General features: G+C 41.1%; 1 protein-coding gene across 2 annotated transcripts; it reads left to right on the top strand.

Moving 5' to 3' along the window:
• Window positions 1–30,540: 30,540 nt before the first annotated feature.
• Window positions 30,541–67,080, top strand: LOC118554520 (organic anion transporter 7-like). 2 transcript variants are annotated; one of them, XM_078057877.1, is made up of 11 exons: window positions 30,541–31,194; window positions 31,894–31,997; window positions 38,496–38,650; window positions 38,749–38,917; window positions 39,663–39,786; window positions 61,214–61,329; window positions 62,304–62,518; window positions 63,851–63,959; window positions 64,422–64,625; window positions 65,899–65,927; window positions 66,632–66,719. In XM_078057877.1, the coding sequence occupies exons 1-10, from the start codon at window positions 30,793–30,795 to the stop codon at window positions 65,912–65,914; spliced, it is 1,614 nt and encodes a 537-aa protein (XP_077914003.1). In that variant the 5' UTR covers window positions 30,541–30,792; the 3' UTR covers window positions 65,915–65,927; window positions 66,632–66,719. The 2 variants fall into 2 exon arrangements, with proteins under 2 accessions (XP_077914003.1, XP_035978029.1); XM_036122136.2 differs by lacking the exon at window positions 65,899–65,927 and having other exon boundaries at window positions 30,546–31,194; window positions 66,632–67,080.
• Window positions 67,081–68,058: the final 978 nt, after the last annotated feature.

Genomic DNA, 68,058 nt, shown 5'->3' with positions numbered 1-68,058 from the left:
TTTATTTTTAAAGATTTTATTTATTTATTTGACAGAGAGAGACAGAGCGAGAGAGGGAACACAAGCAGAGGAAGTGGGAAAGGGAGAAGCAGGCTTCCCGCCGAACAGGGAGACCGATGTGGGGCTCGAACCCAGGAGCCTGGGACCATGACCTGAGCCGAAGGCAGACGCTTAACGACTGAGCCACCCGGGCGCCCAAACCCTTATTTAATCATGAAATTGTGTTCTTTCCCTTCTACTTTTGCAGAGAGGTGTTCTGGGTTGGCAGGAGATTTTGTCTTTAATTTGTGTTTTCCCAGTCAGTGTCTGGGCGCCCTCCAGCGATTTTTTTGTGCACGAACGTGCATCTTTTCCAGATTGAGAGACAGAGAGAGAGGAGGAGGCAGCAAGTCTCCCAGCCTCCCGCGCCACCTGGACCACCCGGGCCTCCTCGGCCAGCCTTACTGGAGGCAGCCTCTCCCAGAAGGTGGTGAAGGCCTCCTCGCCCAGGGAAGGGGGGCGCCTTCTGAAGGATCGCCGCGGCGGCTGCGGACCTCGGCGTGGCTCGGGGCCCACGAGGCGGCAGACCCCAGCCGGGACGACTCGACAGCGACGCCGTGTGGCCGCGAGGGGCGCCGGCGGCGGGACTGCCGCTTCTCTCCCCGTCCCCTCCGGGAAGCCAGACTGACCACCGCCCTGTGGACAGCTTCCGCTGGGGGCAAAGGACGATAATAAGGCAGCTGGGGCCTTGATCAACCGATTGGGAAAAATAGTCGCTATCCTCTAACATTTCCTCACCCTCAACGAGTTATAATGCAACAGGCATCCCTGATCCCCACCTGGGTCGGGGGGATGGGGTAGGGAGGGTCTTGGGTTTGGCATCAAGGTGTCTGTTTCCCACATTGCTTGATAATAAAGCATTGACTGTTCAGTGACATGTGTCGTAGGCTGTGTCAGGATGTCCCTGAAACAAAATGGCAGCACCAAAGCAGCCTCAGCAAAGCATCTCACATCCAAACGGCTGCATCCCTAGGTCAGGCACTGGAGGGGTCCCAGGACCACCGGGAGTCGTTTCTGGAGCTTTCCGTGTTGTGCTCCAGGGAGCATCTTTCACACAGAGAGTCAGGGAAGTGGTGCCCCTCATTGGCAATGTGCCTGTGAACACAGGCCAGTGAGGGTTGGACACTCACTGGGTGAGGGAAGGGAGAGGGTGGCTCTGATGTGTCCCAAGGGTCTGGATCTAGAGGGCAGGTGTTCCTGGCACAGGGGTGGTACATGGATAATTCTTTGTGTACTAATTCCTGTTGATGGGCATATGTTGGGAAGCATTCTGTGACTTCTTGGGTTGGGTGGGAAAGAGTGGTTGATTGATTACTGTATAAGTTTGCTATGGCCACTGTAATGAATTTTCATTAGCTTAGTGACTTGAAGCACCACAGACTTATTGTTACAGTTCTAGAGATTAGAAGTCCAAAAAAGTCTCACTGGTCTTAAATCAAGGTGTCAGCAGGGCTGCGTTCCTTCTAGAGGCTCTAGAGGAGACTGTTTCCTTGCCTTTTCCAGCTTCTAGAGGCTGCCCACATTCCTTGGCTTGTGGCCCCTTCCAGCAACCACATTGCTCCAACTTCTGCTCCCATCATCACATCTTCTCTGACTCAACCATTGGTCCCACCCAGATAATCCAGGATTACTTTGATCTTGCAATTTTCTTGCAGTCTCAAGACTGGCAAAATCCCTTTTGCCCTGTAAGATAACATATTCACAGGTTTTGGGGATTAGGATGTGGATGCTAGTGAGGGGACATTATTCTATCTAGTACAATTTCTGAAGTCTGTTTCTTAGTTGGGGCTCTCTTATAAGCATACTGAGCCTGAGACATGAGCAGGTGGTTTATTTAGGAGGTGGTCCCAGGACACCTAGTAGGGCAGTGGGGAAGCGGGACCAATAGAGGGTGTGTCATCAAGCAGGATACCCTTGTGGGCACCTGGAGCTGAATCCCACTGGGGAACTGCTGGAGACCGCATGGAGCGTGTGTCTCTGAGTTATTCCTGAACCCAGACTGAGGGAGCTGGGATATTTTGACATGAACTCTGGTGAGCCATGGGTCATGGAATGTTGTGCAAATAGTTAATTCCCCTGCACGTGTAGGTTGCCATGCTTGGGGAGAGCAGGCTCCGGGGGCCAGAGAAAGCCTGTTGGTAAGGCAATAGGGAGTCAGGCCATCAATGACTGGCCAATGGGCTGTGGTCAAGGTGTCGACAGTTTCTGCCAGTCAGCCATGGGTATGGGAGGAGGGTGTGGTGGCAGCATAGCAAGGCTCTGTCCACCTCTATATTCACAGGACCCCTAGGAGGGGCATGTGGCCAGGACCAGGAGTCAGTCAGTTCACCTGCTTTGCTCAACAGGTGGGAGGGGAGGCACGTGTAGGCACCATCCCCTCCCACAGCCTGTTCACAGCCACCATTTCGTCTGAACTTCCGTGAAATAGAGACCCCTGATTAGGACCTTTGCTCACTTGGAAGTCGGGGTGCGAAGTTTCTGGCACCCAGTGGAGAAGGAAGGAATGGGGGGATATTGCAGGAGAAGTGTGAAGTGGGGGGCGGAGGGGCATTCTGTCTGCACTCACTGACTTTTCCCAGTGACTGTTCTTCCTCTTCTTCTCCTTCCCCTCCCCCCTCCTCCTTTTCCTCCTTTTCTAGTTTTGTTTTTTAGAATTGCCATTTTTTTTGCCACTTTAGAATTAAATTTCATACCAAACGCATGCCCAAGCACCAGCTGTGACTTGTACCATCATTTACTAAAACCCTTTCTTACGGAATTACTCAAACATATACTAAGATCGCTCAACTTCAACATTTATCAACATTTGGCAAATTTTGTTTCACCTATATTCTCCCTGGTCCATTTTCTTCTCATTATTTAAAAGGACAATTTAACATTACCAGCATAGGGAGGATACAATCTGAAACTAAAGAAGAGTCCTTTAAATGGAAGAATTTTAGATGAAACAGGAATATTTACTATCTTCTTTTTTTTTTCTCATTTTACTGCACTCAGATGCAAACTTTGTCATAAATCAGTGTTTGAGAACCATTTATCAAACCTGTTCTCCTAAGTGCATAGATGAGAGGACCAAGACCCAGAGAGAGAGGGACGTGGCCAAGGTCACTCAAGGAGGAATGGCAGGGCAGACTGGAAGTCTTCTTGGAGCATAGGCCAGTCTGAAGCAAGGTTGTGCAAATTCTTTTTTTCCCCCAGAAAATAAGATCAGGAAGTGGCCCATGATATTATCTCCTCCCTGAACGCAGAGCTTGACCCTCTATGGATATCAACATTTATTACTGGATTGAGGTGACCTTGAGGAACTATGTCAACTATCTATTGTTGTGTAACAAAGCACTCCAAAATGTAGTTGTTTAAAACAACCATCAGGCGCCTGGGTGGCTCAGTCGTTAAGCGTCTGCCTTCGGCTCAGGTCGTGATCCCAGGGTCCTGGGATCGAGCCCCGCATCGGGCTCTCTGCTCCGCGGGAAGCCTGCTTCTCCCTCTCCCATTCCCTTTGCTTGTGTTCCCTCTCTCACTGTGTCTCTCTCTCTGTCAAATAAATAAATAAAATCTTTTTAAAAAAATAATACAACCATCATTTATTTGGCTCATGAATTTGTGGGTTCTTCTGTCTGGGCCAGCTCAGCTGATCTCTGCCGGGCTTTCTCATGTGTATGTAGTCAGCTGGTGGGTTGGTTGGCAGGCTCATTTCAGCTCCAGGAGCCTCTCATTCTCACTGGAAGCAAGCTAGCCTGGAAGTCAAAGAGCAGCAAGAGAGGAAAGCCCTGCGAGCAAGTACTTTCCAAGCTTCTACTTGCATCATGATTGGTAATATCTCTTTGACCAAAGCAAGTCACAGAGTCATGGGGTGGAGCATTAGACTCCCCTCTCTTCATCCTCCCCCTTCTCCCCCTTCACCTCCTCTTTCTTCCTCTCCTTCTCCTTCTCCCACTTCTTCTCCCTCTTCTTTCTCCTCTCCTCCTCCTCCACCTCCTTCTTCTTCTTTCTCCTCTCCTCCTCTTCCTTCTTCTTCTCCTTCCTCCTCTTCCTCCTCCTCTTCTTCCTCTCCTTCTGCTTCCTGTTCTGCTTCCTGTTCCTCCTCCTCCCCTCCCACCATAGACTGGGTGGCTTAAATAACAGGAATTTATTTCTCACAGTTTTGGAGGCTGGGAAGTCCAATGTCAAGGTGCTGGCAGATTCAGTGTCTGGCGAGGACCCACTTCCTGGCTTGTAGACAGCTGCCTTCTGCTGTGGGCTTACATGGCCTTTCTTCAGTGTGTGCACAGAGAGAGGCAGATCTCTCTATCTTCCTACAAGGGCACTAATCAGGTGGGACCCTCACGACCTCATCTAAACCCAATTATCTCCAAAGGTCCCACCTCCAAGCACCATCATAATGGAAGTTGGGGCTTCAAACACATGAGTTTTGGGAGGATGCAAACATTGGCTCATAACGTACAGGAACCAAAGGGGACGTCTGTATGTGGAAATAGGTGGTGTCTTAGTTTCCAGAGGCTGCTGTAACAATTACCACAAACCGCATGGCTTAAAACAATAGAGATGTATTCTCCTACAGTTTTGAAGACCAGAAGTCTGAAATCAAGGTGTTGGCAAGACCACACTTCCTTCGGAGGCTCTCGGGTAAACAGTTCTTTGCCTCTTCCAGCTGCTGGTGGCTCCTGGAGCTCCCTGACTCGTGGCCACATCTCTCCCTTCTCGGCCTCAGGTGGTGTTGCCTCCTCCCCTGCCGTCACTCTTACACGGACTCTTGTCATTGAATTTAGGGCCCACCTGGATAATCTAGATAAGCCCTTCCTCTCAAAACCCTTAACTTAATCACATCTTTTGTCGTATGAGGGCACAGTCACTCCTACCATATGAGGCAATAGTCACGGGTTTTGAGGATTAGGGTGTAGACCTATCTTTCTGGGAGTCATTCAGTTCACTACAAGTGGGTTTTGGAAAACTGGATTTATCTCGCTCAGTTTTGTAAAGGTGGAAAGAGAAGGTATGGGTGGGTGAGTGAGCAGGCACTAGGAGATTTCAGCGGGGAGAAGGTTTGTCAAGAAGCCACTGGAAGGCTGTTATGAATCTGATTCAGGAACTTTCCTTCATGGAGGAAAACACACACTCAAAATGCATGTTTTGTCATTTTACTGAAGGTGGCCCTGCTGCTCAGTACATCCCATATCATGAGAAAAAAAGTCTAAACTTCAGTCTCCAAAATACATATTCCAAATCCTTCCGCCAACTCAAATTCCCATGGAACCTACTCTAGTAGTCACTTATTACTGTGTAACAAATCGCCCCCAAACTTAGTGGCTTAAACAACACATATTTATTAGCTCACAGTGTCTGTGGGTCAGGATTCTGGACCTGGCTTAGCTGGGTGCCTTGGGCTCAAGGTCTGTTACAAAGATGCAGCTGAGCTGCTGGCTAGGGATAGGGTCTTATCCGAAGGTCCTCCTGGGAGCAGGGTATCTGATCCCATGTGGCTGTTGTCAGGCCTCTGTTTCTCAGCATGTGGGACTCTCCTCATAGCTACCTCACAATATGGCAGCTGGCTTCCTCTAGAATGAGTGATGAGAGAGACAGAGAGAGAGAGAGAGAGACTCAAGATGGAATCATAGCCTTTTTATTGTATTTATTTATAAATATTTTATTTATTTATTTGAGAGAGCAAGAGCATGAGTGGGAGCAGAGGGAGAGGGAGAAACAGACTCCCCACTGAGCCTGACACGGGGCTCGATCAGGACCTGAGCCAAAGTCAAATGCTTAACCGACTGAAAACACCCAGCTGCCCTCCGTAGCCTTTTTATAACTTAATCCCAGAAATGACAGCTTATCACTTTTGCTGCTTTCTATTTAACCCAAACATTTAAAAACTAACGTTTATGCTCCTGAATCATCAATTACACTGACATCAAATGCTTCAGCAGGATCTTGAGTTAGATTGACTTATCCTCTCCTCCCTTTGTTTTTGTAGATGAGGAAGGGCTTCGAGCAGTTAAAACTGTTTCTCAAGTAAAGATAGCCAGTAAGCCACCATTCAAACCCAGATCTGCTCAGTTCCCTACCCTAGATGTGCCCTTTCTATTGGGCCATGATGCTTCTTGAGGGGAGAGTGAATTTTATGAAGGACCCTCAACGGCCTAGTGGTGTTCAGCTTCTTTTCCACTCAGTTGACTGGTGTCAGTTTCCTGCGGCTGTTGTAACAAAGTACCACAAGTTCTGTGGCTTGAAACAACAGAAATGGTCTCACGGTGCTGGAAGCTACGAGTCCAACATGGAGGTGTCAGCGGGGTTGGTTCCTTCTGAAGGCTCTTAGAAAGAGTCTGTTCTGTGCCCCTCTCTTAGCTTGTGTTGGCTCCGAGCATTACTTGGCTTTCAGATGCGCCACCCCAATCCTCCATCTTCACGTGACATTCTCCCTGTCTGTGTCTTCTTGCGAGGACGTCACTGGGGCTGGGGCACTCCAGTACGACCTCATCTTAACTAAATACATCTGCAATCACCCTCTTTCCAAATAAAGTCACATTCTGAGGTAATGGGGGCCGGGACTTCGATGTATCTTTTTTGGGGAGACACAATTCAACCCATACCAGACTCTGAACAGAAGTGAAAAGAGTAGAATTTAGAACATTTGGACTAGTTGGGAAAATTACTTTCATTTTACCTAATTAAAGGAGGTATTTGAAGTTGGTCATACAGCTTGATGTTTCTTTTCTTTTCTCTTTTTAAGATTTTATTTATTTATTTGACAGAGACACAGTGAGAGAGGGAACACAAGCAGGGGGAGTGGGAGAGGGAGAAGCAGGCTTCCCGCGGAGCAGGGAGCCCGATGCGGGGCTCGATCCCAGGACCCTGGGATCATGACCTGAGCCGAAGGCAGACGCTTAACGACTGAGCCACCCAGGCGCCCCCAGCTTGATGTTTCTAAAAACTTTTGACTCCAGGGTTTGCCTGACAGGTTAAAATCGGTTCCATAGTCACGGGAAGCATTTAGCTGGGCTGCCACGTGCGATGATCATTCCACCTGGACTCTTCTTTGTCCTCAGGTATGGGACAAGGGTCCAGCGTTCCTGTCACAGATTCCTGAGCTGTTGACTGAGGTTGAGAGGAGAGGATGTCCTTAGGACGCCTGGGGAGGGCTTATTCCAAGGCATCTCTAAAGCTTCTTGGGCAGCAGCCTTTTCAGATGAGGGACAGGCAGCCCCCATTGGAGTGGAGGGTGCTGGAACACTGTAGAAGCTGCCTCATCTTACTCCACTCCAGGCCAAGCACCATATAAGCATGTGCAGAAGAGATAAGGCTGTTCCAGAAGAAGGCTTCTTACCTGGCTGTGTGCACTCTTGGATCAAGAATCATCTCTGCGTTAGGTGGGATCCATTCCGTTTAATCACCTGGAGAGTTCTTTAAATTGGGAGTTTGTTAAGAAAACAAGAGGATATAGTGAGAGTGATGGGGGCTCTGGTCTGAAATGAGAAGTAGAAAATCCTGGATTTCTCTCCCTTTCCCTCAACTCCTTCCCCCCATCTAATCCATCAGCAATGCTGTTGGCTTCACCTCCCCAGTGAAGCCCAGTCCTTCCTCTTCTCTTGTCCTTTACTGCTTCCTTCCCAATTCAAGCCACCTTCCTCCCTCCTCGGGACCTCTGCTGGAATCTTCCGACTGGTCCTCCTCCTTCTGTCCTTGTTCCCTATAGTCTGTTTTCTACCTAGCAGCCAGAGTGGTGTTTTAGAAACCCGATTCCAAGAATGTGGCCCCTGCATTAAAACCTCTCCTCACGTCCCTTGACGTTTAAAGCCCTACACAATCTGGTGACACCACTTGTATGAATTTATTTCTTATTTGTGTTGACGTACAATGAACAAAACTTTTAGAATTTCTAAAAAAAAAAGGGAGGGCGCCTGGGTGGCTCAGTTGGTTAAGCGACTGCCTTCGGCTCAGGTCATGATCCTGGAGTCCCTGGATCGAGTCCCGTATCAGGCTCCCTGCTCAGCAGGGAGTCTGCTTCTCCCTCTGACCCTCCCGCCTCTCATGTGCTCTCTCTCTCTCATTCTCTCTCTCTCAAATAAATAAATAAAATCTTTAAAAAAAAAAAATAAAAAAAAAATTAAAAAAAAAGGGAAGAGAGTTTTCTTCGAGCCCCAGTGAGGACAGCTCCCCGGGATACACAATCTTCACAAAGAAGGGAGTGCTCTGGAGAAAGAATGTGGAATACAGGGTTATGTAGGTTTTTTTTTTTTTGTTACCTCAAGAGTTACAAATCATCATGATGAAGGACATTTCAGACAGTGACAAACTTTATCTTATGCTTTTAGCGTGTGCACAGTTGCCGGCCTCGGAGGTGCGGAATGGAACTCGGGGAGCTTTTTACCTTTATCTTTAGTTTGAAATGTTTCTTTTAGGTCATTTGCTAATGAAACAGATGTACAATGTGTGCTCAGGGCAGAAAGAGAGCCCACGCTTTGAAGTTTGGTGAAGTCATTCTGACCTGGGTAAAAACAGAGCTTCCCTGGGAGCCAGGAGCAGGGCCTGCAAACATTAATAGTTGAAAATTTCCTTTGTCACTTGTTCGAATCTGTTCCTTCCCCGTCCCTGTCCCTGTCTCCTCCTCCCATTAGAATGTAAATCTTCGAGAATAAGCATCTTATCTGTGTGCTGATCACGAGACACAGAACAGTGCCTGGCGTCCTGTGGGTGTTCAGCCAGCATGTTTACAATGCAGATGACATAAATGAGTTTAGGCGAGGAACCATGGTAATTCTGTGCTCAGTTCTGACATCGACTTTTGGTCCTTTCCACTGAAGAAGCAGTGAGAGTCCTGAGCCAGGTGGTAGACGGCACAATTGGGATTCTTCTAGGTTTTGCTGATACCCTTTTAGGCATCTGGACAATGTTCCTGTTCCACACTGACCCCCGGTGCCCCGGGACCTTTTCACACACTGCCCTCCTGGGGCCAGAGCAGATCCTCAATCATTACGTCAAGTACCAGATCTTTCCACTAGAGGGCATAAGAGCACAGTGTTAAGAGTTTGGGATCTGAAGGCCGTTCTTGTTTGCGTCTCTTCCCTTCCAGGTGAGGTTCTAGAATGCAGACGGAGGAATGAAGCCTTTGGGATCGTGATGATGAAGGAAGGCAACAACCTAGTGATGTCAGAAGAGCAAGATGGAGCTAGTGGCAATATAACAATACAACACATATAACATGAGGGTTCAGAATTAGGGTTTTTTCTGTTTTTTGTTTTGCTTTGTTTTGTTCTGGAGGTGGGCTGCCTAGGTTCAAAAGTGAAAAGGAGAGGAGAGGGCATATCTCTTCTCTTTGAAGACAGTCTAGAGGTTATGCACATTATTTCTGCTCACATCCCATTGTCCAGAAAATCCCGCTGCTAAGGATTCATGCGGCCATACTTTTCTTTGGGACAGGCTGTGAAATGTAGCCTTTTTTTCTCAGTGGCCAAAATTCTGTAGTATGGAAGAAGGGGAAAATGGATATTGGAGGTTTACTGGCAGTTTTGATCAGAAGTCCTCAAACCAGCTGAGGTTAAAGAAGCAATATGGATTACAAATGGACTGATTTATAGTTAGAGCAGGGGACTCCCGGGGTGATTCAGATTCAAGCCACTAGTTATCAGGTTTAGCTTTCTTCTTTGTTTGTAGTTTAATTTAGTTTGTTACATCAGGTAGATTTTTGGATTTTACAAACTGGATCCTCCCACGCCCATTCCCCATGATGTTCTTTTAGAATCTTCTTTGCCTGGCCTCCTGTCATTATGATTATGCAGAACAGGTCAGTTACCATTATTTAAATTTTTTGTTTGTGCTCTTGGCATCTCATTATATGTTAGTGGAGACACATGGAAGTGTCATCTCCTAGGGCATGAGTGATGAAGCCTGAGTGGTCAGCTCTCTTTTTACATTTGGCTGATTAATCACTTTGGAACACACTGTTGACCCCGCCCCTTGCAGTTGGCTGTTTTGTGGGACCGCTAGCACGGATTCACTGTTGGAGCTCCAATCTACCTGATTTACCATTGACGCCGATCAGACCGTCCTGTTCTTCATACACTGCATACTCTTTCCAGATTATTTGACTTATTTCCTTCTCTGTTTACACAGATGAAAAAAAGCATATTCATTACTTACAAACAGAAATATACTTACACTGGAAGAAACAAAAGGCTCAAATATGTAAATACTCTTCTACTTGTTAAAATCAACAAAAACTAATCATGCCTTTTTTTTTTGGTATTTTAATCCCCTCACCTCTCCGCCTCCTCATATTAACCTTTCTCTTTTGACTGTTATTTATTTATATATTTATTTATTTGAATGTTATTTTAATTCTTGGAATTTTACATGCATACATTCAAAAGAACTTTTTTCAATTAACCATCCTTTCCCTTTATTCTTTCCATCCCATCCCTCCTTCCACTCTTCCTCCTTATACTTCTTGAGCCAAAATTACTTCAACACTGCAAAAGGGAGCCCTTATAAACTGGTTTCTTGATTCTTTAAACATTGCCCTAGGGGTGCCTGGGTGGCTCGGTCAATTAAGCATCTGACTCTTGATTTTGGCTCAGGTCATTGATCTCATGGTTGTGAGATCTGGCCCGTGTAGGGCTCTGTGCTGGGTGTGAAGCCTGCTTGGGATTCTCTCTCGCACTCCCTCTGCCCCTCACCCCTTCCCCTCTCTAAACAACAACAACAACAACAAAATAAAATAAAATAAAACATTGCCCTAGTACTTTGACAACATCATTGCTTTCTGGAAATAGCGTGTTTATCCTGGATTTTTCCTGTTTCCAAACTTAATGTGAACTTTTTTCAATAAGCCCTGGTTCCTTTCAGTGGAGAACAGCATTCGTGATTAAAATCTGGGGTTAGGAAGTTTGCATGAGTGTTTGTAGTGGGCAAAAGTGCCATTGTTGTGGGGCTACTTTTAGTGATAAAGCTGGAAAGAATATTCCTTTTTTAAGTTTAAGAACTCATGTAGCGTTTATATTTTGTGATATGCTCCTGAAGAGGTCAGTTGTTCAAAAATATTCGACAGACACTTAGGTTGCTTCCGTGTCTTGCTATTGTAAATAACACTGCAATGAACCTGAGAGTCCGTATATCTCTTCAATGTCTGATTGTGATTTCATTTCCTTTGGGATTGCTGGATTATATGGCAGTTTCATTTTTAATTTTTTGAAAAACCTTTACTCTGTCTTCTATAGTGGCTGTGCCAAGTTACATTCTTACCAAGAGTGCACGAGAGTTACCTTTGCTCCATATCCTTGCCAACAGTTACTTCTTGCCTTCTGATTAGAGCCTTTCTAACAGGGGTGAAGAGACAGCTCATTGTGGTTTTGAATTGCATTTCCATGATGATGAGCGATGTTGAACATCTTTTCATGTGACTGTTGGCCATCTGGATATCTTCTTTAGAAAAATGTCTGTTTGTTCTTCTGCCTATTTTTTTAATTGGATTTTTTTCTTTTTGCTATTGAGTCGTATGAGTTCCTTATATATTTTGGAAATTAACCCCTTATCAGATATATGATTTGCAAATATTTTCTCTCAGTCTGTAGGTTGCCTTTTCATTTTGTTGACTGTTTCTTTTGCTTCACAGCTTTTTAGGTTGACATAGTCTCACTACATAGTGATGATGGTCACACAACTCTGTGAATGTACTTTGTGCCACTGAATGTACACTTTTAAATGATTAACATGGTTAATTTTATGTTATGCATATTTCACTACAATTAAAAATAATTACTACACATACAAACATATATTCATAAATCACATTATAGGAGCCTATTAACAATGAGTTTGGCTTAAGAAATTTAGCCTCTCTCAACAAAATGAGATCTGCAAAAATATTCAGATGTTGGAACTTATCAGACACACGAGAAGAACAATTATCCTTACTATATCTAACAAAGTAAAAACAAGATTAAAAATATTTGCAGGGATAAGAAAACTCTAAAACAGCATAATTGTGAAAAGTAAGTACTGTAAGTGAGGCAGCTTTCCTTGGCAGTTCTCAAGTAAAGATCTGGATGTCTTTCTATGAATGACTTTGACATCCTTGAGTCTCTTCCTTTTTTCCAGACATGTGTATGTGTGTGCAAGCAAATGCATTTTTTCAATAAGTAAACGAAAAATAGTTTGGTGTTGTAATAGATGTTATTAGTATAATTTATTTATTTTTTTAAGGTTGCAAAATGGGCATTTTTGTTTACATTCAATTAACCAGCATATAATACATCATAAGTTTTTGATGTAGTGTTCAATGATTCATTAGTTCCGTATAACACCCAGTGCTCATCAGATCTCGTGCCCTCTCCTTAATGCCCATCACCCAGTTACCCCATCCCCCCACCCACCTCCCTTTCCACAACCCTCAGTTTGTTTCGTGGAGTCAAGAGTCTCTCATGGTTTGTCTCCCTCTCTGATTTCTTCCCATTCAGTTTTCCCTCCCTTCCCCTATATAATTTATAATTAATTTCATTTTATACATTTATTTAAATAGGTTTTGGGGCATCCAAACTAGACATAAAGCTTTCAAAAATGATGTCTGGAATTTTTGCATCATAACACTAGAAAAATCACTTGGCTGATATTAATAGTAAAAAAAATTTTCTCTAGATGATGTAAATAGAGAAAGTTTCAAGATGCCATTTTCTCTTCATTGCAGGTGTGGGTAGAATTAATTCTCAGTCAATGAAAAGACAAATTGGATGTAATCATTTTAGATTTGTCTTTCTTAGCATTGGTTTTCAAAATACTTGGGACATCTGGCTATGTGCTATGTAAGAATTTTGTTTAGATAATTTCCATGAAGATCTAGTTAAAATCTTGAAAGGAATTTGCAAAATTACTATCATTATCATGCTACTTATTAACTTGTGTTTCAACATCAGTTTCTCCAACGCTTTCTGTACTTGACCATCAGTCAATTATGTGTATAAATTAGACAATGTATGGTTAAGGATAAACAAATTAAAATTCCAAACAGTCCAAACCATCACCATGAATGGCAATTCAGCTGAGTGAGAAATCCACTAAGTCATGAGCACACTCATCTGATCTTGACCAACCGCTCTAGTTTATCATGCAGAATTCTTTTTGTTCCATTTAAAAAAGACAAATACTTTAAAGCTAGTGTGTTAGTTGAGACAGAGCAAAATTAAAACAGGTTTTAATTAATTAATTAATTAATTATTTTTTATTTTTTATTATAATATTTTTATTATGTTATGTTAGTCACCATTAGTACATCATTAGTTTTTGATGTAGTGTTCCATGATTCACTGTTTGCATAAAACACCCAGTGCTCCATGCAATACGTGCCCTCTTTAATACCCATCACCGGGCTCACCCATCCCCTGTCCCCCTCTAAAACCCTCAGTTTGATTCCCAGAGTCCGTAGTCTTTCATGGTTCATCTCCCCCTCTGATTCCTCCCATTCATTTTCCCCTTCCTTCTCCTAATGTCCTCCATGCTATTCCTTATGTTCCACAAATAAGTGAAACCATATGATAATTGTCTTTCTCTGTTTGACTTATTTCACTTAGCATAATCTCCTCCAGTCCCATCCATGTTAATGCAAATGTTGAATATTCAACCTTTCTGATGGCTGAGTAATATTGCATTGTATAAATGGACCACATCTTCTTTTTTCTTTTTTTTAAGATTTTATTTATTTGACAGAGAGAGCACAAGCAGAGGGAGAGAGAGGGAAAAGCAGGCTCCCTGCTGAGCAAGGAGCCCGATGTGGGACACGATCTTAGGACCCTGGGATCATGACCCAGGCCAAAGGCAGCCGCTTAACCGACTGAGCCACCCAGGCGTCCCTGGACCACATCTTCTTTAACCATTCATCTGTTGAAGGGCATCTTGACTCCTTCCATGACCCTCAACTCTATGACCAACTAATCTTCGACAAAGCAGGAAAAAAATATCCAGTGGAAAAAAGACAGTCTCTTCAATAAATGGTGCTGGGAAAATTGGACAGCTATATACAGAAGAATGAAACTCAAGGTTTCCAGTTTTAAGTAAGATTTGGAACTAGCAAGTCCTATTGTATCATTCCTCAAGCCCAGCCCTAGAGGTGCCAGAGAAGTAAGAGAGAGAGGTTCATGAATAAACTCTAATAAAACCTGGGAGAAACCCTTGAGGAGGCAGAGGTGGTTGGATCACAGAATGTGGGTGTATAAACTAGCAGGCAGGTGCATGAACAGCCTCTCCCCGAGTAGAAGGCTCTTCAGATATGTTATTCCTCACCCTCATATAACTTAGGGTGGATCATTTCCCTATCTCCTGCTATCTTATCCTCCCCACCAGCTTTATTGAGATATAATTGACATATGACATTGTGTAAGTTTAAGGTGTACAATGTTATGATTGGATATATGTACATGTTGTTAAATGTTTACCACAATAAGATTAATTAACATATTCACATAATTACTATTGTGTAATTACTATTGTTCTGATGAGAACATTAAAGCTGTTCTCTCACAGCAATTTTGAAGTATATAATACAGTTGTTAACTATAGTCACCATGCTGTACCTTAGATCCCTGGAATTTATTTTATAACTGGAAGTTTGTACCCTTTGACAAACATCTCCTAATTTCATCCACCACCCCCCGACCCCGCTACTGGCAATCACCTTCTGCTCTCTATTTCTAGGAGTTCAATGTTTTTAGATTCCACACATAAGTTATACAGTATTTATCTTTCTTTGTGACTTATTTCACTTGGCAAAATGTTCTCAAGGTCCATCCTCTTGTCATAAATGGCAGGATTTCTTTATTTTTTTTAATGGCTAAATAATATTCCATCACACACATACATATATACTATATATTTTTTTATCCATTCATCCATCAGTGAACACTTAGGTTGTTTCCATGTGTTGGCTATTGTGAGTAATGCTGCAATAAACATTAGAATACAGATATCTCTTAAAGATAGTGATTCAATTTCCTTTGCTTATATACCCAGAAGTGGGATTGCTGGATCATATAGTACTTCTGTTTTACATTTCTTTTTTATTTTTTTTAAAAAAGATTTTATTTATTTGACACAGAGAGAGAGAGCACAAGCAGGGAGAGTAGCAGAGGGAGAGGGAGAAGCAGGCTCCCCGCTAAGCAAGGAGCCTGATGTGGGACTCGATCCCAGGACGCTGGGATCATGACCTGAGCCGAAGGCAGACACTTAACCGACTGAGCCACCCAGGCGCCCCTGTTTTACATTTCTTGAGGAATGCTCATACTCTTTTCTATAGTGGCAGCACCAATTTACATTCCCACCAATAGTGCATAAGTGGTCCCTTTTCTCCACATCCTGACCAGCATTTATTACGTCTTGTCTTTTTGAAAATAGCCATCCCAGCAGGTGGGAGCGATAGAGTTTCCCTGATGATGAGTGGCGTTGAGCATTTTTTTTTCATATACTTGTTTTCTTTGGAAAAATGTTTATTTGGGTCCTCTGCCCATTTTTAAATCAGATTGTCGTCATTGTTTGTTACTTGAATTTTATGAGTTCCTTACGTATTTTGGATATTCACCCCTTGGATGTATGGTTTTCAAATTTCTTCCAGCCTATAGGTTGACTTTTCATTTTGTTGATTGTTTCTTTTGCTGTTCAGAAGCTTTATAGTTTGATAGAATCCCACTTGTTGATTTTTTTCTTTTGTTGCTTGTGCTTTTGGTATCATATCCAAAGGCTGTTGTCAAGGAGGTTTTCTCTTGTTTTCTTCTGGTTAATGTAATCAAATAGAGATAGGTCATACTGGATTAGGGTAGACCCTAATCCAATGACTGGTTTCCTTATGAGAAGAGAGAAATTTGGGGCACAGAAGCACATGGGGAAAATGCCATGTGATGATGGTGGTAGAGACTGATGGGTCTACAAGCCAAACAAATCCAAGAATTGTCAGCAACAACCAGGGTCAATGGAGGATTTTCCCTTAGAGCCTTCAGAGGGAGTATGGCCCTGCTGACACCTGGATTTGGTCTTCCAGTGTCTAAAATTGTGAGAGAATAAATTTCTCTGGTTTTTAAGCCACCAAGTTTGTAGTACTTTATTATGGCAGTTGTAGGACCACAACCTTTTCTCTTTCCCTAGCTCCAGCTCCAGTCACACTCTCTGCATCCCACACTCTAAACATACTGACTTTTGTCAGCTCTTCAAATGCCCAGGTTGTCTCCTACCTATGAACCTTCAAATGACCTGCTTCTCTTAGCTGAGTAACATTTCCATTACTTATTACCCTACCAACTCTCAATACTTCAATAACTGACAAATATATTTCAAGTGTCAGCTTAAACACACGTCTTTACAGGAGGCCATCCCAGTCTCTGTAGATTATATTAGGAACCCTGCTACACTATCATTTTACATTCTATTGTCATGTAGCACAGTGATTCTTAACTTTGGCATATTTCAATTTCCTAGGTAAATTTCAAAAATCTAAATCCTTGAGCCCATGCTCAGTTTCTTATTTAACATCTTGTTGATGTTTGTGAAGATCCCGTTCAGATGAAGGAGCTGCCACTGGAGGTGGAGGAAATGGTGACACTTCTTCATAGGCAAGGGAAACAAAAGCAAACATGACCTATTGGGAGTTCATCAAGATAAAAAAACTTCTGCACAGCAAAGGAAACAGTCAACAAAACTAAAAGGCAGCCTACGGAATGGGAGAAGATATTTGCAAATGACATATCTGATAAAGGGTTAGATCCCAAATCTATAAATAACTTATCAAACTGAACACCCAAAAACCAAATAATCCAGTTAAGAAAGGGGCAGAAGAGGGGCGCCTGGGTGGCTCAGTTGGTTAAGCATCTGCCTTCGGCTCAGGTCATGATCCCAGGGTCCTGGGATCGAACCCCGCATCGAGCTTCCTGCTCAGCGGGGAGTCTGCTTCTCCCTCTGACTCTCCCCGCTCTCATGCTCTATCACTATCTCTCTCAGTAAATAAATAAAAATCTTTTTAAAAAATTATATTCCAAATGACATGGATGCTTATATGGAAAGCTGTTCAAATATAATAGTAATTTAAGACAAACCCACTTTGGATATAAGCTTTCATTTTCATGACAGCAGATTTTTTTTAAATTTAATTTTATTTATTTGAGAGAGAGAGAGAGAGAGAACGAGCAGGAGTAGAGGGAGAAGGAGATGCAGACTCCCTGCTGAGCAGGGAGCCCAATGTGATACTTGATCCCAGGACTCTGGAATCCTTAACTGATTCAGCCACCCAGCCCCTATGACAGCAGATTTTAAAGTGCTAATTATTCTCTTTGCGGGTGAGGGCTTGCTGCAGTGGGCATTCATAAAGGTGAAAGCATGCTATAATAAAAAAAATCAAGCATGCATTATATTACAATCAGCATTATATTAAGAGTTTTATTCAATTTTTAGTTCAGCAAACACTTGTTAAGCATGTACAACTTACAAAGGACTTGGCTTATTCCTGTGGATACAGAGATTTGATGAGACAAAAAGCATAAAACCAGAAATATCAGGCAGTCCACAAATGCAGTTGGCATGTTACGTGATGATGTTCTACAAGTATGTGTGATTTTAACTCGGAGGCTCAGTTCTAAGTTGGCAGGATTCCAGGGTGATTTGGTGGGCGTATACTTCAAAACCTCTCCATCTGAGGTATCAAGATTCTAGCAGCTCTATACAACTCCAAAATTATAGGCTGGAGAACAAAGAGGGGGTGCCAGTGATTTTCACGTTTTTGTTCAGAAAGATTCCTGGGTCTCCAGAAAAGCACCCTTTGTCCAGCTTCACTTTGCAGTTCTACAAATCTTCACATTTTCCAGTAGATTTTGAGATGAGATTGTTGAATCACAGATCTGTACCTCTGAAACAAATAATACATTTAATACATTATATGTTAAAAAAGAAGAAGAAGAAGAAGAAGAAGCAGAAAATAGCAGGAGGGGAAAAATGAAGGGGGGAAATCGGAGGGGGAGATGAACCATGAGAGATGATGGACTCTGAAAAACAAACTGAGGGTTCTAGAGGGGAGAGGGGGAGGATGGGTTAGCCTGGTGATGGGTATTAAAGAGGGCACGTTCTGCATGGAGCACTGGGTGTTAAACGCAAACAATGAATCATGGAACACTACATCAAAAACTATGATGTAATGTATGGTGATTAACATAACATAATAATAAAAAATAAAAATAAAAAAAATTGATGAGATGAACATATGGTTTTTCTTGCTTAGTTTCATTAAGTGGTGAATTACATTTATATGTTTTTAAATGTTAAGCTAACCACTAAGATATACCTACTTGGTTAGGATGTAGTAAACTTTAAAATAAAACTATTTTATTTGATTTGCTAAGATGTTAGTAAGAATTTTGCATCCATGTTAATGAGAGTTATTGGTCTGTACTTTACTCTTCTATCTTCATCTACTTTGGATACCAGAACAGTGCTGGCTACACAGAATGTTGAGGAACATTCTTTTCTTTTCTACTCCTGAAGGAGTTTGTGTACAAGTGGAATTAATCTTCTTTAAATATTTGGTAAAAGTTTTCAGTGAAGATACCTGTAGTTTTCTTTGTAAGAGGATGTTAAACTATAAACTTATTTTATGTACTAGATATAGGACTATTCAATTTATCTATTTCTTCTTGAGTGATTTTTTTCCTTACCATGGATCTTATTTTCTTATTTCTGTGTTTGCCTGGTAATTTTTGATTGGAAGCCAAGCACTCTGACTTTATCTTTCTGGGTGCTGGATATTTTTGTATTCCTAAAAATATTATTTAGCTGTATGGGTGATACTTAAATTACTTGAAAACACTGATCTTGTTGGGTCTTGCTTTTAAACGTCTTTAGGTGACACAAGAGGAGCATTTAGCTTAGGGTTCATTTTTTCCTCTACTGAATCAAAGCGTTCTGAGAATGCTACCAAAACCCTATTTGAATTATGAGGTATTTTTACTCTGGATGATAGGAGCAGGCATTATTCCCATGTTGGTATGAAATCCAGGGACTATAACCTCTAATCATCTAGGGTAGATTTTTCTCCATCCTTACATATTTTTCTCACATGCACAAATACTTAACTGAGTACTTGTGAGGGGCCCTCTGCTGAATACTAAGAGGAGTCTCTCTAAGTCTCAGAATCAAAATAATTTCTAGCAAATCTATAGAACAATTTTGTTCAGGAAGACCCCCCGGCATATGTAGAAAAATTTATGATATGATATCGGTGAAGTTAGAGAGTGAGGAAAGAAAGTATAGTTCTAGAAAACATTATTTTGAAGTCTTTTGAGGAAATAATATTATAGCTTTATATTACACCAGAATAAATTCTAATTAATTTAAGAGCTAAGATTTTAAAGAAGAACAAGTCATAAAAAATACTATATGAAAATACAAACATCAGATCTTCAGAAGGTGAAGGGTTTTCATACCATAAATGCAATTTAAGTAATCAAAGATGTAAAGATAAATTGCTCACATTAACATTTAAATATTTCTGAAGAGAAAACATTTAATTAGAAATTAATTAGGAAGAATAAACGGGAAGACAAATACCATATGATTTCACTCATATGTGGAATTTAAGAAATAAAACAAACGAGCAAAGGGACATAAAAGGGGAGAGAGAGGCAAACTGAGAAACAGACTCTTTTTTTTAAAATATTTTATTTATTTATTTGAAAGAGAGAGAGCACAAGCAGGGGGGAGCAGCAGAGAGAGAGGGAGAAGCAGGCTCCTTTTGAGTAGAGAGCCTGTCACGAGGCTCGATCCCAGGACACTGGGATCATGACCTGAGCTGAAGGCAGACGCCTAACCGACTGAGCCACCCAGGCACCCCCAGACTCTTGATTACAGAGAAAAATGTGATGGTTGTCAGAAAGGAAGGGAGTCTGGGGGTTTGGGTGAAACAGGGGATGGAGCATAAGAAGGACGCTTGTTGTGATGAGCACCTAGTGATATATGGAAATGTTGAATCACTATACTGTACACCTGAAACTAATATTACATTATATGTTAACTCACTGGAATTTAAATAAAAACTTTTTAAAAACTATAAAAAAATACCAGTTTTTATTTATATGTCATGGATATTTGGGTAATTTTTACATTGCTTGAAAAATTTCTCTTAATTGTATGACTTTTAAAAACACACACACTGTGTGAAATAAAATAGTGCAACAATTAAAAGCCAACAATTAATGAGAAAGCTATTTGTAACATCTATAAGAAACTATTACTAATATTCCAATATCATGAGCTCTTTCAAGGCAACAAGTATAACAAACACTGAATTAAAGAAAGTGCACAAGGAACATCACTGAACAATTACTGAGAGAAATGCAAGACACCAATAAATACGAAAATATGTTCGAATATATTCAGAGGTATGGAGTAAATGTTTTAGACTCTGAAAAGTATATTCTATTAACATATTAGTATGCCTAGGGGTGCCTGGGTGGCTCAGTCAGTTAGGTGTCTAACTCGTGATTCTGGCTCAGGTCGTGATCTCAGGGTGGTGAGCTTGAGCCCTGCTTGGGCTCGCACTGGGCGTGGAACCTGCTTGAGATTCTCTCCCTCTTCCCCCTCAAAAAAATTAATTAATTAATTAATTAAATCTTTAAAAAAACCATATTAGTGTGCCTAATAATAATAGCACAAAAATGGTTAAGGGAAGAAATAGAGCTACAGCAGAGTGAAGTTTCTATATCATAATGGAATCCAGGGAGTAGAAACATAAAATTGTTTCTGATAGGTTACGACATGTACTGTAAGCTCTAGAGAGACCTCTGAGCAACCACTGATAAAACAATAGTTAAAAATCCTTACATGAATTTAATGATATCCTAGAAATATTCACTTGAAACAAAAGGTGATTTTGAAAGAGGATCAGAGGAACAAAATAGTGAGGAGGCATAAAGAAAAAGAAAAGCAAAATAATTGATGTGATTCCAACCATATCGATAACATTTACAATGCAATCAAGTGGATAAAAACAATACCCAGCAGCATGCTGTCTTCAGAAAATATACTTTTGATTCAAAGATACGGATTAATGGGAAGTAACAGGATACAAAAAAGACATACCATTCAAACAACAGCTACAAGACAGCTAGTATGGCTGTACAAATTTCACAAAAATAGACTTTAAGATAACAACTAAGGCAAGATGCCTGGGTGGCTCAGTCATTAAGCATCTGCCTTCGGCTCAGGTCATGATCCCATGGTCCTGGGATCGAGCCCCGCATTGGGCTCCCTGCTCAGCAGGGAGTCTGCTTCTCCCTCTCCCTTTGCCCTCCCCCTGCTCACACGCTGTCTCTTTCAAATAAATAAACAAAATCTTTAAAAAAGTAAAAAACATAAAAGCTTGAGGAGCATGTCTCTGAGTAGGCCATTGTGTCTCTCTATGTCTGGCCATGGGGAGCCCTTAAAATAGGTGGAAATTCCATGAGATCCCATGTTCTAGAGCCCATGATTGAACACTTGGGAGGTGAAATGGGCACCTTGATCTGAATCTATAATGTCTGGTGGGTCGAAGGGGATGAACACATATCTGGTTAAGAAGGAAATCACCTGATAGGAGGCAGAATGCTAGAGAGAGCTGCCTGCAGGAGTCCAGGGAAGGTATCAGTGATGGTGGGTACATACCTAATAGCTCCAGCAGGAGGCAGCAGTGGCCCAATGAAACACATTTTCATCCCTAGCAGTGTCTATCACCCTGGGGCCCAAGGCTCCACCTGGGAGACTTTCAGGGTTTTGTTTGGGAACAAAGGAGGCAATTATCTACCACAACTTTGGCTAGGACCCAGGTGAAGGCTCCATACGGGCTGTGTCTGCACACCCAGTCAGTGAGGGCTGTCACTCCCCAGTGGCCCGATGTAATATGGGTCCCCTCCACTAGTGGGTATGCCATCTCAGAAGGAATAGTCGTGTCTGGGGCAATGTCTGGTACTCTGGGAGGTTGTTCATGTGGGGTCTTGAAACACGCATGTCTTTTGGATAAGGATCTGCAATGTAGTCATAATATGTTTCTCGCGTCTGTTGGCATGCGTATGCATATGTGTGCGTGTGTGCGTGTGTGTGCATGTGTGTACGTGTGTGTGTGTGCACATATGAATGACCATAATCAGCATGTGTGAGTTGGCTATTTGTCTCCAAATGAGGCACCCCAGATAGGCTTTCCCTGAATCATGAAACTGCCCTTTTGCCATTGTCTAGGCCAGACGATGAGCCCATTGGCTACTGCCCAGAAGTCAGAAAAAAGGAGTGTCCTTGGGAGTCTCATTTTTGTGGCCTGTGTGGAGCCAGGCACATTGCTACTGATTGGACCGAGCCAGGAGAGCCCTCCCGACTAGAGATAGGCCACTAGCAGGATGAGATGTTACAGTCTCCCAGCGGGCTGCCTTGCATACAAGGAGGTTGCTCTCAGTGAAAAACTCCAATTCCTTTTCCACTTTAGATAGTTGGTTCCAGTGGGCTCCCCAGACCGCTAGAGGAGCTGGCAGTGGGGAGGGTGCTAGCTGCGTCTCAGTGCCAGTGGGCAAGGGGCTCAGCATGGGGGAGGCCACATCATCCTATAATTTGGAAAGGCCCTTAACATGAGGTTTAGCCCTTTCCTGAAGGGCCCAGTGAGGCCTCAGGGGCCGTGCCAAGGCTCTGCTGGGTTGAATCTCTGACCCAAAGCAGGATAGCCCTTGTGCATGAAGCAATATGAACTGTGAGCACATTAATGCCTCTTTAAAAGGTCCCGGTAGACTGCCAAGATTTGGTGCTCACGTGGTGCATACCAGGCTGCTGTCTAGGGCGGACAGTTGGCCCAGAACTCATGGGCAATCAGATGGAGCCATGTTTAGCCAGCGACCCCACCAGGTATAATCAGGTGTCTCTAGTAACTCAACTCAAAAGTCTGAGCTCAGACGGACTATTGGCAGGGCCTCCTGTAAGGTCCTCCCCGATGCAAAGAGGCTGATTTGCTTGCAACGGCGTCAATGGGCCTAAGTAGAATGGATATGTGTGGAATGTGTTGCCCCCCAAAGGGCACACCTCACACGTGTTGTGCCTGCCGAAACAGGAGGCTTGATGGTGCGGGGTTGATGTGTTCCAGAGAGAGTGACTCTGTGGCCCTCAGCTGACCACACTCTGCACAGAAACCCAGTAGAAGTGGCCAGTCCTTGGATCGTACCCAGGACAATGGCACGTCCTCTCTGCTATAAATGTTGTGTCACCAGATGTAAGTCTTCCTGCGTGGCGTTTTCAGAACACCTCCGTGGCAGAATGTCATCTATATGATGTTGAAGGTGGCAATGGGTTAGTTTGAGTGGATTTGGATCTTGTCTGCAGAAGCTATGTGTGATGGGGGAGCTATTCAGATCCCCGTGGGCAGCTGAGGAAAGGTATACTGGGTGGCCTCAAAAGTGAAAGCAAATTGAGACTGTTAGTCTTTGGTAATTGGAACCCAATAAAACACATTGAGACAGCTAGGACAGCAGAGAGAGGCCCTGAGCCTTTGCATACCATCTGTTACCTCTACAATACAGGGAATGGGGTCTTAATGGCAGGAGCCTGTGCATTTAAGTTTGGATAGTCAATCATTAGTCTCTATTCATTGGTGGTTGGTTTTAACAGTGTCCAGGGCTTTTAAATGGTGAGATGGTAGGCCTAATGACTCCGGGGTCAAGCATATCTCTAATGAAGGGCCAAAGGCCTTCTGTACTTTGCTTCAGCCAATATTTTGGTTTAGTATTTTCACTAGACCTGACAACTGGGCAGGTTCTCATTTGGCAGCTTCCAAGAGAAAGGCCAGGAATTTGAGTTTCTTCCCAGATGTGTCACTGAGTGAGGGCCTTTGTACCTCTCATAGGAAGAAAGAGAGCTGGGGGGAACCACCACTGGCAACTCTTCTAGAAATATGGTGCCAGTAGACACGTCTAGATTAATATTCACCCCCTTTACAGTTTTACCTGCCATGCCTTGTAGACTGTAGGAAGTTTCCTTGGGGAATTGAGAAGGGTTATTTGGAATTATCATGACTTGAGCTCCTATGTCTAATAGGACCACCAGAGTTGTAAATGGGTGTTTGTTCCTAGGAGGTGGGACAATCTCCAGGGAGCCACTGAGTCCCTAGGGGTAATGCTCTGGGAGACTGCTAAGTCACAGTTGGGGGAAGTTTTGGGCTCTGTAGTGAGGTAAGTGCTTGTTTTAGGGAGAGGAGTTTGCACCAGGGCCATCCAGATATAAGGTCATTAGAAACACCAGTTGGCAGAGCTGCCAGTGTAAGGCACTCTGCTGTTTAGAATCATCTTAAGCGTTGCTTGGGGCTCTGGGACCAGGAAGTGGGAAGGGTATTCTGCAAGGCCTGGAACCCAAGGGCTGACACTGGGGTTGTGGGCTGCCTGTGTGTGCACTGTTAACTCTGGGAGTCTGTGTGAGTGTCTCCTTCATGGCAGACCACATATGTATATTCCCTCCAGGACTTCTGAATAGTATAGGAGGCCCCATGAAATAAAGGAGTCCAGACTTGTAATTGCAGGGGCGGAAGGGTCCCTGTAAGAAGAATTCTCTGGATTTAGGGTTGATTGGGGGCCTTTTTAGAATTTGATATGAAATCCAGGTCATCTGGGTGGCTATGTTCAAAAAAATGAGAAACCCATTGGAGCATACCAATCTTATGGAGAAGGAGTTGGGCCTCATCTAGTGTCTTCCATTGGTTTGGAGCCTTTGCAGTGATAACCACGACAAAGGGGTGGGTGATTTACATTTAGTGGGGAGCATGGTAACTTCCTTGGGTGTTTTAGATACCAGCACCAGGTGTTCAAGCCATTCATAGCTCGGGCCATTAGATCTTGGGCCACCATGCTCCGGAAGTGGGATCCCTGATATCCCACAGGGCTGGGGTGGGGACTGAGGTGTGACAGCAGCAGGGTGCACAGCAACAGAGGGACTGCAGAGCCAGTCTGCACTTGCTTTGGTGAGGGACCACGCCTTCCAAAGCCGGGGTGTTCCTACTGTACTGGTCAGAGCTCGGAGTCCTGGTGTAGCTCACCCACACAGCAGTCAAGGAATAGGGGTCTTCCCCTCCTCCTTCTAAGGGCACTGCCTGGCACCTTTATACAGCAGCCCACACTTGGACGCCGGTTGCTACTCACATGTCCCAGCTGTGAACTCAGGACCTTGTGAAAACAGGTCCTTGAGAAAAATCATAGTTAATTTACCTAATAGTAGGCTGTGCTTAGAGTTGTGAAATACACTCAAAGTCTATTCCCTGCTGGGGGAATTCACCCTCTGTGGGCATTAGCAAGCAGAAGACACAACCACTACCAAACTCTGAACTGAGTTCAGGGCATTCTTTTCTTTCCTTTAAGGATAACGCGTGTTCACAGCCAGATAGTTTTATTGACCCGTCCTGTAGAATCCCAGGCGTCTAACAGCATTCCTTCTTTTCTCCCTCTTTCTCATATCTTCAGTCCAGGCTTGCAGTGTTTCTGCTAGTATAAAACTCTCTAAAAATGTGTTGGCCTCCCAAGCAATCCGCAGGAGTCTGAGCCATTAGACAACCTGTCCTACCCAGATCTTTCCTTGTTAACCACATCTCCCCCCTGACTTCTGCAGTGATGGGGACTGATTTTATGGGTCACACCTGAAATCACTTTAGCAAGAGGTGGCCCAGCCACACTCCTGATGTTCTTTCCAGAACATTCTTTCTCATTTTTTGCAATATGTTTATGCTAAGAATTTTCCAAATATTCAAGTTCTGGCTACTATTTGCTTACTACTTCTATGTATCTCACTCCTCTTCCATCTTACTATAAGAAGCAAAGAGAAGCCAGGTCGCACTTTCAATGCTTTGCTTAGAAACCTCCTCATTGAATATTCAAGTTCATCACTTACTAGTTCTACTTTTCACAAAACACTAGAACACAATGCAACCAACTTCATTACTATTTTATAACAAGGTTTTTTTTCTCCTCCAATTTCTGGTAACATGGTCTGTCCATCTGAAACCTCACCAGAAGTATCTTTAACAGTCACGTGTCTACCAATACTCTATTCATGATGGTGTATGCCTTCTCTAAGATCAAAAAAACTTTCTCTAAAACTCTCTCTTTTTTTCTTCCTGATCTCTCAAAAGAATTGCCTTTAACATACATATTTCTGCCAACAGTCTCTTCAGGACAATCTAGGCATTTTCTAGCATTTACTTCAAAACCCTTCCAGCTTCTACCCATTACCAAGTTTTAAGGCCACCTACTTCTATGTTTTTAGGTATTTGTTACTGAGAGGTAGAACTCCATATTACAGTACCAAAATCTGTACCAATATCCAGGACAAAGAACAGTAGGGATAGAAGCTATGCATAAACCCAACAACATGGGTTCCCACTGACTAAGTCTGAATTAGCTACTTCCACTGCTGAGTGTCAAAATGCTGTGTCAATAATATGTCAATGCTAGGTCAACAGCACGTTGCCATTTCTCCAGTAGACCAACTAGAACAGGGATGCCAAACTGGTCATATCAGATCTCTTTCAAGACCAAAGAGCAGTGATTCATCTTGACTGGAATCAACCCAGACTCTAGCTAAGTATTTCTCTTTCTTGCCTTTACGACTCAGCTAGAATAACTGTTCAAAGGCACAGAGAAGCACTTGATTCACCAACATAAACTTATTCATACACTTCATCGAGCCAAAGAAGACATGTGGTGTGAAAAAAAGGCAGGGCAATGGGTTCATGACCACCAGATCTCTGATCCCCTGGTTGAAATTCACACTCTACCACATGGAAGCTGCCAGGATCATAGAGCAATGGAATGGCTTTGTTAAATTTAAAGTGCACTGAGGAGACAGCTAGGAGATGATAGTATGCAAAACCTGGAAATTATTTCCAAATCGAATTACATACTCTAAATCAATGACCACTCTATGGTCCTTCATTCCCCATAGATAGAACAAATAGTTCTGGGAACAAAATGGTACAAGTTGAAATACCCTGTTTACCAAACTCCTAGTACTCCACTTGGGGATTTTGTTCCCTTTGTCCCTGCAAATCAGGCTATGTATATGAGCATAGAAGTCTTGGTATCCAGAACGGGAACATTTTCACCAGGAAACACAGGAAGAGCATCATATATTAAATTATGCCTACCCCACGGTCACATCCGTTTCCTAGGCTAAGAGGCCAGAAGTCAAGGAAAGGAGTCACCAACTGGACTGGATTAATAAACCCTCAACATCAGCAGGAGGTACAGCTGATCTTTCTAGTATGCCTACATATTCTTTTCCTCCAGAGTTGTTCCACTGGGGGGCAACTCGTGGTACCTCCCTGTCCAACTTTGATGGTAAAGGGACATGGGAACTTGCCAGCCCCTTGAAAGAGCATGGTGTGTAGAAAGTCTGACCTTTCAAAGATTAGGCCACTGCTCCTGGTATGACTCATAGATCAGGACTATAAGGGGTACCTAGAATATGTTATAGCAGAGAGAGAGAGAGAGAATGAATAACACTCACAGACCTGAGATCAGCTGCATTTGTAGGTTTTCCCTGAAAGGAGTTATTCCGTGGTGATTGAATTTATTACATAAATCATATGCATTCACCCAGCACATGAGATGGACTGTGTGGGTAGTTATGTTACACCACTGAGATATCCCCAACCGCTGGGAGTTTTGACAGATGGTGGCTCATGGCAGGATTTAGCCCTTGGAATTGCCCTTGGTCAAAGGAAGGTATATTGTTCAATGTTACACCCCAGGGACACTGCCTCTATCCGATAATCTGTCAATGTGGGGTTGCAATGGCTTATTCTGTGCCTCAGTTACAGACATTTGTGAAGAGTCAAGCTTGCCTTAAAAAGCGCAAACTCCTAGCTATAAAATAAATAAGCAATAAATAAATAAAATAAACTTCCAGCTATAAAATAAACATTTTGTAAATATAACTGGTGGCAGCTGAACAGAATCTAATCTTTGTTTCACAAATTAATGTTGTCAAAGGAATGAAAAAAGTGGAAAGTAACTTTGAATAAAGAACACAATTTCTTTCTAAGTTATGTGGTGTGATCTATTATGACCATCCAGAATTTTTCTGGTTTTCTTTGCACAGAATGTTATGTATTCTGGCTAATTTGCTAAAAGCAAGCATTTAAATCTTACAAACTGAAGCTATATATCAATTTCTAGTGCACCAGGATTTTTCTCAGTTATCTATTAAGATGACTTTAATTGTATGTTTACGTGGTAGAGAAACTGGATTGTTTCTGTATAGAAGACTATGAATGCCAATACAAGCATTTGGGAATTTATGTTGCAGGAGGCATTCTTAGAGGTAATAATGAATCATCTAATAATACAAACTTACAAACTACTTGACTTTTCAAATACATACAGCACTGATGTTAATCATCTCTAAAAAGCTAGTAGAAATATTTGGTCTAAGTAGGGCCATTCGGGTCAGATTTATTTTAATGCCACTGAACAAACAACTGCATTTACTTTAAATAAATTGCAAAATTACCAAATATGCTATTTGTATTGTTGAACATAATACATTATAGTTGTCAACTCTGAATTTCACACAGACTAGTTTTTGTTTTTCGTTTTACTATGCTTTTGGAACTCAGTCTAACAAAATTAGAGAAAAAGACTTCAGGTTTCTGCTCTGACTTATAAAGGGTAAGGAAGATGCCATTTGTATCCTCACAAAAAGATGGGCATTAAGGAGGGCACATGATGGAATGAGCACTGGGTGTTATATGCAACTGATGAATCACTGAACTCTACCTCTGAAAGTAATAATATGCTATAAGTTAATTAATTGAATAATAAAAAAAGAATCCATAAGCTTGAAGGCTGGTTAGTGGAAACCTTCCAAACTTAAATGCAAAGTGAAAAGAGAATTTTAAAATGTAACAGAATAGGTAACTGTGAGACAGCAGCAAACAGCATAATATTCTTGTAATGGGAATGTCAAGAGAGAAGAATGAGGGAAAGGACCAGTGGAAACTTGAAAGTAACCGTGGCTGAGGATCTTCCCAAATTAAGGACAAACACCACATCAAAATCAGTGGAAAGGCCCTAAGGAGATTGATTTCTTTCAAAAAGAGACACATGCATCCAGGCAGAAATTGTATCATTGTTGCCAGAGTTTGGGTGCAGGTAATCAGGATTGCGTGTTAATAGTCAATGGAACTGTTTCTTTTGGGAGGTGATGAAAATGTTCTAAAATGAAGTAATCATTATGGTTTCCAAGTTTTCCCACATATTAGACTTAGCAGAAAAAATACTCCAAAGCCACTATTAAATATGTTCACAAAATATGTTTGAGAACGAAGGACAGGCATGAGAACAATGACTTGTCTAAGAGGTTATGTCAATAGAGAGAACTCGTGACTTGGGACATACAGTTGCTGAAGTGCTAAACCCACCAAATGTCTCAATGGTAGATTTGAAATGGCAGCAAAACAGAATTCTCAAACGTGAAGCTGGGGCAACAGGGGTCATGCCACACGAAGAGCAGAAAGAAAACACTGGCGGATTCTCCAAGACAGTGTAACGGCCTTTGAGGAACAGAATGTAGCCTTTTCAGATTGGCTTCTTTGATTTAGTAATTTACATTGATGGCTCATCCATGTATTTTCCTCTCTTGATAGATCTTTTTTTTTTCTTTTCTTCTTTTTTAGGGTGATATCCCCTTGTCTGGATGGACCACAGTTTATTTATCCCTTCGCCCACTGAAGGACACCTCGATTGTGTCCAGATTTTGGCAGTGATGAAGAAAGCTGCTACATACATCCATGTGCAGGGTTTTGAGTGGACATAAGTTTCCATCTTATTTGGGTAAATACCAAGAAGCATGACTGTTCCCGTATTTTCTCAATTCCTCCGTAGCCCACTGTGCGTTAGCCATGTGTAGTTTTTATAATGTCGGAGGGTCATTATTTCTGTTCCTCTGTCACCCACTGCAGGATAAGACCCTTAGACCTTGTCTTATCCACTGCTGTATTCCTAGCACAGAAACGGTCCTCACAAATGTTATCTGAAGGAATCAGTAAGCCTGTGGAAGTCAACCTCTTTAGGAGCTTACCACTGGCTTAGCCTCTACCCTCTGTCACTACCCACTCTGCCCACATTTGGAGTTAACTTATTTTTAGTGTGAATTCGTGGAATGATTTGAAGTGAAGCAGAGTGTCACTTTCCACAAGGGAAGGATTGCACCATACTTCACTTGCTTTCGTTTACTCAGAGTTATTTTCATTAACTCTTTTAATCAAAATTCAGTACTACACAAGCCAAGCACTAAACTTTCAGTACTTTTCACAGGAAAATAAAAAAACGGTTTCCTTTTGAGTCTCACAAGTGATACATTCTGCAGAGAACTGGGATTCATGTAGCAGGTTTATTTTATGTTATTTACAGATGTGGGGATCAAAGTCCAGTGCCACTTCAGGGCATTGCTGACGAAAAGAATTTTCACAAAGTACACCTTTAAACAGTGCTGGTTGTCAACTGCTGGAAGCATCTCAGCAAAATACTTCTCTGGGACTTTAAAGAAAACGGCTACCCACCTGATCCTCAAACAATTTGGAGAATCAGCTTCTGTGGTCCTGGTGGAGGTGAAGTGGGGCCCACTGAGGAAAAAGTGGAGTCAGAATCAATACACGCTTGGTGTGACTTAGTGAATGGAGACCTTTCTCCCTTTGAATTTTTCTAAATAAAGTCATTTTGCCTTCCACTGGCAATCACTTGTTCAGCATCGATGGCCTTTCAGGACCTCCTGGATCAAGTTGGAGGCCTGGGGAAATTCCAGATCCTTCAGATGGCTTTCCTTTGTCTCTCCAACCTCATGGTGTACCCTCATATTTTGTTGGAGAACTTCACGGCAGCCGTCCCTGGTCACCGCTGCTGGGTCCACATCCTCGACAATGACACTGTCTCTGCTAACGGCACTGAGATCCTCAGCCAAGATGCCCTCCTGAGAATCTCCATCCCACTGGACTCAAACATGAGGCCAGAGAAATGTCGTCGCTTCATCCATCCCCAGTGGCAGCTCCTGCACCTGAATGGGACCTTCCCCAACACGAGTGAGTCAGACGTGGAGCCCTGTGTGGACGGCTGGGTGTACGACCAAAGCTCCTTCCCTTCCACCATCGTGACTAAGGTAAGAGGCTCTATTTACCTCTTGTGAGTACACACTCTGGGGGTTTAGAGGCAGCACAAATAATGAACATGCTTCAAGCCTTTAATCACTGTATAGGTGTTCATTCTTCATTATTTCAGCAAATATTCTTTATGTCTTTATTAAATGCCACTAATCTACATATTTAATGAGTCTAAGAACTAAAAAGTAGATTTGACCTTGCAATTATATGGCTTTTATTCTTAGGAAGACCAAAGTCTAAGCAAGTATTTTATGTAATGTGTTGAAAATGTTATGCTTGCGAATTAGAAACATCGATATATTGATCAAAACCTCCAAGCACAGATTGTACCCCTGAGCAGCCATAAGAGATCTGCGGTGAAACTCTGCCATCAGTAAATGTTTAAAGCTTTTCAGATGATTGCATTCTGTGGCCAAGGTTGAGAATCACTTCATAAGAAATAAAATAAGGCATTAATATAGCCAACAGGTTTAGATGAGTCTTCCTAGAGGAAGTTGTATTTAACCTGATACTTGAATGATAAAGGTCAGCTAATGCAAAAAAAAAAAAAAAAAAAAAAAAGGAAAAAGGAAGCTGTAGAGGAAGAAGGGGGCCCGATATAAAGAAACTGGTGTCATTCAAGCTGTTTCAATCAGGTTTCCACAGACGGCTTATAAGCCACTATGCTGCGCTCCTTTGCTGGTTTCCTTCTCTTCCAGTGGGACCTGATATGTGAATCTCAGTCACTGAAATCAATGGCCAAATTCTTATTCATGGCTGGAATGCTGGTGGGAGGCACAATATTTGGCCATTTATCAGACAGGTGAGTGTCTCTGGATCACTGGGGTATTTTGTTGAACCAACACATCATTCTTCCAGTAAGACACACTTATTGTCAATTACACTGTCCCGGGCTTCCTTGGTCCCCAGGGATCTAGAAACACATGGGGGATCACAGTCAGTATAGCAAGCTCTGTCAGCTGTGAGTGCCATATACAGGGCACAGAAACAGCATCTCCATCAGACATGGGGACATTTTAGAACAGGGTTTAGAGAGGAGGTGACACAGCACGTGGTTTAGGAAGATGGGGAAAAGTTACCTGTGGGAACAGAGAGGATGTTTCATGACATAAGATTCGGCCTATTTGAAGACACAAATACGTAAAACAGTGTTGCAGACTTTGGCCAGGGGGCCGTGTTCAGTCCCTCCTGGACGCTGTGAACTGAATGCTTGTGGATTTCCAGAGCATGATCACCATGTCCCTGTTTCCCAAGTGTGATGGGTAAGCATTCCTACTACACCTGTTGTGTCCATAGCCATGTGTCTTGATGGTGTATAGAAAACATTTTTCCAGTGACCTTGATTTTTTTTTTTTTGCAAAAACAGCGCTTTGAAGGTACGTTTTAAACCATGTAATTAATCTAATGACAACTGCCGTCACCATTTGTGGTGTTAGAAATTGGAGTATCCTGTGCTTGACAGTATCACTTCTGAATTAGACAGCCAATTGCCAGCTCCAGGGATGTCTCCTCTGAGGGATATGGAGAATTCGGGTTCCCCTTACCACCTACCAGCACAACGTCATCTGTTATGTTAGCTCAAAACTGTGAACTCTGAAGGGATGACGGCATAAATGTAGCTTATAAAAGTGTTTCAAGTCAGAGTGTCCATTTCTAACAGTTCCATAACACAGAACCACCCACTTACAGAAATAAAAATAAAACCATATCTCTGTGGCTGATTCATTTTTTGAAAAGAGTGCCAAGATCATTCAGTTGGTAAAATATAGCCCTTTTCACAACTGGCACCATGACAACTGGATATCCACATGCAAAATAATAAAGTTGGATCCTTATCTAAAGCCATAATAAATATTAACAAAAATGGGTTAATGATTTAAATACAAGAGCTAAAACCATAAAACTCTTTTTTTAATAAAGATTTTATTTATTATTTTGACAGAGAGAGACACAGCGAGAGAGGGAACACAAACAGGGGGAGTGGGAGAGGGAGAAGCAGACTCTCCACCGAGCAGGGAGCCTGATCTGGGGCTCGATCCCAGGACCCTAGGATCATGACCTGAGCCTAAGACAGACACTTAACGACTGAGCCACCCAGGTGCCCCTAAAACAATAAAACTCTTAAAAGAAAATGGGGGGGGTGAATCTATATGACTTCGGGTTTGGCAATGAATTCTTTGATATGTCACCAGAAGCATGAGTGATGAAAAAATTGATAGATAGACTGGTCTTCATCAAAAATTAAAAACTTTTGTACCTCAAAGCACATTATCAAGAAAGTGAAATGATAACCTATGTAATGGGAGAAAATATTTGTAAATTATATATAAGCCATAAAATAGGAAAATAGACCAATGGAATGGGTTTAATATTCAGCATATATGAAGAACTCCCACTCTCAACAACAAAAAGACAAAAAACCCAATTTTTAAATGAACAAAGGACTTGAATATACATTTCTTTAAAAAAGATGTACAAATGGTGCATGAGCACAAGAATAAAGTGTTCAACATCATGATACTGAAAACAATGTAAGTCAAAGCCACAGTGAAATACACTTCATACCTACCAGAATGGCTATAATACAATAAAACAAGATGGGGGCGCCTGGGTGGCTCAGTCGGTTAAACATCTGCCTTCAGCTCAGGTCATGATCCTGGGGTCCTGGGATCAAGCCCCGTGTCAGGCTCTCTGCTCAGTGGGGAGTCTGCTTCTCACTCTCCCTCTGTGCTCTCCCTTTCTCTGTCTCAAATAAATAAATAAAATCTTAAAACAACAACAAACAAACAAACAAAAAACAAAACAAAACAAAAAACCAAGATGGAAAACAACATGCATTCACAAGGTTGTAGAGAAATTGGAAGTCTGCTGACAGAAAGATTTTTAAGAAGGAGGCTTTGGTGTGGCAAATAGAGGATCAAGGATCAAATCTGTATCTTCAGCCAGAGCAAATGGATACATGCTGATACCATTTAGTGAGATGAAGGAAAATAGGAGATGAAGCACATACAGAGGAGAAAGTAAAGACTTCTGTTTTGGGTGTAATAAACTGGAAGTGCCTATTAGTCATGCAGCAAGAGATTTCAAGTAGAGGAAAATAATGCTGACTATGGATCTGCTTGAAAACCATCTGTCCTAAATATAACCCCTAGCCAAGATTACACTCAGCTAATAAATACCCAAGCCGCCATCTTCCCATGACCCTCCCATTAAAGGGGAATATATGGCCAAGCAAGGAGATCCTAAAGTTTTATTTATTTATTTGAGAGGGGGGGAAAGGGCAGAAGGAGAGGGAAAGAGAGAATCTCAAGCAGATTCCCCGCTGAGTACGGAAACTGCCACGGGGCTTGACCTCAAGAACCTGAGATCATGAGCTGAGCCAAAATCAAGAGTCAGACACTTAACCAACTGAGTGAGCCAGGCACCCCTAGAAACTACTTATATTTTTTATACATGCATGCTAAAAAAATTAGGAGTGATGTGTCATGTCGTCTGTAACTGCCATTCAGATGGTTCAATAGAAAGGAGTTTGTGTGGGGGTGTGTGTGTTTGGGGGGTGTGTGCGTGTGTGTTCACAAAGGCAAAGAAATAAGGCAAATATAGCAAAATGCTATCTAGTGGTGAATCCGCTTGAGATTTATAGCAATGTTCATTACAGTATTCATTTAAACTTTCATATTTGACAATTTTCAAAATAAAGAGCTAAGAACAAGTCCACCGAAGTGGGAGCCACATACATCAGAAATATATGTTTTAAATAAAATTGGTAAAAGTGTATATGTAATTTTGTAACCTCTTTTTATGCGTATGTTTACAGTTCTACATCACGTTTTCTTTTCCAATTAAAAAAAATTTTTTTTAGACAGTCTTGGGGGGAGGGGCAGAGGAAGAGGGAGAAAAAGAATCTTAAGCAGACTCCACACCCAGCATAGAGCCTGACTTGGGGCTCAGTCTCACAACTCTGAGATCATGACCTGAGCCAAAACCAAGAGTGGGACACTTAACCAACTGAGTCACCCAGGAGCCCCTCAAATATTTTTTTCAAATAAATTTGAGAAACCTATACCAAAAAAGAAAACCTACAAAGCTTCTCTAGTTATCTTCATCAAATACAATCATTCAAACATTACTGTGTTAGCCAAGGTAGCTAGTTACAGTAAGAACCCTAGAATCAAAATTGGGATTTTAATAAAATCATGATTCTCACTGTCCTCACAGTGTGGTGTGGGTCACATGGCCCCCATCCTCTGAGCAGTGGCTCAGGGAACCAGCATCTTCCATTGTGTGACTTTTTCATCTGCACGTTTTTTGTTTCCAGCCATGTTGTCAGAGAGAATGAGCAGGACACAAGTGGACCTTGTATGGATAGGGCTGGAAGTGGCCTTGGTCACTTCTGTCTGCAACCCATGGTCAGAATGCAGACGTGTGACTCTAACTTAAATATAAGGCTGGGAAGAGTCATCTTCCTCTGCATCTGGAAAAAAAAAAAGCAATGGTGAACATACAGCCAAAGTGCACAATTAATAATTAATAAAACAATAATCTTTATATTTTGCCAGCACAAATTTCTCTTCCTTTGATATCAACCACAGATGGTTGAGTTATACTCATTTCATGAGACAGTGTCCTCATTAGTTTGGCCATGAATTCCTTTCATGTATCTATGTATATGTTTCATTTTTTCCTTATGCCCCAATCCCATTTCCTTCTTCCCAATAGGGGTCATTATAATGCATTAACTATATTTCTTTAAATTCATATGTTTTTCAAAATAAATGACATTGTTTGGTTTACATATATTTTAATTCACATATGTATGTAAATGTGTTATTATCTCATTCTTTTTCTTTTGTACACCCAATGCTATGTTTTTTGAGGTCTATACACATTCCTACGTGTACTTCTAGTTCATTCTTCTAATTGCTGCATAGTGCTCCTCAGTGAAGATCCATGACGATGCTCTTCATCCATTTTTCAGTGATGGACAACCAGATTGTTACCAAATGCCTGCCGCTCTAAATATCACTACATTTTAAAGATTTTTATTTTGTTTATTTATTTGAGAGATATCATGAGCAGGGGGAGAGGGAAAAGCAGACTCCCTGCTGAGCAGGGAGCCCAACTTGGGGCTCAATCCCAGGACCCTGGGATCATGACCTGAGCCAAAGGCAGACACTTAACCGACTGAGCCACTCAGGCGCCCCTAGATATCACTACCTGATATATCTTTAATACAACTGCTTTTCATTTTGACTGACCAGACTTTCCAATAATAGTCATTACATCATTTCATTAATCATAGTGTTTCTTTACATAGATTTTATTCCATTTTAAATGGAAATACAAATGTATGTAATATAAATACTCAGAATATAAAAGATTTAACACTGTGTTATAATGGAAATATTCTGCAAGCATAGCAAGGATTGCAGGTTTTTTTTCCAATCCCTCTGTTTGTCCACTGCTGGTCATACAGAATCAGCACAGAATCATCCATGTTGTCCAGAGAAAGGCCCTCTCTCCCAGACAACTGTGAAACACAGAATTCTCCTTCCTTTTTAAAAATACCTTCTCGCTGGGGCGCCTGGGTGGCTGGGTCCTGGGATTGAACCCCATGTCAGGCTCCCTGCTCAGCAGGGAGTCTGCTTCTCCCTTCCCCTCTGCTTGCCACTCTCTCTCTCTCGTGCTCACTCTCTCTCTCTCTCAAATAAATACAATCTTTTATTTTTTTAAAAAGATTTTATTTATTTATTTATTTGACACAGAGGGAGACAGCGAGAGAGGGAACACAAGCAGGGGGAGTGGGTGAGGGAGAAGCAGGCTTCCCGCTGAGCAGGGAGCCCAACGCAGGGCTCCATCCCAGGACCCTGAGATCATGACCTGAGCCGAAGGCAGACGCTTCACTGACTGAGCCACCCAGGTGCCCCATAAATAAAATCTTTTAAAAAATAAAATAAAAATACCTTCTTCTTCTCTGTTTCTTTATGCTCATCTCACCTAATCCTTTCCTCTGAGAACTCACTCTAAGTTCTCTGAGTTGTTCACTTATTATTTTAGGGAAACATGTTGTTCAAGGCCTATAAAGCCAGACATAGCAAAGAGGGCCTCTAATGCAACCCATCAGCAACTTTGCTGTATTGTTCCTTGGATATTCCTTTCATGTAGTTTATCCATGACCTGTGTGGTCCCAGAGTCCCAAGTACAGATTTAGATCTTGTCTTAGTCAGCTCAGGCTACCACAACAAAACACCAGAGACCAGGTGGCTTAAACAACAGAAATTTATTTTCTCAAGTTCTGGAAGCTGGGAGGTCCAAGATCTAGGTGCAGAGAGATTTAGGTACTGGTGAGAGCTGTCTTCCTGACTTCAAGGCAGCTGCCTTCTTGCTATAGCCTCACATGGCAGGAAGAGGAGAGCAATCTCTCTTCTCATAAGGGCACTAACCCCATCATAAGGACCCCATTCTCATGACCTCATCGAAACCTAATTAGCCCCCTCCAAGCCCATCTCCAAATACCATTTCACTGGGTATTAGATCTTCAATATATGAATTGGGGTGGGGGCAGGGGACACAGTCCATAGCAGCTCCCTCGTGTTCTAGACACTGCACAGACTCCACTGTGTTAAGTGCTTGTGTTAGTACAAGGGACACGTGTGATGTGTTAAAATTTCCAGTATTGCAACTGGTCTCATATGGCTTCAATTGGTCTCAAAGATCTGGTAACAGACTGGGGAAGAAGTTTTGTTATACTCAGTCTCTATTTACAAACAGGTGGGTTGCTTCTGGGAAGATCTCCTGTTGACTAGCTGTTGATTCTTTAAAGTTTCAAGGGCAGCAAGACTGTTGAATCTCAGATCTGTACCTCTGAAACAAATAATGCAATATATGTTAAGAAAGAAAAAAAGAAGAAGAAGAATGTAGCAGGAGGGGAAGAATGAAGGGGGGGAAATCGGAGGGGGAGAAGAACCATGAGAGACGATGGACTCTGAAAAACAAACTGAGGGTTCTAGAGGGGAGGGGGGTGGGAGGATGGGTTAGCCTGGTGATGGGTATTGAGGAGGGCACGTTCTGCATGGAGCACTGGGTGTTATGCACAAACAATGAATCATGGAACACTATATCTAAAACTAATGATGTAATGTATGGGGATTAACATAACAATAAAAAATTAAAAAAAAAAGTTTCAAGGGCAAAGTTTCACTTACTAAAACCCACGCTAAATTTCAAAGTGTACCTCCTTTTGTTAATTTTCCCATCCGGTTGTTCTTATTCCCCCATCTAACCGGTTCCCGTTCCTCAGGTTTGGGAGGAAGTTAATTCTCAGGTGGTGCCTCCTGCAGCTGGCCGTTGCTGACACCTGTGTGGGCTTTGCTCCCACCTTCGTCATTTACTGCGTGCTACGCTTCCTGGCTGGCTGCTCTACCACGAACATCATGACAAATACTATTATGCTGTGTAAGTAAACACTTTGCATCTTTGACATTTTCCAAGCCTTGACTTTGACTTTGAGGTTCCTACTTTGAAGTCAAAATCCTGTTCGTGTTTTCTTCCAGGCGTAGAATGGACAGTGCCCCGATGCCAAGCCATGGGAATAACAGTGGCGGTCTGTACTGCTTGTGTAGGACAGATGATCCTGGGAGGACTGGCTTTTGCCATTCCAGACTGGCACACCCTTCAGCTGGTGGTTTCTGTACCGTTATTTGTCTCCTTTCTTTTCTCAAGGTAAAAGCTTTCTTTTTTCCTTTGTCTTAGAGGATCCTGGGATGCAAGATACATGGAATCAGGTCCTAAGAATTCTGTTTGGTTCTTAGTTAAGAACTTGAGCACATGCTCTCCTAATAAGTGTCCTTTGTACGCTTCACGAAGCTGAACAGGTGGGGTTACCAGATAATATCAAGGACACTCAGTTAAGTTTGAATTTCAGGTAAACAATTTTTTTTTGTATAATATTCCAAATATTGCATGGAGCATAGCTACACTAAAAATTTTTCATAGTTTATATGAAATTTCTATTTATCTGAGAGTTCTCTATTTTTACTTACTAGCCTGATAGAATACAGGGTGTCTCATTCAAGTAAAATTTTAAACAAACAACAAATACTTCTCAGCGTAAGTAGGTCCAAAATACCGCATGGGAGATGGTTATACTCAACAATTACTCATATTCACTGTTCATCTAAATTCAGATTTAACTAGACACTATTTTTATTTGCCAAACCTGAAAATATTCCCCAGAATAAGAGTGAGGGGGCAATATGACTCCTGCTCTATATTGCCAGTAGTGAAAATGTACCGCACGGAGAGGCCATCCTCCCAGTTTTTTAGTCACGGTACAAGAGAATGTAAGTTTGTGTTTTCTGGTATAACAGAACAAGAGGTAGGTATTAGATGGGAGGGGAGAGGCATTTCAGGACAAAGAGTATGGACACATGAGAGACTTGGCTGCACCTCTGTCTTCTTTGATCAGGTGGCTGGTAGAGTCTGCTCGGTGGCTGGTTATCACCAACAAATTCGAGGAGGGCTTAAAGGCACTGAGAAAAGCTGCACATAGGAATGGAAGGAAGAATGCTGGAGAAGCCCTCACCATAGAGGTGAACAGGAATGGGAGTGGGTTATGGGATGTAGGGAACCAGTGACCTGACATAGGCACTGGTTGGTGTCCATAAAGTGAATAAAGGGTGGGGACACGGGTCTGGCTTCGGGTCTTCTTACCTCATTGTCCTGGTCTCAGTGGCCATCCATATTGTCTGAGTTAATATAAAGAGAGAATATCCTGTTGCTGGGAACTGAACACAGATATTTTTACTCAACAGGAGCAGAGAGCTCTTAGTGTTTACAATCATAAAGATTGTGTATTTGTTAGAGAAGGTAACCCAGATGAAGCCATTTCTTTACATTCATATTCTGACGGCCTTTTTTGAGGATAGTAAGACCAGTAGAAGAGAGGCTTAGTGACCATGCAGACTAGAGCATGTTAAGTTGGTCATACACTCTTTCATTAACGGTATTTACTGCGTGCTTCCCTGGGCCCCTTCTGCTCTCTCCAGGAGATTTGGCATTGGCCACAATAGTCCAAATCTCTGCTTTGTGGAGTTTAAATTCTACTTATTACAAGTTCCAAGAGCATGGCTGAGTGGAAATGCCTCAGAGAAGTCTTTTTTTTCCCCCACCCTGGGTCTGGAAGGCAGATATTGCTGTGGATCATTAAGTAAACCATTCATCATGTCATGAACATATACATTATTTATCAAAAAATTATAATGTGCTAGTCATGATGCTTGATCCTGAATAGCAGTAAGGGTCAGAATTCCGTGTTTCAAGGAACTTTAGTATTAATAAGAGAAAAATCAAGACATCTTAAAATTAACACATATTATGAAATCCAGCTTCTTAAATTTTTAACTGTATGATACAGTATTGTTAACTATAAGTACAATGATTCTAAAACTTTTTCATCTTGCATGATTAAAACTCGATACCTGTTGAACAGCAATCTCCCATATTCCTTCTCCCTGGTCCCTGGTAACCACCATTCTATTTATTGTTTTATTATTTTAATATTTTATATATTTCATATAAGTGGAATTGTGAGGTATTTGTCCTTCTGTGACTGCCTTATTTCATTTAACAAAATGTCCTTGAGATTCATCTGTTGTAGCATCTAGCAGGATTTCCTCTGTTTATGGATGAATCATATTCTGTGTATGTATATGCCACATTCTCTTTACCCATTCATCCACTGATGGACATTTAGTTTGTTTCCATGGTTTGGCTATTGTGAATAGTGCTGCAGTGAACATATGTGTGCAAATATCTCAAGATACTGTTTATAATTCTTTGGGGCTTAACTTTAACTTTTCTGTTTGCAATGAAAGGGGGATGGAAAGGATTCTCATAGAGACAAGGAAACATCATCTTTCCCGTTTAATTGGAAAAGGAGAGGATTAGGGTCTAGACAGTCAAAGAGAAGCAATAAAACATCTCTGGAAACATGTTCAATGGCACATCTGAAGGATTTTTCTTAAAACAACTTTATGCAAGTGATGAATCACAAAATTCTACCCCTGAAACTAATAATACAATATATGTTAACTAACTTGAATTTAAATAAAATCTAAAAAACCCCAACTTTATTGAGGTATGATTAACAAAGAGCTGTACATATTTAATATATAAAAGTTGATGAATCTGATAAGTACACATCCAAACATCAGTACCACAACCCATGCAATAAACATATCCATCATCTCCTAAAACTTTCTCCTGCCCTTTTTATTCATTATTTTTGTGATAACACTCAATAGAAGACCTACTAATAGCAAATTTTCAATATATAGTACAATATTGTAACTATAGACACTATGCTATACAGTGGATCCCTAGAACTGATTGACCTCACATAAGTGAAACTTTGTACTCTTTGACAAATATGACCCCATTTCCCACACACCCCAGCATCTGGCGAATACCATTCTGTTCTCTCCTTCTTTGTTTCAGATCTTATATCTTAGTCTTTAACACTTTGTGAGTTGATTTTTGTGTACATTGTAAGATGTTTCCAGTTTCATTCTTTTACATGTCAATATCCAGTTTTCCACAACACCATTCATGGAAGACACTATCCTGTCCCCACTAATATGAATTCTTGGCACCACTGTCCAAGATCAAGTGACTGTGTATGCTGAGTTTATTGTTATTCTGCTCCATTGGGCTGTATGTCTGTTTTTACACTAGTACCATACTGTATCTTTCTAATATATTTTGACATCAAAAGATGTGATGCCTCCAGCTTTGTTTCTGTTCAAAAATTCTTTGATTGTTAAGGGCCTTCTGTGTTTCCATATGAATTTTAGGATTGCTTTTTCTTTCTTTTTTTAATTCAATTAGCCAATATGTAGTACATCATTAATTTCAGATGTAGTAGTCAATAATTTATCAGTGCTTGCTTTTTCTTTCTTTTATTGAGGAATAGTTGACACACAATATTACATTAGTTTCAGGTATACAACATAGTGAATCAACAACTCTATACGTTATGCTATGCTCACAAGTGTAGCTACTGTCCCCATACAATGCTAGTACACCACCATTGACTATATTCCTCATGCTGTACTTCTCTAATTCATGACTTATTCATTCCATAAATGGAAGCCTATACCTCTGACAACCATCAGTTTATTTTCTGTATTTATTGGATCTATTTCTCCTTTTTGTTTTGCTTTTTAGATTCCACATGTAAGTGAAAATGTATGGTATTTGTCTTTGTCTGACTTATTTCACTTAGCATAATATCCTCTAGGTCCATCCAGATTGTCACAAATGGCAAAATCTCATTCTATTTTTATGGCTGAGTAATATTCCATTATAAATATACGTCATATACATACATATATATTATACACATACCACATCTTTTATCCATTCATCTATCAGTGGACATTATGTTGCTTCCATATCATGGCTATTGTAAATAATGCTACAATAAACATAGGGGTGCATACATCTTTTTGAATTAGTGTTTTTGTTTTCTTTGGGTAAATATCTAGTAGTGGAATTACTGGATCATATGGTATTTCTATTTTTAATTTTTTTTTTAAAGATTTTATTTATTTATTTGAGAGAGAGAGAATGAGAGACAGAGAGCATGAGAGGGAGGAGGGTCAGAGGGAGAAGCAGACTCCCTGCCGAGCAGGGAGCCTGATGCGGGACTTGATCCTGGGACTCTAGGATCATGACCTGAGCCGAAGGCAGTCGCTTAACCAACTGAGCCACCCAGGCGCCCTATTTTTAATTTTTTAAAGATTTTATTTATTTATTTTAGAGAGAGAGCGTGAGCACAAGTGGGGGGTGGGAGCAGAGGCAGAGGGAGGGAAATCCTCAAGCAGACTCCCTGCTGAACATGGAGCCAAATGTGGGGTTTAATCCCAGGACCCTGAAATCATGACTTGAACTGAAATCACGAGTCAGATGCTCAAGTGACTGAGCCACCCAGGTGCCCCTCTATTTTTAACTTGTGAGGAAACTCCATGGTGTTTTCTGCACCAATTTACATTCCCACCAACAGTGTTATATCCTCTTATTGAACTTCTCCCTTTATCATTAGGTAATGCCCTCTCTGTCTCTTGTTACAGTCTTAGTTTAAAGTCTGTTTTGTCTGATATAAGTATTGCTACCCCAGCTTTTTTTTTTTTTTTTTGCTTCCATTTGCATGGAATATCTTTTTCTATCCTTTCACTTTCAGTCTGTATGTTTCTTTAGGTCTGAAGTGAGTCTCTTGTAAGCAGCATATGGATGGGTCTTGTTATTTTTAATCCATTCTGTTACCCTATGTCTTTTGATTGGAGCATTTAGATCATTTACATTTAAAGTAATTATTGATATATATGTACTTATTACCATTTTGTTAATTGTTTTCTGGTTGTTTTGTAGTCCTTCTCTGTTCCTTTCTTCTTCTTTTGTTCTCTTTCCTTGTAATAGATGGCTTTCTTTAATGTTGTGCTTGGCCTTCTTTCTCTTTATTTTTTGTGTATCCATTACACGTTTATATGAGGTTCATATATAGCATCCTAAATATATAGTAGTCTATATTAAGTTGATGATCGCTTAAGTTTGAATGCATTCTAAAAGAACTTCCTTTTTATTTCCCCTCTCCACATTTTATGTATATATTGCCCTATTTTACATCTAATTACTGTGTGAGCCCCCATAACTAATTCTTTACATATAACTGATTTTATTATTTTTATCTTTTAATCTTCATACTAGCTTTGTAAGTGCTTGCTCTACTACATTTACTGTATGTTTGCTTTTACTCATGAAATTTTTTTCCTTCCAGAATTTTCTCATCTCTAATTATGGCCTTTTCTTTTCCACTTAAAGAAGTCCCTTTAACATTTCTCACAAGGCCGGTTTAATGGTGATGAACTTTTTTTTTAAGACTGATTGATTAATTGATTGATTTTAGAGAGAGAGTGCATGCACATGTGTGGGGAGGGGGCAGAAGGAGAGGGAGAGAGAATCTTAAGCAGACTCTGCGCTAAGCACAGAGCTTCACACAGGGCTCAATCTTACAACCCTGAGATCATGACCTGAGCTGAAACCAAGAGTCAAACTCTTAACTGACTGTGCCACCCAGGTGCCCCTAGTGCGGATGAACTTTTAAAACTTTTGTTTGTCTGGGAAACTATCTTTTCTTCCCTTCTGAATGGTAATCTTGCTGGGTAGAGTATTCTTGGTTGTAGGGGTTGTTTTTCCTTTCAAAACTTTGACTCTATCATGTCCCTCCCCTCTGGCCTGCAAAGTTTCTGCTGAAAAATCAGCTCTAGTCTTATGGGGTTTCCCTGGTATGTAACTAGTAGCTTCTCTCTTGCTGCTTTTATTTATTTATTTTTAATTTATTTTATTTTATTTTTTTATTAGTTATGCTAGTCACCATACATTACATCATTAGTTTTTGATGTCGTGTTCCATGATTCATTGTTGGCATATAACACCCAGTGCTCCATGCAATACGTGCCCTCCTTAATACCCATCACTGGGCTAATCCATCCCTTCACCCCCCTCCCCTCTAAAACCCTTAGTTTATTTCTCGGAGCCCATAGCCTCTCATGGTTCGTTTTCCCCTCCGATTTCCACCCCCTTCATTTTTCCCTTCCTTCTCTTAATGTCCTCCATGTTATTCCTTACGTTCCACAAATAAGTGAAAACCACAATAATTGACTTTCTCTGCTTATTTCACTTAGCATAATCTCCTCTTGCTGCTTTTAAAATTCTCTCTTTATCTCTAATCTTTGGCATTTTAATTATTATGTGTCATGGTGTGGAACTCCTTGGGTTCATCTTATTTGGGACTCTCTGGATTCCTAAACTTGGATATGTGTTTCTTTCCCCAGGATAGGGAATTTCTCAGCTATTATTTCTTCAAATAAGTTTTCTGCCCCTTCCTCTCTCTTCTTCTTCTTCTTTTGGGGTCCCTATAATGTGAATGTTCAATTGCTTGATGTTATTCAAGAGAGCCATAACCTATCCTCATTTTTAAAATTCTTTTTTATTTTTGTTGTTCAGCGTGAGTGTTTTCCATTACCCTGTCTTCCAGATCACTGGCATGTTCTTCTGCATCCTCTAATCTATTGTTTATTCCCTCTAGTGTCTTTTTAATTTCAGTTCTTGTATTCTTTAACTCTGATTGGTTCTTTTTTTATATTTTCTATCTCTTTGTCGAAGTTCTCACTGAGTTCATCCACTCTTCTCTCCAGTCTCATGGGCATCTTTATGACCATTACTTTGAACTTACCAGGTAGATGGCTTATTTCCACTTCATTTAGCTCCTTTTCTGAGGTTTTGTCTTGTTCTTTCATTTGGAGCATGTTCCTCTGTCTTCTCATTTTTATTGGCTTTTTGTGTTTGTTTTTATGAACTAGGTGGAACAGCTACTTCTCCTAAACTTGAAGGAATTGTCCTGTGTATGGTTATCCCCTGTGTAGACTGTGTGTGCCTGGTGACTTGTGCTGGCTGGCTAGACCTGTGGCTGGTGTGGGCTAGGGGTCCTAGGGCACTCTGGGCTGGGGCTATCATGGTGGGATGCCTAGAGCTGAAGTGGGCATGGGCCAGGGTGGTCCCAGGGCTCTCCATGCAGAGGGCTCCCTGGCAGGACAGCTGAAGCTGAAGTGAGTGCAAACCTAGGGTTCCTGGGGCTCTCTGTGCAGAAGGCACCCTAGTAGGACAGCTGAGTCTTAAGTGGGCACAAGCTGGAGTGTTCTCAGTTCTCTCTGCACAGAGAGGACCTTGGCAGGACAGCTGAAGCTGAAGTGGGTGCAAGCTAGGGCGTCCCAGGGCACTCTGTGCAGGGGACCCTATGGCAGGGTGGTTGGAGCTGAGGTGGGTGCAGTCCAGGTGAGGAGGTGTCCCAGGGCACTCCACACAGGAGATGCCCTGGCAAGTCATCTGGGACAAAGGTGGGTTCAGGTTGGGAGGTCCTGGGGTGCTCTACACTAGGGATTCCCTGGCAAGTCATCTGGAAACAAAGTGGTGCTGGCCTGAAGTGTTCCAAGGTGCTTTGCACCTGTGTCATATAGGCGAGAGAGCTGGAGCTATAGTGAGCATTGGCCAGGGATGTCACGGTGTGCACCACATTGGGCCACCTTGGTGGGATAACTGGGGCTAGTGTGAGCTCACTGAGGCAATAGACTGGCTATGGTGCCTGGACCCTGCTCCCATCTGCACTATCAAGGTGGTAAGGAAATGTAAACCCTGCTGCTTGCCAACTCCTCTGACCTGGTGAGAGTTCCAGTAGCTCACCTGCCATTTGGCAGAGTTGTAGGGCTTAACCCTTTATATTTCACATGCTCTTTTTTTATGTTTTTTAAATTAATTTTATTTTATTATGTTATGTTAATCACCATACATTACATCATTAGTTTTGATGTAGTGTTCCATGATTCATTATTTGCATATAACACCCAGTTCTCCATGCAATACGTGCCTTCCTTAATACCTATCACTGGGCTAACCCATTCCCCCACTCCTATCCCCTCTAAAACCCTCAGTTTGTTTCTCAGAGTCCACAGTCTCTCATGGTTTGTCTCCCCCTCCGATTCCCCCCCTTCATTTTTCCCTTCCTACTGCCGTCTTCTTCTTCTTCTTCTTCTTCTTCTTCTTCTTCTTCTTCTTCTTCTTCTTCTTCTTCTTCTTCTTCTTCTTCTTCTTCTTCTTCTTTTTAACATATAATGTATTATTTGTTTCAGAGGTACAGGTCTGTGATTCATCAGTCTTACACAATTCACAGCACTCACCATAGCACATACCCTCCCCAATATCCATCACCCAGCCACCCCATCCCTCCCACCCCCCACCACTCCAGCAACCCTCAGTTTGTTTCCTGAGATTAAGAGACTCTTATGGTTTGTCTCCCTCTCTGGTTTCATTTTGTTTCATTTTTTCCTCCCTTCCCCTATGATCCTATGTCTTGTTTCTCAAATTCCTCATATCAGTGAGATCATATGATACTTATCTTTCCCTGATTGACTTATTTTGCTTAGCATAATACCCTCTAGTTCTATCCATGTCATTGCAAATGGCAAGATTTAGTTAGGTTTTTTTTTTTTGATGGCTGCATAATATTCCATTGTATATATACCACATAATATTCCATTGTATATATACCACATCTGTTGATGAACATCTTGGCTCTTTCCGTAGTTTGGCTATTATGGACATTGCTACTATAAACATTGGGATGCATGTACCCCTTCAAATCACTATATTTGTATCTTTAGGGTAAATACCCAGTAGTGCAATTGCTGGGTCATAGGGTAGCTCTATTTTCAACTTTTTGAGGAACCTCCATACTGTTTTCCAGAGTGGCTGTATTAGCTTGCATTTTCACCAACAGTGTAGGAGGGTTCCCCTTTCTCCGCATCTTCCCCAACATCTGTCATTTCCTGACTTGTTAATTTTAGCCATCCTGACTGGTGTGAAGTGATATCTCATTGTGGTTTTGTTTTGTATTTCCCTGATGCTGAGTGATGTTGAGCACGTTTTCATGTGTCTGTTGGCCATTTGGACGTCTTCTTTGCAGAAATGTCTGTTCATGTCTTCTGCCCATTTCTTGATTGGATTATTTGTTCTTTGGGTGTTGAGTTTGATAAGTTCTTTATAGATTTTGGATACTAGCCCTTTATCTGATATGTCATTTGTAAATATCTTCTCCCATTCTGTTTGTTGCCTTTTGGTTTTGTCAACTGTTTCCTTTGCTGTGCAAAAGCTTTTTAACTTGATGAAGTCCCAATAGTTCATTTTTGCCCTTGCTTCCCTTGCCTTTGGCGATGTGTCTAGGAAGAAGTTGCTGTGGCTGAGGTCGAAGAGGTTGCTGCCTGTGTTCTCCTCTAGGATTTTGATGGATTCCTGTCTCACACTGAGGTCTTTCATCCATTTTGAGTCTATATTTGTGTGTGGTGTAAGGAAATGGTCCAGTTTCATTCTTCTGCATGTTGCTGCCCAATTTTCCCTAAACCATTTGTTGGAGCAACTGTCTTTTTTCCATTGGACATTCTTTCCTGCTTTGTCGAAGATTAGTTGACCATAGAGTTGAAGGTCCATTTCTGGGCTCTCTATTCTGTTCCACTGATCTATGTGTCTGTTTTTGTGCCAGTACCATAATGTCTTGATGATTACAGCTTTGTAATAGAGTTTGAAGTCCAGAATTGTGATGCCACCGGCATTGGTTTTCTTTTTCAACATTCCTCTGGCTATTCAGGGTCTTTTTTGGTTCCATACAAATTTTAGGATTATTTGTTCCAGTTCTGTGAAAAAAGTTGATGGTATTTTGATAGGGATTGCATTAAATGTGTAGATTGCTCTAGGTAGCATAGACATTTTCACAATATTTGTTCTTCCAATCCATGAGCATGGAACGTTTTTCCATTTCTTTGTGTCTTCTTCAATTTCTTTCACGAGTATTCTCTAGTTTTCTGAGTACAGATTCTTTGCCTCTTTGGTTAGATTTATTCCTAGGTATTTTTTGGTTTTGGGTGTAATTGTAAATGGGATCAACGCCTTAATTTCTCTTTCTTCTGTCTTATTGTTGGTGTATAGAAATGCAACTGATTTCTGTGCATTGATTTTATATCCTGCCACTTTACTGAATTCCCGTATGAGTTCTAGCAGTTTTGGGGTGGAGTCTTTTGGGTTTTCCACATAAAGTATCGTATCATCTGCAAAGAGTGAGAGTTTGACTTCTTCTTTGCCAATTCAGATCCTTTTTATTTCTTTTTGTTGTCTGATTGCTGTGGCTAGGACTTCTAGTACTATGTTGAACAGCAGTGGTGATAGTGGACATCCCTGCCATGTTCCTGACCTTAGGGGAAAAGCTCTCAGTTTTTCCCATTGAGAATGATACTCACTGTGGGTTTTTCATAGATGGCTTTTATGATATTGAGGTATGTACCTTCTATCCCTACACTGTGAAGAGTTTTAATCAAGAATGGATGTTGTACTTTGTCAAATGCTTTTTCTGCAACTATTGAGAGGATCATATGGTTCTTGTTCTTTTTTTTTATTAATGTATTGTATCACATTGATTGATTTGCAGATGTTGAACCAACCTTGCAGCCCAGGAATAAATCCCACTTGGTCGTGGTGAATAATCCTTTTAATGCACTGTTGGATCTTATTGGCTAGTATTTTGGTGAGAATTTTTGCACCCATGTTCATCAGAGATATTGGTCTGTAATTCTCCTTTTTGGTGGGGTCTTATGTCTGGTTTTGGGATCAAGGTAATGCTGGCCTCATAAAATGAGCTTGGAAGTTTTCCTTCTGCTTCCATTTTTTGGAACAGTTTCAGAAGAATAGGAATTAATTCTTCTTTAAATGTTTGGTAGAATTCCCCTGGGAAGCCATCTGGCCCTGGGCTCTTGTTTGCTGGGAGATTTTTGATGACTGCTTCAATTTCCTTACTGGTTCTGGGTCTGTTCAGGTTTTCTATTTCTTCCTGGTTCAGTTTTGGTAGTTTATAGGTCTCTAGGAATGCATCCATTCATTCCAGATTGTCTAATTTGCTGGCACATATTTGCTCTTAATATGTTCTTATAATTGTATTTCTTTGGTGTTGGTTGTGATCTCTCCTCTTTCATTCATGATTTTATTTATTTGGGTCGTTTCTCTTTTCTTTTTGATAAGTCTGGCCAGGGGTTTATTAATCTTATTAATTCTTTCAAAGAACCAGCTCCTAGTTTTGTTGATCTGTTCTACTATTCTTTTGGTGTCTATTTCATTGATTTCTGCTCTGATCTTTATTATTTCTCTTCTCCTGCTGGGTTTAGGCTTTATTTGCTGTTCTCTCTCCAGCTCCTTTAGGTGTAGGGTTAAGTTGTGTATTTGAGAACTTTCTTGTTTCTTGAGAAAGGCTTGTATTGCTATACTTTCCTCTTAGGACTGCCTTTGCTGCATCCCAAGGATTTTGAACAGTTGTTTTCATTTTCATTTGTTTCCATGAATTTTTAAAATTCTTCTTTAATTTCCTGGCTGACCCATTCATTCTTTAGTGGGATGCTCTTTAGCCTGCATGTATTTGAGTTCTTTCCGACTTTCCTGTTGTGATTAAGTTCTAGTTTCAAAGCACTGTGGGCTGAAAATATGCAGGGAATGATCCCAATCTTTTGGTATTGGTTGAAACCTGATTTGTGACCTAGGATGTGATCTATTCTGGAGAATGTTCCATGGGCACTAGAGAAGAATGTGTATTCTGTTGCTTTGGGATGGAATGTTTTGAATATATCTGAAGTCCGTCTGGTCCAGTGTGTCATTTAAAGCCTTTATTTCCTTGTTGATCTTTTGCTTAGATGATCTGTCCATTTCAGTGAGGGGGGTGTTACAGTCCCCATCTATTATTGTATTATTGTTGATGTGTTTCTTTGATTTTGTTATTAATTGGCTTACATAATTGGCTGCTTTCATGTTAGGGGCATAGATATTTAAAATTGTTAGATCTTGTTGGATAAACCCTTTAAGTAGGATATAGTGTCCTTCCTCATCTCTTATTATAGTCTTTCGTTTAAAATCTAATTTGTCTGATATAAGGATTGCCACCCCAGCTTTCTTTCGATGTCCATTAGCATGGTAAATGATTTTCCACCCCCTCATTTTCAATCTGGAGGTGTCTTTGGGTCTAAAATGAGTCTCTCGCAGGCAGCATATGAATGGGTCTTGTTTTTTTATCCAATCTGATACCCTGTGTCTTTTGATTGGGGCTCTCTCTTTGCTTAGAAGACCCCTTTCAATATTTCTTGTAGGTCTGGTTTCATGTTAGCAAATTCTTTTAGTTAGCTTTTTAGCTCTCCTTTTATTTTCAATGACAGCCTAGCTGGATATAGTATTTTTGGCTGCATATATTTCTCATTTAGTGCTCTGGTCTGCCAGGTCTCTGTGGATAGGTCTGCTGCCAATCTATTGTTTCTACCATTGTAGGTTACAGACCTCTTGTCCCGAGCTGCTGTCAGGATTTTCTCTTTGTCTCTGAGACTTGTAAGTTTTACTATTAGATGTCGGGGTGTTGACCTATTTTTATTGATTTTGAGAGGGGTTCTCTGTGCCTCCTGGATTTTGATGCCTGTTTCCTTCCCCAAATTAGGGAAGTTCTCTGCTATAATTTGCTCCAATATACGTTCTGCCCCTCTCTCTCTTTCTTCTTCTTCTGGGATCCCAATTATTCTAATATTGTTTTGTCTTATGGTATCACTTATCTCTTGAATTCTGTCCTCGTGATCCAGTAGTTGTTTATCTCTCTTTTTCTCAGCTTCTTTATTCTCCATCATTTGGTCTTCTATATCACTAATTCTCTCTTCTGCCTCATTTATCCTAGCAGTTAGAGCCTCCATTTTTTATTGCACCTCATTAATAGTCTTTTTGATTTTGACTTGGTTAGATTTTAGTTCTTTTATTTCTCCAGAAAGGGATTCTCTAGTATCTTCCATGCTTTTTTTCAAGTCCAGCTGGTATCTTTATAATTGTCATTCTGAACTCTAGTTCCGACATCTTACTAATGTCCATATTGATTAGGTCTCTGGCAGTCGGTACTGCTTCTTCTTTTTTTTGAGGTGAGTTTTTCTGTCTTGTCATTTTGTCCAGAGAAGAATAGATGAATGAGAGAACAAAATGCTAACAGGGTAACAATGACCCCAGAAAAATATACACTAAACAAATCAGAAGAGACCCAAAACTGAGGGGAAAAGGAAGGGAAAGCAAAAAAAAAAAGAATATGATCAGGCTGGTGAATAGATCAGAGCCACACACTAGATTTTGGGCATATTTTGGTCTGTTAGAAGAAACTGCCTCCCAAATTTTTAAAGAAAGAAAAACTTATATATGTACAAAATAAGGGTAAATATGATGAAAGGATAGAATATGACTGTAAAGATGAAAATTATAAAAGATTTTATAAAAGGAATTGATAAGAAGTTGGTTGAAAAAAGAAAGAAGAAAAAAAAAGGGAGAGAATGTGAACAGGCAGGAGACTAGAACAAAGCTATACACTACAGATTTAGGGTATATTTTGGTCTGTTAGAAGAAACAGTATCCCAAAATTTTAAAAAGAGAATTTTAAAATTTAAAATTTTAAAATTTAAAAAATTTTACAGAGAGAAAAACTTATGTGTGTATATATATTATAGTCTTTCATTTAAAATCTAATTTGTCTGATATATATATATATACACAAATAAGGTTAACTTCTACGAAGGGATAGAATATGATAGAATGTTGGTTGAAAAAGGGAAAAAGGAAAATTCACAAAAAAATAGAAAAAGAAAAAATAAAGAAAATTAAAAAAATTAACTTTGAAAGACTAAAGAATCATGGGGAAAAAAAGCCATGAATTCTATGTGCTGTATTCCCCTAGAGCTGCGGTTTTGCTGTTCTCATTGATCAGTAAACTTGGTCTTGGCTGGATGTCCTTGCTGATCTTCTGGGGGAGGGGCCTGTTGCAGTGATTTGCAAATGTCTTTCCCGGAGGCAGAATTGCCCCGCCCTTGCTGGGGCCAGGCTGGGTAATCTGCTCGGGTTTGCTCTCCATAGCTTTTGTTCCCTGCAAGCTTTCCGTACAGCTTTGGAGGACGAGAGTCAGAATGGCAACCTCCCAATCTCTGGTCCTGGAGAAGCCGAGAACTCGGGTCCCCAGTCCTCGGTGGCCCCCAGAAAAAAGTAGTCAATCACTCCCATCTGCCCGGTCTCCGGCCACACTCCGTGCTCACCCGGCCTGTGACCAAGCGTTTCTATCTCTGGCACCCGACCCTGTGTGGAGTCTCCGAACCCAGCAGATTCCTGTGGTGCGCTCCTGTGCTGCTCCTCCCGGTGGGAGTCTCCCCGGATCTGCCGCTTGTTGGGTCCCTGCTGGAGGAGCAGTGGCCTGACTGTGCCGCGGATCACGGTTTATGGCAACCCCGAGCTGAGAGCCCACTCCTCGGCTCCGTCTCTGCAGCCGGCTTCCCTGCTCTGATACCTGGGAGCTATGCCGCACTCAGGCACCCCAGTCTTCCTGTGGTCCGAGGGTCCTGAGACCACACTGTCCCAGAGAGGGTTCCACCCCCTGCTTAGCCACTGGAGCAACATCCCTCAGTGGAGCCGACTTCTAAAAGTTCCGATTTTGTGTTCCGCTGCTCTATCATTTGCCGGTAGCTGGATGATGGGAGGCTACCTCCCCCCATGGTCTATCTTCCCGAATATCGCCTCGGATTCACTTCTCTGCACATCCTACCTTCCAGAAAGTGGTCGCTTTTCTGTTCAGAGAGTTGCTGCTATTCTTTTCTTCGATCTCCTGTTGAGTTTGTAGGTGTTCAGAATGGTTTGATAACTATCTAGCTGAATTCCTAGGACCAGAAGAAATTTAGATCTCCTACTCCTCCACCATCTTGCTCCTCCTCTCTCACATGCTCTTTTAAACTGGCTTTTTTTTTCTGTGCCCCAGGGCAGACAAGTCTGCTCATAGTCCCACTGCAGTTTGCAGCCTCTGAGGTGGGGGTTCCCTTTGTTATCGTGTCTCCATCTCTCTTGCCATTCTCTGTGTGGTCTTTCTATCCTTTCTTGTGCAGTCAGCCTTCCTTCTTCTTCAGGATGAATTGTTCTATAAAGAGTTGTAGATCAGTGTGTTCTATGGGGGAGGTCAGTTCAGGGTCTTCCTATGTTGCCACCCTGGACTGGAACTCAGGATTGTTTTTTTCTTCTTCTTTTTGTTCTTTTAAAAACATTTATTTGATACTTCATTCTGCAAAGGATTTGATGCAGTTTACAACATTCACATATGTGAATCACTTGTGAGGAAAATAGAAATTAAAATTAAAAAACCATTAAGACTGCATAAAGAATAAGACTAATGCATAGACAAAAAATATATATATTCTCCAATATATTTTGAATCCATCCAACCATTTCTCAACTCCACTGCTACCATTGTAGTCCACATCTTTCTTCCTTCTGGCCTAGCTTCTCTACCACCTCCACTGTTGCTCCATTCTCATCCCTTGCTCAGAAAGCACCCAGAGTGGGCACCTGGGTGGCTCATTCTGTTAAGCATCCAACTCTTGGTTTTGGCTCAGGTCATGATCGCAGGGTGAGATCGAGCCCTGCTCAATCCCCATCAGGCTCTGTGCTCAGTGGGGAGTCTGCTGGAGATTCTTTCCCTCTGCCCCTCCCCCCACTTGTGTATGTTCTCTCTCTCAAATAAATTAAATCTTTAGGGGAAAAAAAGAAAGAAAACAGCCAGAAGATACTTTAGAAACATAAGCCTGATCCTGTACACCACCCTTGCTCCTGCTTAACAGCCTCTACAGGTTCCCTCTTGCATTTAGGATAAAAGTCAATGTCCTTAAATATGACCCCCTAAGCCTTTTGTGATCTGATGCTGACAACCTCTAGTAGCCATTGTTGTTTTTGAGCTGCCCATTATCTATTTGTACTTCCTAATTGCAACCTAGTTTTCTTTTAGGGAATCACCTCTTTCCCCTTGGATACAGTCTGGTGGAACCATCAGTCAGGTGCCCTGTCTTTTCCTAGGCATGGGGCAAGCTTTTTTTTTTTTTTGCAAGCATATCTTAAGAGCAAGGCCAATAGATGCTCTGAGCATGTGAGTTGAGGGACAGAGGTGAAAGTTGGATAAAGTTGATTTATCCAAGAGGCAAGTACCCAGACCTGACCATTCCTACTACAAGACTCTTCCTGGACTTCCTGCTCCCTAGTGCTTTGGAGATTCCTGAATCCTGCCTATTTGAAATCCTTTCCATCAATTCAGGATTGTTTTTTCTATTTCTGTAATGAATGCCTTTAAGATTTTGATAGGGATTGTATTAAATTTATAGATCACTTTAGGTACTATGGGTATTTTAACAGTATTAATTCTTTCAATCCATGAATATGGGATGTCTTTCCATTTTTTCATGTGTTTAATTTCTTTCTTCAGTGCTTATAATTTTTAGTATACAAGTCTTTCATTCCTTGGCTAAGTTTATTCCTAAGGACTTTATTACTGTTGAATTTATTGTAAACAAGATTTTTTTAATTATATTATGTTAATCACCATACATTACATCATTAGTTTTTGATGTAGTGTTCCATGATTCATTGTTTGCATATAATACCCAGTGCTGCATGCAGCACTGCAGCACTACAGCATGAGAGAGGAGGAGCAGCATACCCATCACCAGGCTAACACATCCCCCCAACCACCCCCTCTAGAACCCTCAGTTTGTTTCTCAGAGTCCATAGTCTCTCATGGTTCGTCTCCCCCTCCGATTCCCCCCCCTTCATTTTTCCCTTCCTGCTATCTTCTTCTTCTTCTTTTTAACATATAATGTATTATTTGTTTCAGAAGTACAGGTCTGTGATTCAACAGTCTTACAGAATTCACAGCGCTCACCATAGCACAGACCCTCCCCTGTGTCTATCACCCAGTCACCCCATCCCTCCCACCCCCCACCACTCCAGCAACCTTCAGTTTGTTTCCTGAGATTAAGAATTCCTCATATCAGTGAGCTCATATGATACATGTCTTTCTCTGATTGACTTATTTCGCTCAGCATAACACCCTCTAGTTCCAGCCATGTCGTTGCAAATGGCAAGATTTCTGTTTTTTGATGGCTGCATAAGATTCCATTGTATATATATACCACATCTTCTTTATCCATTCATCTGTCGCTGGACATCTTGGCTCTTTCCATAGTTTGGCTATTGTGGACATTGTTGCTATAAACATCAGGGTGCACGTACCCTTTCGGATCCCTACATTTGTATCTTTGGGGTAAATACCCAGTAGTACAATTGCTGGGTCGTATGGTAGCTCTATTTTCAACTTTTTGAGGAACCTCCATACTGTTTTCCAGAGTGGCGGCACCAGCTTGCATTCCCACCAACAGTGTAGGAGGGTTCCCCTTTCTCCTCATCCCCACTAACATCTGTCATTTCCTGACTTGTTAATTTTAGCCATTCTGACTGGTGTGAGGTGGTATCTCATTGAGGTTTTGATTTGGATTTCCCTGATGCCAAGCGATGTTGAGCACTTTTTCACGTGTCTGTTGGGTAAACGGATTTTTTTAAAGTACCACACCCAGGGTGGAGCCCAATGTGGGGCCTGAACTCACGACCCTGAGATCAAGACCTAAGCTGAAATTAAGAGTTGGATGCTTAACTGACTGAGCCACCCAGGTGCCCTGAACAGGATTGTTTTCTTAATTTCATTTTCAGATAGTCTGTTGCTGGTATATAGAAATGTAACTGATTTTTATATTTTGATCTGATATCCTGAAACTTTACTGAATTCATTTATTGTTTCTAACAAAATTTTGGAGGTGTCTTTAGGGTTTTTTACATGAAAGATCATGTCATCTGCCAACAGAGATAATTTTACTTCTTCCTTTCTGATTTGGATACCTTGTTTCTTTTTCTTATCTAATTGCTCTGGCTAGGACTTCTGAATCCTATGTTGAATTAAAGTGGCATTCTTGTCTAGTTCCAGATCTTAGAGGAAAGGCTTTCAGTTTTCCATCATTGAGTATAATGTTAGTGGTGGGCTTTTCATATATGACCTTTAAGGTAAGTTCCTTCAATACCTTATTTCTTGAGAGTTTTTTAAATCATGGATGTGTGTTGAATTGTGTCAGATTCTTTTTTACATCTATTGAGATGATCATACGGTTTCTAACCTTCATTCTGTTAATGTGGTGTATCACGTTTTTAAAAATTTACTTATGTTGAATTATCCTTGCATTCCAGGAATAAATCCCGCTGAGTCATGGTGTGCAGTGTGCTCTTGAAGTTGGTTTACTAATATGTTGTTGATGGTTTTTTCACCTTTGTTCATCGGGGATATTGGCCTATAGTTTTCTTTTCTTATGGTGTTTTTGTCTGACTTTGGTATCAGAGTCATACTGCACTCATAAAACAAATTTGTTAGTGTCTCCTATTTATTTTTTGGAAAAGTGAGAAGGATCAGTGTTCATAATTTAAATGTTTGGTAGAATTCACCTGTGAAGCCATCTAGTGTTCGGCTTTTATTTCTGGGCTACTTTTTAAAAAAAAATTCTAGTTAGTTGACATACAGTTCAATATTGGTTTCAGGAGAAGAGTTCAGTGGTTCCCCATTTACATAAAACACCCAGTGCTCATCATAACACGTGCCCTCCTTAATACCTATCGCCCATCTATCCCATCTCCCACCCCCTCCCTCCATCAACCCTGTTTGTTCTCGATAGTTAAGAGTCTCTCATGATTGGGGCGCCTGGGTGGCTCAGTCATTAAGTGTCTGCCTTCGGCTCAGGTCATGGTCCCAGAGTCCTGGGATCGAGCCCCACATTGGGCTCCCTGCTTGGGGGGAAGCCCGCTTCCTCTCTCACTCCCCCCGCTTGTGTTCCCTCTCTCGCTGTGTCTCTCTCTGTCAAATAAATAAATAAAATCTTTAAAAAATAAAAAATTTAAAAAAAGTCTCTCATGATTTGTTTCCCTCTCTCTCTCTTTCCTCCTCCCAAATGTTCATCCATTTTGTTTCTTAAATTCCACATATGAGTGAAATCATATGGGATTTGTCTTTCTCTGACTGACTTATTTTCCTTAACATAATACACTCTAGCTCCATCCACGTCATTGCAAATGGCAAGAATTCATTCTTTTTGATGGCTGAGTAGTATTTAATTGTATATATATACCACATCTTTATCCATTCATCAGTTGATGGGCATTTGGGCTCTTTCCATAGTTTGGCTATTGTTGGTAATGCTGCTATGAACATCAGGGTGCATGTACTCCTTTGAATGTGTATTTTTGTATCCTTTGGGTAAATACCTAGTAGTGCAATTGCTGGATCATAGGGTAGTTCTATTTTTAGCTTTTTGAGGAACAACCATACTGTTCTCCAGAGTGGCTGCAACAGTTTACATTCCCACCAACAGTGTAAGAGAGTTCCTCTTTCTCTACATCCTCACCAACACCTGTTGTTTTCTGTGTTATTAATTTTAGCCATTCTGACTGGTGTGAGGTGATATCTCATTGTGGTTTTGATTTGTATTTCCTTGATGATGAGTGATGTTGAACACCTTTCCTTTTTTGGGGGAAGGAGCTGCCTGTAATGTTTTTTAATTTAAATTCAATTAGCCAACATATAGTACATTATTAGTTTCTGATATAGTGTTCAATAATTTACCTTTTCATGTGTCTGTTAGCCATATGGATGTCATCTTTGGAAAATGTCTACTCATATCTTCTGCCCATTTCTTAACTGGATTATTTGTTTTTTGGGTGTTGAGTTTAATAAGTTCTTTATAGATTGGATACCAACACTTTATCAGATATGTCTTTTGCAAATATCTCCTCTGGGATACTTTTGATTACTGTTTCAATCTCCTTATTTGTAATTGGTTTCTTCAGGTTTTCTATTTCTTTTTGATTCAGTTTTGGTAGTGTGTATGTTTCTAGGAATTTATCTATTTCTTCTAGGTTGTCCGCTTTGGTGGCATATAATTGTTTGTTATAGTCCTTTGTGATCTTTTTTTATTTCTGTGGCATCAGTTGTAATGTCTTTTCTTTCATATCCGATTTTATTTATTTGAGTCTTTCTCTTTTTTTCATGGCCAGTCTAGCTAAAACTTTGTCAATTTTGTTCATCCTTTAAAAAAAACCTAACTCTTCTATCAATTTTTTTCTCCCCCCCTGCCCCGCCACAATTCCTTAGAGCCTTGTATGGTGTTTGTACATTTTTTTCAATTAGCCAACATTAGTTTTTGATGTAGTGTTCAATGATTCATCAGTTGCATATAACACCCAGTGCTCCTCACAACACATGCCCTCCTTAATACCCATCACCCAGGGTGTTTGTGCATTTGAAGAAGCAGTCGCCTCTTCCAGTCTTTACAGTCTGCTTTTGGCAGGAAATGCCCTTCACCAGTCACCATGGCTGGAGATTCTGGGTAGGCCACTTAGCAGGGTTCATCAGTGGACTTGCTGTCTGAGTCCATGGATGTGTGGACCATTTGCCAGGGTCTGCAGGTGGGTCCACTTCCAGGTTCATGAACAGACGGGCCAGGTTGTGGGCTTGATAAAGCCTCTTTGAAGTAAAGCAAGGGTGGAATGTGAATGGCAAGAGGAAGACATAGCCTGGATTGCAGATGTGCAGGAACTGAATGCTACTTGAACATAGTTACATTTGAAATAGGCCTTACAGGTTAAGGTAGAACTAGCCATGTTTAAATCAAGCAGGGATATGATTAAATTTGCAATTGAGAGCAGTCCAAATGATGGCAGAGGGGCCATGCCAGTGGTGTGCTGGTAAATGTTTAATACCTAACATTACAAGAAGTGAAAAAAGCCATAGATCTCAAATTTGTGGTGATTATCAATTTTTGTAGTATGAATACCACCACCATTGTCAATAAAAGCCACCAACATCATGGCAACTGCTTTACAAACTACCTAAAAATTTAACAAAGGGCTTTTGTGAATTTGTACATGCTAATTCCAGGACACCAACCAGCTTTTCCATGTTTTTCATCCCAACATGGTGTTATGATTGGCACAAATAGTTTTTGTTTTGTTTTGTTTTTCTATTAGCAAAGGACAATCAGAGGAAAAGATGCATTTAAAAAAACAAAGATCCAGCAGGCTCCCATTTGAATGTAGGCCTCCTCTTCCGTGAATAAGAATTTTACCAGGTAGGAGGAGCTCCTTGAGTTCCCATAAATGACCTGGCATCACCTCCCTAAATTCTTCTGGAAATGCAACTCACATCTCTGTTCACCAAAAATGAATGGCCAGTGTGAAATAACCTCATCATCTCCCAAACTTTTACTCTGATATTGGATGTGATTTGAGGCCAGTCTCACAGGCATGGCAGCCCTCATCTGGTCCAAGTTTAAGGTATTCTTGGAGCCCATTCTTAGAATACTGCCTATACAATGGCCTGTGGTCATGGGTTTCTGGTGTTAGTTGCAGGAAGGAGATGCTATCTTGACTTTTCTCTTCCAAAAGCTTAAGTCCAGGATTTTGCTGCTTGAGCTAGCTCTGCAACTGAAAAGGATATTCTTGATCTGGTAGGTCCTCACTTAGGTGACCTTACATTTCTCTAAAGTCCCTTCCTCATGGAATTTTTCCAATGGACTTCATGATATTGTTTCACTTCCAGAGGTGGGATGAGAATTAAGTCAATATTATTGGAATAATTAATAAGTAAGTATCCAAGGTGTGCTGGATATAATTCCATCTATGTATTTGCAACCTCATGTATGGCTAGAAAGTCTTTATGAAAAAGGTGCTATTATTTATCGCTACCTATTTCTTCTCCCTCTCCATCTCCTCCTCCTCCTCTTCCTTCTTCTCCTTCTCCTTCTCCTTCTTCTTCTTCTATGACAGGGAAATTGGGGTTTAGAAATACTTAATCACCTTCTGCAAGGTATACACCTAGCATGTTGCAGGACCATCAAGTAACCCCAGAGTATAACCAATTTGGGTATAAATTATTCTACATCAAGTTCCTGCCCTGGTTTCATCCTCAGATTTAATTCTAGGCACCTCCTTCATGGAGGCACAATATGCCAAGATTCCCCTCAAAGAGACTGAATGAAGAACCAAAATAAAGGCTCTCAAGAAATGTCATTTTTCCTGAGATAAACAGTTTCTTTGCAAAGGATGGCTGGCTGGGAACCAAGCTTAGCTTCTAGGTCTTTCATGTCCATCTAGCATAAATGGAGCTTTGGACCTTAATCCAAGTAATTCACATTTGATTCTCTTCCTGATCTGAATATCTAACATATACACCCTTTTGGATGCCCTGCAGCCCACTCAGATCTTGTGTTTAAAAGTCTTTGTTGCTACATAATTTTCCTAAGGCTCCTTTAACTCCCTAATTCACCTTTCACATGTCAGTGCATTTTTGCTGTCTCAATTTCCTACTAAATATAACAACAAGTGATCCAGCTTGTCCCCTGTGGAGGACCTCCCAATGCTCACATTGTGTGACAACTGAACAGTTTCTTGTTGCGGTTGTTGTTGAAGGTTTTGAGATCCACCATGCAGGAGGAGCTGGAGACAGCACAGAAAAAACCTTCCATAACTGACTTGTTCCACACACCCACCCTGCGCAGAAGGATCTGTTTATTGTCCTTTGTGAGGTAGGCTTCACACTATGCATAAAGAATATTAAAGTAGTGGAGACATGAATCTAATCCTATCAAAGGATACAACATGTTGTAGGGACAGATTTGGAGATAAAACATGAGGAAGCCAGAAAGATAATTGCGTTTTTTAGTTACAGAAAGACTGACCCAGAACTAATTGTGCAGTGAGTTTTGTTTATTATGTCACCTTACCAGGCTCAGCATCTGGAAATGGGGGCTGTGAACTTCAATCACAGTAGAGATTTTAGCTTTAAGTTTCTTCACTTGTTTGTTTCCACTTCGATTGAGATAAAATTACAAACATTTGGGGTGCCTGGCTGGCTCAGTCAGAAGAGCATGTGACTCTCGATCTTAGGGTTGTGAGTTTGAGCCCCACCTTGGGTGTAGAGATCACTTAAATAAATTAAAAAAAAAAATTTTAAGTGTACCAATGTATACAACTAAATGAATATTTACATATGTAAATATGCAACCGTCACCCAAATCAGGATATAGAAAAAACTCTAAAACCCTAGAGGACCTCATTATGTATTCTTTTTTAAAAAATATTTTATTTATTTATTTGAGAGAGAGAGAGCACAAACAGGGTGAAGAGCAGAAGGAGAAGCAGACTCCCTGCTGAGTATGGAGCCTGATGCTGGGCTCAATCCTGGGACTCCAGGATCATGACCTGAGCTGAAGGCAGATGCTTAACTGACTGAGACATCCAGGCGCCCCCCTCATTATGTATTCTTAAGAACAATACCCCCACCCACCAAAAAAGTAACCATTATGACCTCTATTATTATGCAATATTTTATGACAGTTTTTAAATCATCACCATGTAGAATATTCTACAAAACAGACCATGCCTTTTGTACTGGAACACCAACCACTGGCTGCCTGTCTGATAATATTTATGATTGTTGTTTGTAGAACCTAGGGTCTAAACGTAATGACATCTTTCTTTCTTCTTTTGTTCACCACAGATTTGCAATCTACATGCCCTTTTTTGGCCTGATTCTCCACCTCCAGCACATCGGGAACAATGTTTTCCTGTCCCAGGTTCTCTTTAGCATGGTCAACCTCCTCGCCAATTACGTTGCACTTTTGGCACTGAATCATATGGGCCGTCGAGTAAGCCAGATGATTTTCATGTCTGTACTTGGAGTCTCCATTCTGACCACCACATTTCTGCCTGAAGGTGAGAAAAGAGCACAGGTTGAAGAAAGGAAATATATCAGGGACTCGGGGACTGGGCTCACACATGGGAAGGGAGGGTATGGTTCTAATGATTCCCCAAAACTGATCTGAAGATTTAGGACAGATTCTACGATTAAGCAGCTGGGAAAGAGTCAAAGCCCAGTAAAATTTGGTTCAGACATGGCTATCCTCATCACATCTGAGAAGTATCTGGTGTCATATCTTTCTAAAAGTTTCTCTAGGAGAGCAATTGATCACTTGCCCTTTTGGCTTTGACCAATCACACTTGTAACTGTAAATGACAGTATTTTGTCCAATATATATTAATTGTATCTCATATGAGAACACAATACCCTCATTTCCTCTCTCTGGTTTCTTTCTTATTACTACAGCTTCAGTGACAATTTACTCCCTGATGTCTACATATATCCACTTGTGTGTCTTGTATTAGGTCACCATAATTGCAATTGTGGTTTAGGGAAGAATTTTTGATTTCAAGAAAATAAAAATATCTTGTCTTCAAGCGGAGAAGTATGCAATCGGAACAAGGAGTGAAGCAGTTAAAGCCTCTCTTAGAATCAGTTTTACTAAATTAAATGATCCTATGTAATGAATAGGAGAACTGAGGTAGTCCTGGGCTTCGCCTAACTCCCAGCATAGCTGTGTATCTTACAGGATCCCAGATTGGTAGCTCTGCCCTCATCTTGGATGTCAGCAATGATGTTTGCTTCTTTACCGTGGAGCGTATTCCAATGTTGTAACGCTCTTGTGAGATTTTTTTTTTTTTTTTATTGAGTAGAAAACAGACTCTGAGATTTCCTTTCAGAGGTTTCCAAAGTCCAACAATTGTTCCTGTAATACAGGTCTTTATTCTTCAATCTTCAAATATTACTGTAGATCAAGCTACTTATCCATAGACAATGGTTTTATTACTCTCTGCCACAGTACTAGCCCCAAGTCAATTTCATGTATGCATCCAGGTTTTAAACTTCTCAAGGACATCGATGAGTTTTACATCCCTCGGTAATTGTTCATACGGAGTCTCACTTTATACATGAAAGGCAGAGGAGACACTGGACAAAATAAATGAAAGCAAACTCACATTCCCCTCTCAGTCTTTGGCAAATTTCTGATGTGTAAGGGAGAGGTAATAAAATGACTCGGGTTTTTTATTCTGTTTAAGCTGTAACAGTAAGCTCAGCCACTAGTCACTATACATTCTCTGCCTCTCTGCACTTTCTCTACAATGTATTTAACACATGCAAACATCTCCAACTGTGTCTTCTTCACTTGTAATTTGGTGGATGGTGAATCTCACTGTCTTCCTCTCCAGAAATGCAGACCCTGCGTGTTACTTTGTCAACTTTGGGAGTAGGAGCTTCTTCTGCTGCAATCATGTGTTCTTCTGCCCATGGAAATGAACTAATCCCCACCATAATCAGGTACAAATTGCATGGGAGCTCTAGCAGGGTCAAAATAGGCCTTTCCTAGCTAATTAACATTCATAGTGGGAAGAACACTGATGAGTTATCAAAAGCATCAATTATAATAGTATTAATAGTAACAAAAATTACAGCCAAAATTTATTAAAATCTGACTTTGGCAAAGCACTGTGTTCTTTTTTTAACATATCACCTCATATAATCTATAGAACCACTCAATGGTAGATGCTATGGATAAGAGTATTTTTTAAATAATGAAAGTATGTCTTAGTGCACTTGCACACTTGAAAAAAATTGCCAGCAAATAAAAGAGCATATTTGAAATGTAAGAGTATATTGTCAACCTTCATGTATCTAACTAAACACTGTTGTGATATCTTCTATAATCGAAGCAAAATAATAAATCACAAATTACCTGCATGGATTTATACCAAATTATTTTTGTACTGTTTGTATCCCAAGGGCAACAGCCATAGGAATCCTGGGAATTGCTGGTAATGTTGGAGCGGCCCTGGCTCCCCTCTTGATGATCCTAACCGTGTATTCTCCCCACCTGCCCTGGATCATGTATGGAGTCTTCCCCATCCTCTCTGGTCTTGTTGTTCTCCTCCTTCCTGAAACCAGGAATCAGCCTCTGCCTGACTCCATCCAGGATGTGGAAAAAGAGTGAGTAAACCCTCTGGCTGCCCCTTAAGGGAGCTGTGTGCTCTAGATCCGTGATGAGGAAGGCAAGACACCATTCAGGAGCACTGTCCCCTGGGAAAGATTTATGAATTTTTAAAAAATGTTTTATTTATTCATTTGAGAGAGAGAGAGAGAGAGAGCACAAGCAGGAAGAGAGGCAGAGGGAGAGAGAGAAGCAGACACCCTGCCGAGCCGGGAGCCCGACGTGGAGCTCGATCCCAGGACTCCAAGATCATGACCCGAGCTGAAGGCAGACGCTTAATGACTGAGCCACCCAGGCACTTCTTTGAATTTTTTTAAAGTGAGTTATATGCCCAATGTGGGGCTTGAACTCATGACCCCAAGACCAAGGCACCTGCCCTACCAACCGAGCCAGCCAACTGCGCCTCCCAGAGAAAGATTTAGACCTAGACACATGCCATGTGGTCAGTGCCTTTGGTTTAGCTACAGCCTCAACTCTCCTCACACTGACCTCAGACTCCCCCGCGGCTCCCCAGGTCACACAGACTGGCTCTGCCCAGCCTGCATTAGTAAGTTAGTGGTGCAGGGACCAAAATTAGGTGCCTAAGGGTGACAAACACACCCTGAAGGTATTTCACAGACACACACAGATCCAGACACCAGACTCTCATCCCTCAGACCCTGGCAGCCCCCAGCTGGGGGAGTGCAGTAGCTCCCCAGAGTGTCTGAGGACTGCCCTGGTCACTGAAGAATCTGAACGGGATCAGGGAGAGAACAGGAGCCCCTCCCACAGATGACCATGCATCTCAGGGGAAGAGTCCCATTGGGCTGCCTGTGAGATGCAGACTGGCTGGTTTCCGCTGGGAATGCAACTGTTGAGAAAAGAGGGAAAGGAGGAGTAAATATAGGTTTGTTTGTTTGTTTTACACAGAACAAGAAATTTTATTATCTTGAATGCTGGTGCATTCAAACAAATAACAAGCTTAATCAGAAGAGGAGGCAGAGGGAAACTTCACATACGGAGGTGGATTTCTGGGCAGGTTTAAAACCTTTAAAAGTTGAAGGCATAATTGTTCAGGCTTTTTTCAGATGGAAGGCTTCCCTTTTACTTGACATTTTCATTTTAACAGTTGTTATGTTATGAAGTTCAACCAAAGTCTTTCACCTGTAAGGTTAAATGGAAAACAGAGTTGAGTAAAACAATTTCTCTAGTATATTAAGAGTGTTAGAAAGAGTTTGTTTTCTTTGTTCTTTCATATACGTGGTAATGTCTAACTTTGAAATTTTCTTACAGATGTCTTAATTTTTGAGTTTTTAAAAATGGTAAGACCATGAATTTTCTTGATTTATAGATCATAGTAGCTTCATAAATGACCAAGACACATGTACAAACAAAATTTCAGATGCTCTCAAAAACATATTTTGAGATATAGCACATGTGATACCTATTTCTTTTTGGGTTTGCTTATCCTTTTCGTATACTGAAGAATACCCAATTTAAAATACAGGTATTTTTTGGGCATGGAGCCTACCAAAAAAAAAAAAAAAAAAAAAGGAAGGAAGAAAAGGAAGAAAGAAAGAAAGAAACAAAGAAAGAAAGAAAGAAAGAAAGAAAAAGGGGGGCTGCCTGGGTGGTTTAGTCAGTTAAATATCCGACTCACCATCTCAGCTCAGGTCTTGATCTCAGGGTCATGAGTTTAAGCCCCGCATTGGGCTCCATGCTGAGCATGGAGTCTACTCAAAAAGAAAAAAAAAAAGACATTTTTAAATGATCAAGAATTGGAAAGGATTTTTGAACTTTTGTATACTGCCTTTGTCTCTTCCAAATCCCTTGGGCATCCAGATCCCTTGGCCTCCAAAGGTGAGAGTGGGAGTTGAAACTATGGAAGCTGCCTTCCCAGAATTTACTCAGATTCTTGGGGCAGGGGTCAAGAATCCGTTTGCTCTAAAGAATGCAGGACATACATGTTGATTTGACGTCTTCTCATTTTTGTGCTTGTTTTTTGGTCTCATTGTATTTTTACCAGGAGAGAAGCCCCAAGAAAAGCAAAGAAGGAAGATACCTTCATGAAAGTGACACAGTTTTAAGGAGTTCCAAGAACTAACTGCTAATCAAAGAGCAAGATAGAGGAAGGAAAATCAGGATCATCCCCAGATATTGGAAAGATCTGTAAAATAAATAAAATAAAGATATAATGGAATCATGGATCCTATTTACAATTGCAGTACTAAGTAACTATGAAATATCTACAATTAATCATAATGAGAAGTTTGAGAAAAGTCATAATACTTAAAAATATTTTTTTATTGGGGCACCTGGGTGGCTCAGTTGGTTAAGCGACTGCCTTCAGCTCAGGTCATGATCCCAGGGTCCTGGAATTGAGCTCTGCATCGGGCTCCCTGCTCGGCGGGGAGCCTGCTTCTCCCTCTCCCACTCCCCCTGCTTGTGTTCCCTCTCTCACTGTGTCTCTCTCTCTGTCAATTAAATAAATAAATGAAAAAAATATTTTTTTATTCCTGAAGTCTCGTTGATATACAATGTTATATTAGTTTCAGTTACACCACGTAGTGATTTGACAATTCTATACATTAAAAGTCATAACATTTTAAAAGGAATCATAGTAAAATATTTGTAAAATTGTAGATCTCTAGCATGTTTCTGGATAGAAAGGTAGAATAGTATTTAAAAACTTTGATTCTGCCCCAATTAATTGGCAGAGTAATTGATGGAGTAATTACAATGGAAAACTCCATTCTTTTGGGACAACTCAAAAAAGAGTTCCAAATGTATCTACAAATTAGTGATAGACAAAATTATTCAAAAAAATGAGGCTCATGGAGGGAGAGTGGGGCAGGTTTTTGGGGCAGCATATACTGGAATGAGAGGCAATAGGTTTAAAACATGAATAGCAGATGCATTTACAAATCCAAACAAGTCCAGAATGATATGGTAGCATGTTTGACACTTAAAGTTTAATAATTAGGGCATCATAAATCACTGGTAGAAATAAATGATTACATAATAAGTACCATTAACTGACTTTATAAATAAATGCCTAATAATTTCACTTAATTCTCTAAACCAAAAAAATACTCCATGTGATTAAAAAGATATATAGAACAATTAAACCATGTTATTCAATACAAAACCTGGCTACAAAATCTTGGGATTACAAAAGTGTTCCGCATAGTAAAGCAAATGCCAGTTATGTAAGTAGAGGTAGATTGGACTACTTATTTAAAACCTCTCTTGGACCAGCTCTAGAGAGAGGAGAAATAGGAGAAATCTAGAATAATATTCATAAAAATGATAAAAGCTGTTAACCTTTAGTGGTGTACCTTTATGAGATTTTTATTTTCTTTTTTTATAAGTCTCTGTGTTCTAAGTTTAAAAAAGATAATGCAACATTTTAAAATATAAGGATTCGTCAAAAATAAATCGCAGGGGCACCTG

This window comes from Halichoerus grypus, chromosome 11 (genome assembly GCF_964656455.1).
Source record: "Halichoerus grypus chromosome 11, mHalGry1.hap1.1, whole genome shotgun sequence".
In the NCBI taxonomy this organism is placed as follows: domain Eukaryota; kingdom Metazoa; phylum Chordata; class Mammalia; order Carnivora; family Phocidae; genus Halichoerus; species Halichoerus grypus.
Note: the sequence above shows the minus strand (reverse complement) of the source record. Positions and strands in the feature narration are given on the sequence as shown.

Excerpts from the sequence above, each read along its gene's own strand:
- LOC118554520 (XM_036122136.2), top strand. The coding sequence starts at position 30,793 with ATGGCCTTTCAGGACCTCCTGGATCAAGTTGGAGGCCTGGGGAAATTC. Across the intron at positions 31,998-38,495 it reads TTTGGCCATTTATCAGACAG|GTTTGGGAGGAAGTTAATTC; the intron begins GTGAGTGTCTCT and ends CCCGTTCCTCAG. Across the intron at positions 62,519-63,850 it reads CACCACATTTCTGCCTGAAG|AAATGCAGACCCTGCGTGTT; the intron begins GTGAGAAAAGAG and ends CTTCCTCTCCAG.